This window comes from Hyla sarda, chromosome 7 (assembly GCF_029499605.1).
Source record: "Hyla sarda isolate aHylSar1 chromosome 7, aHylSar1.hap1, whole genome shotgun sequence".
NCBI lineage: Eukaryota > Metazoa > Chordata > Amphibia > Anura > Hylidae > Hyla > Hyla sarda.
The window spans coordinates 134,267,976-134,340,064 of NC_079195.1; positions in this window are offsets into that span (position 1 = coordinate 134,267,976).

The window sequence follows — 72,089 nt, forward strand, 5'->3', positions numbered from 1 at the left end:
CAGGGTTCTTGAAATTAAGGACCAAGAGGACTAATACTTCTAACCTTTGTCTTCTACTGGCTTGCTGGACCTCTGCCTCTGCTTCAGAGAATATTTCAGCCTCAGTGGCTTCACCATACACTGTCTTGATCTCTGTAGCTTCGGTCCATCTCATTCTCAACTTTAGAGGACTTCCCACCTGGTTTCACCACAGTTTTGACTTCAGTGAACTTTTCACCGGGTTTCACCTCATCCCTTCACGCTTTCTCTTCAGGGGCACCAGCTTCCTCAGGTTTGGCATCAGAGTCTTTGGCTCCTTCAGATTCTTGTGTAAAATCAGCTTCTACTACTGTTTTGCTCTTCTCTGCAGCTTTTTCAGGCTTACTCTTCTCTTCACCTGTAGCTTTAGTTGTGCCATTTTCTTTACTCACAGCTTTTGAGGTTGACTCTGGTTTAGCTTCTGCTTCAGAGGATTTCTCTGCCTCAGCATTACCTTCAGAATTTTTGGTCTGCTCGGGTTCAGAGGATTTCCTGCCTGACTTCTCCTTAGTCTCCACTTCAGAGGATTTCCCACCAGGTTTCATCTCAGTCCTAGCTTCAGGGGACTTCTTACAGGGCCTCAGCTCAATCTTAGCTTTAGAGCATTTCTTGACATTCTGAGAAAGCATCCCTGTATCCCGTAACTTCTGCCCCAGAAGCCTTTCTTGAGCCAATTCCACCATAGCTTGGTCTCTGCTCTCTTTTAGAACTTCCCGGTCCTCTTCCTTTTTCTCATATTTTCGCTGCTTACACTGGAGCTTAGCAGACTTCTTCCTCTCACTGTCAAGTAACTCTGTCAAGTCCCTGACAGTATCTTCCGAAGACAGCAATTGTTTCCTCAACTGTTCCTTGTCCGCCAGCACAGCACAGCAACAGCACTTTCTCTCACTCCAGATCCTCTATGGCAACCATCCTAGCCTTGTAGTCACACTGTAGAGTATAATGTGCACTATGAAGAAGTCCCCCTTCTTCTGTCAGAAAGGTAACCTGCTTGGCCAGTCTCTCGACTTCATTCTTCTGGCAGGTCACCAGTAGAGATGTCGTGAATTGTTTGCCGGCGAACAGTTCCCGGCGAATTTAGGATCTTCGCGTTCGCATCGCCGGGTGAACATATGTGAAGTTCGATCCACCCCCTATACTTTAACATTGCAGTAAACTTTGACCCTGTGAGTCAGAGTCAGCAGACACATTACATCCAATCAGCAGCAGTCCCTCCCTTCCAGATCCTCCTACCTCTTGCATGGACGCTATTTTACCCTCATTCAGCATGCTGCAGGCTTAGGAAGTGGAGGGTCAGAGAAGCTGCTCCTGCTGTATACGGAAAGTGATAGCTAGGTTGCTGCTACGTGGTGTATTCGGGGTTCAGTTTACTTCTAAAGCACTAGTGTAACATCTGCTTTAAATGGGCACTCTCATTAAAACTAATTTTTGCTATTGCACTCCTTATGGTAAATGAAAAATATTTCTAATATACTTTGTTTAAAAAAAATGAAGTTTTCTATGTTTTATTTGTGCTTAAAAAAGTTCAAGAGCACATTTTCCTCCAACTCATACACAGACTTTGGACCAAACTCCAAACACAGGAAGTGCCGCCTGGAGTGCTGAGGGGGTGGGGGGGGGGGGGGTGTCCAGCCAACAGCATACGGCAGTTATGTGTGAGAGGAGCTATGATTAGATGAGGCTGGACACCCCCCCACCTCAGCACTCCAGGCGGCACTTCCTGTGTTTGGACTTTGGTCCAAAGTCTGTGTATGAGTTGGGGGAAAATGTGCTCTTGAGCTTTTGTAAGCACAAATAAAACATAGAAAACTTCATTTTTTTTAAACAAAGTATATTAGAAATATTTTTCATTTACCATAAGGAGTGCAATAGCAAAAATTTGTTTTAATGAGAGTGACCCTTTAAGGACAGCACCCAAAAAAGCCCTTTTTAGGGCTGAAAGATATCAGTCCGTTTGTCTTGCAACAGCTGGAGGCACCCTGGTTGGGAGGGAACCGCTGAAGGGGTACTCCAGAATCAAACTTAAGTTCCTTCAAGCAACTAATTACTACAATATTCAAAGGGCTGAAAGATATCAGTCCTTGTGTTTTGCAACAGCTGGAGGCACCCTGGTTGGGGACCACTGCATAAAAGGGGAACTCCGCTGGCAAGCTTTTTTTCTTTAAAGCAACTAACTACTACAGTATTCAAAGGGCTGAAATATATCAGTCTGTGTGTTTTGCAACAGGTGGAGGCACCCTGGTTGAGGACCACTGCTTTTTTTGCTCATTGTCACACTAGTGCAAATCACATTAGGGGTGACAGTTGTGGAAACTAAAAAAAAAAAAATACCTTTTTTGGCTGCTAAATAAAATCAGTCGTCACTGTCAGTTCACGTCACAGTTGCCAGTTTTTTTTTGCCTGCAGGGCAAATTATGTTACCCTAGTGCAAATCACATTAGGTGTGATAGTTGCGCAAATAAAAAAAACTTTTTTGGCTGTTAAATAAAATCAGTTGTCACTGTCAGTTCACGTCACAGTTGCCATTTTTTTTGCCTGCAGGGTAAATTGTGTCACCCTAGTGCAAATCACATTAGGTGTGACAGTTGTGCAAATTAAAAAAAGAAAATACCTTTTTTGGCTGTTAAATAAAATCAGTTGTCACTGTCAGTTCACGTCACAGTTGCCAGTTTTTTTTGCCTGCAGGGCAAATTGTGTCACCCTAGTGCAAATCACATTAGGTGTGACAGTTGTGCAAATTAAAAAAAAATACCTTTTTTGGCTGTTAAATAAAATCAGTCGTCACTGTCAGTTCACGTCACAGTTGCCAGTTTTTTTGCCTGCAGGGCAAATTGTGTCACCCTAGTGCAAATCACATTTGGTGTGACACTTGTGCAAATTTAACCAAAAAAATGACAGGCAGAGGAAGGCCACCCCGCAGGAGCCGTCGTGGTGCTGGGATTCCCTTTGGCCCTAGAATGGCCAGTGTTCAGAGGCCATGTACCCTGAACCCCCAAAGTTCTCAGGACTTAGTTGACTGGCTATCACAAGACACCCAATCTACTACAGCTTCCGCTCGGAACCTTGACGCACCGTCCTCCTCCTCTAGCTTAGCTTCGGGCACCTCTCATGCTACCACTTGCCCGCCTGCTGCCACCACCAACACTAGCACCACAGCAGCTTTACTTGATCCGTCAGAGGAGTTATTTACAAATCATTTTGAAGACATGAGTGATGCGCAACCATTATTGCCAGAGGATGTAGTTAACAGGGATATGTCTCAGTCAGGCAGCATTACACACATGGACGTATGGTGTGATGATGATGTTGTACCCGCTGCTGCTTCCTTTCTTGAGGTGTCAGATAGCGGTGAAGGTGTTGATGATGACGATGTGTCCGTGGATGTCACGTGGGTGCCCGCTAAAAGAGAAGAAGAGGGGGAAAGTTCAGATGGGGAGACAGAGAGGAGGAGGAGACGAGTTGGAAGCAGGGGGAGGTCGTCGCAAGGAGCTAGTGGCACAGTCAGACAACATGCATCAGCACCCGGGGTCAGCCAGACGGGATGCCAATCAACGCATGCTGTTGCCACCACCAGAATGCCGTCATCGCAGAGCACAGCATTGTGGCATTTTTTTTTGTGTGTCTGCCTCTGAAAACAGCGAGGCCATTTGCAACCTGTGCCAAAAGAAACTGAGTCGTGGGAAGTCCAACACCCACCTAGGCACAACTGCTTTGCGAAGGCACATGAAGTCACATCACAAACACCTATGGGATCAACACGTCAGTACAAGCAGCACACAAAGTCAAAGCCGCCATCCTCCTCCTGGTCCAGTATCTTCAGGCAGGTCAACCACTGCTGCCCTCCTTGCCCCCTCTCCGTCTCTCGCCTTGAGCAGTTCCTGCTCATCTGCTCACAGTCATGTGTCTGTCAAGGAGATGTCTGTCAAAGTCACTCCCTAGCCCGGCGTCTGACAGCTGGCTTATCGGAACTGCTAGCCCGCCAGCTTTTACCATACAAGCTTGTGGAGTCTGAGGCCTTTAAAAAACTTGTAGCCATTGGGACACCGCAGTTGAAGGTACCCGGTCGAATTTTTTTTTCACAAAAGGCAATCCTCAACCTTTACTCCATTGTGCAAAAGGAAATTATGGCATGTCTGGCACACAGTGTAGGGGCAAGGGTCCATCTGACCACTGATACCTGGTCTGCAAAGCATGGTCAGGGCAGGTATATCACCTACACTGCGCATTGGGTAAACCTGGTGACGGCTGCCAAGCATGGAATGCGTGGCTCTGCAGAGGAGTTGGTGACACCGCCACAATTTGCAGGCAGGCCTGCTGCCACCTCCTCTACTCCTCCTACTCCATCCTCTTCCATAACATGCTCGGCCGAGTCCTCTTCCACTGCTGCGTCTTGCTCCACATCACCGGCACTCCCCCCAGCTCCCCAGGTGCTATTCCACATCCCAGATATGGCAGTGTCACGCCATCTTGGGGTTGACTTGCCTCAAAGCGGAGAGTCACACCGCACCAGCGCTCCTGTTGGCCCTGAACGCACAGGTGGACCAGTGGCTGACTCAGCACCAACTGGAGATCGGCAATGTGGTTTGTGACAATGGAACAAATTTGTTGGCGGCATTGAGGTTGGGCAAGTTGACACATGTGCAGTGCATGGCACATGTGTGTTATCTGATTGTACACCGCTTTGTGCTCAAGTACCCAGGCTTACAGGATGTCCTGAAGCAGTCCAGGAAGGTGTGTGGCCATTTCAGGTGATTTGCGACAGCCCGACATGTTGGAATTCAACACTCCTAATGTTCGACCGCCTGCTCCAACAAGAAAAAGCCGTCAACAAATATTTGTATGACCGGGGTGCTAGGACATCATCTGCGGAGGTGGGAATTTTTTGGCCACGTTACTGGAAGCTCATGCGCAATGCCTGTAGGCTCATGGGTCCTTTTGAGGAGGTGACAAACCTGGTCAGTCGCACCCAAGGCACCATCAGCGACATCATACCGTTTGTTTTCTTCCTGGAGCATGCCCTGCGAAGAGTGCTGAATCAGGCAGTAGATGAGCGTGAAGAGGAAGAGTTGTGGACACCATCACCACCAGAAACAGCCTTATCAGCATCGCTTGCTGGACCTGCGGCAACACTGGAAGAAGATTGTGAGGAAGAGGAGTCTGAGGAGGAATGTGGCTTTGAAGAGGAGGAGGAAGACCAACCACAGCAGGCATCCCAGGGTGCTCCTTTTCACCTATCTGGTTCCCGTGGTGTTGTATGTGGCTGGGGGGAAGAAGATTATACCTTCCCTGACATCACTGAGGACGAGGAACGGGACATGAGTAGCGTGGCATCCGTCCTTATGCAAATGGAGTCTTTCATGCTGTCGTGCCTGTTGAGGGACCCTCGTATAAAAAGGATGAAGGAGAACGACCTGTACTGGGTGTCCACGTTACTAGACCCCCGGTATAAACATAAAGTGCCTGACATGTTACCGCATTACAGCAAGGCAGAAAGGATTCAGCAGGTCCAAAATAAATTAAGAAGTATGCTGTACACAGCGTATAAGGGTCATGTCACAGCACAACAGGGATCTAACAGGGGAAGAGGTGAAAGTAATCCTCCTCCTCCTCCCACGAACACGCCGGAAAGGACAGGATGCTGTACAGACATGCTGTTGATGGAGGACATGCAGAGCTTTTTAAGTCCTACCATAGCCACAGCCCTTCGGGGTCCACCATCAGAGAACGACTTGACCGACAGGTAGCAGACTACCTGGCCTTAACCGCAGATATCGACACTCTGAGGAGCGATGAACCCCTTGACTACTGGGTGTGCCGACTTGACCTGTGGCCTGAGCTATCCCAATTTGTGCTCGAACTTCTGGCCTGTCCCGCTTCAAGTGTCCTGTCAGAAAGGACCTTCAGTGCAGCAGGAGGTATTGTCAGTGAGAAGAGGAGTCGCCTTGGTCAAAAAAGTCTGGATTACCTCACCTTTCTTAAGATGAATGAGGGATGGATCCTGAAGGGACTGACACTGGGCGATACATTTGACTGAACAAGGCCTGATCAGATGAGCTGCCTTGGGCTAAAAATGGTCCACACGCTGCTGTATTTTACCTCTGAATGCCGGATGACTTGCGTGACTTATCCGCCACCAACTAGGGTTCAAGCCGCAATGTTTTAGGGCACTTTCTGCCTGGCGAAACAAACAGAAATTTTTCTGGCCGCTGCTATAGCGGCGGCGACAATACCAAATTTTCCAGCCAGGTGTACATGCCTAATTGTTCTGGCCTCTGCTGCTGCACTTGTTATGGTGCTGCAATTTTTATGGCCGCTGCTACAGAAGCTGCTGCAACAATACCACATTTTTTCAGGCATGTGTACATGCCTAATTTTTCTGGTACTCTCTGCTGACATCTCTGTCCATTTTAGCAACCGTGGATATTAGATGTATGCTAAGGGTAGCATTGTGGCTCAGAGATTAGCACTGCTGCCTTGCAGCACTGGAGCCTTGGGTTCAAATCCCACTATGTGCTGCCTCAAGGGGGGCTCTAACTATGTGCTGCCTAATATGGGGGAATCTTATGTGCTGACTAACATGGGGGAATCTAACTATGTAATGCCTAAAGGGGGGATCTAACCATGTGCTGCCTAAAGGGAGGCTCTAACTATGTGCTGCTTAATATGGGGGAATCTATGTGCTGTCTAAAGGGGGGAATCTAACTATGTGATGCCTAAAGAGGGGCTGTGTGTGCTGTGTGTGCTGCCTAAAGGGGGCTAAAGCATGTTATTCCAAACCATTTAAGAATAATAGGTGCTTTATGCCCTTTATGGATTAAAACCAGACTCTGCATCAACTATGTAATTTTTCATGGGAGTTTTGCCATGGATCACACTCCGGCACGCCACAGTCCAGGTGTTAGTCCCCTTGAAACAACTTTTAAATCACTATTGTGGCCAGAAAGAGTCCCTGTGGGTTTTAAAATTCGCCTGCCCATGGAAGTCAATGGTGGTTCGCCCGCTTCGCAAACTTTTGCGGAAGGTCACGTTTGCGGTTGGCAAACCGAAAATTTTATGTTCGCTACATCACTAGTCACCAAATTCTGGGAGCGCGACAGTTCATCCTGCAGAGCCACTAACTCACTTCTGTGGTGCTCGATTACTTTTTCCAGCTGAAGCCTCGCTTCTTGCTCTTTCTCAAAGTCAGCAAGCGATTTGTCCCTCTCCTCTTTCAAGCAATGTACCTTTTTCTTTCTCCGTCAACTTCACAGAAACCATCTGCAGGGTTTCTTCTAGATTCTGGATCTGCTCGTGTTTTTTCCCAAGGCCAGCTCATCTTTTCCGAGATCTTTTACTGACAGCGGTCTCCTCACCCCCGCTGTTAGACCTTGAGACATCCTGTGGTCCTCTGTCAGACACTCGACCCAGCTCTTCTCCATCTCTAGACGAAGGCTCCCCCTTTTTCGGGGTTGCGGCTACTCGTGCCTCGTCATTATTAGTGTTGAGCGGCATAGGCCATATTCGAATTCGCGAATATTCGCGAATATATTCGCGAATATTCGTCATATATTCGCGAATATTCGCATATTCGTTATATTCTCCTTGTATTTTCGCATATGCGAAAATTCGTATATACGAAAATTCGTATATGTAAAGTTTCGCATATGCGAAAATTAGCATATGCGAAAATTAGCATATGCGAATTTTCGCACGCCAGTCTCACACAGTAGTATTTGGGCCTTCTTTACACCACACAAGCTGGAAGCAGAGAGGGGTGATCACTGTGATGTGTACTGTGAAAAAAAAAAAAAAAAAAAAAACGAATATTCGTAATTACGAATATATAGCGCTATATTCGCGAAATTCGCGAATTCGCGAATATGCGATATTCGCGAATAATATTCGAATTGCGAATATTCGTGAGCAACACTAGTCATTATCATCAACAGGTGCCACCGACACTTGGCACTTTTCCTCTCCCGCCATGTTGGCTACTCTGGAGACTCTCGCTAAACACTCCTGTCGGGCCGGCAATCCCTTGGCGGTAAGTTTGTTGCCCCTAGCAAAAACTTCAATGGCTCTTGGCACCAGCGACTCAGGGTGATTCCTGAACAGTTCCTCTGAACTGTCTCTCGGCTCCTTGGCAGACTTTTCTTTTGTCTTGTCACAGTCTCTCCATGGCCTGGCAAAAACGACTAGGGCTCCTGAGTCTGCAACAATATCTGGTCCAGTGGTTTGACCAGAGCGCAGCCCCCAGCTCCACCGGTACTCTCTTCCGGAGTTTTGGTTTTTCCACAGCCTTCTCCGTAGCTTCTATTCCAGTCACCTCTTTAACTTGACTCGCGGACTGTTGTTCAGCTCCCCTAGTGGTCTGGCACACTTCCACCTGACATATACCTATGGTCTGCTGATACTCCCCATCCTCATCCTCTGCTGAGTTACTGTACTGTCCCCTGCTATGTGTGGAAATTAAGTGTTGTGAGCCAGGTGTTCCAGCTCTAGTCAACTGACTATCTTCCCATAACTGCTGAAAAAACGGAAAATCCTTCTCCAGCACTACTTCATACTCTAAGGTAGGCTCTATTGCAACCTTGTGACTTATGGTACCATAGGGAGCAGAAATACACACATTAACTGTTTTATATCCCCAAATACCGGTTGTATAGACATTACAGCAGGGTCTGGCTTTCTGCAGCTGGTCTTTACCAGACTTATTACACATTTTGGATCTAACAAAACCATAATCTTTTTACCTTCTATTTCCAGCTTACACAGGTTTTCTTTTGTCCTGCGAGAGGTGGCAACAGTACTCTTTACATCAGAACACATTAACATAAGTGTTTCAAGAAAAACATTATCAGCCTGCATGGGTTCACAATATACAGCACCATTCACACAGTCCAGTAGAGACACCCCAGTCCTCACTACTTCCGGAACCTTTGGGTGCGAACTTTCAGGTGTGCTCTCGGCATCCCACAGCTGCCAGAAATATGGAAAGTCTCTGCCCAGTACAATTTCAACTGTAAGTTCTGCACATACCTCCATCATAAGGCTTACTTCCCCCAAAACATGTATCAAAGGTAATTTGAACAGTCTTACCGGGCTCCGGGCGGGACTTCACAAAGGGAATTATTTCCGGCATTATCTGGGACACAGTCTTACGTCCATCCAACAACACCTTACAGGACCTTGGCTTCATCCTGGCGACCACCGGTTGTGGCCCACGTCGGTTGCCCCCAGCAACGGCCTGCCGATGTCCTTTTTCCAGAAAAAAATCTCGATCCGCTGCCCCTAGCAACGCTCCTCCACGGACACCATCCTGTGCTTGAACTCCTCTGTTGGGCTCCTCCGACTTGCAATCTTGCAGGGGGTTGCTCTTAGCAATGGCTCTTCACCAACTCACCCGTTGGTTGCCCTTGGAAACGGGTTGCCCTTGTCAACCTGATGTCCTTATCAACGTGTGCCCGCATCCTATACCAAAATGTGACAAACCATCTCAGGGATTAGCTCTCGGATCGTCCTGGTCACTTGCCACAGGACACGTTCCTCACAATAACACAGCAGACCACAGTTCCTCATACAAGTCTGGCTCCTTGTCAGCTTTATTTCCACAGGTTGCAGGTAAAAACAAAACATAAACAGGAGCAAAATAAAGTCCTAGACCGTCTGGTTGCTGACTATAACTCTCAGCATGCACTGTCTATCAACTGGTGGTCTTCCCTCATCCAGTTAAAACCGGTGCCACCTGCAACCTGTTTTACTACCAGTTCACACCCGAACTTGGACCACTCACAGCGCCTGCTGTGTGTTACCTAAACAGTTCCCATGTGTCTCCCCCTCTAACAGCCAGCATACTGTTTGCAAGGGAGAGCACAGATTAGACTGACTCTCCATCTTATATACAGACCTCCCTTCCCTGCTGCCTCATTAATTAAAGGACATCTCCAGCGTGATTAACACTTATCCCCTATCCACAGGATAGGGGATAAGTGTTTGATCGCGGGGGGTCCGACCGCTGGGACCCCCTGTGATCTCCTGTACGTGGCCGCGGCTTTCCAGTGCAGGGGGCATGACGTTGCAGCCGGCACAATTCCTCCATACATCTCTATGGGAGAGGCGAGGAGACAGCGTTCGTGCCTCCCCATCTCCCCCATAGATCTGTATGGGGACGGGGAGGAGACGGGGCGTTACCGTCGACCTGTAGGTCGACACTACGGGCCTTAGCGCTCACCATGAGCGCTAATGGCGGCTCCCCGTTAGGGAGATCGCGGGGGTCCCAGCGGTCAGACCCCCACAATCAAACACTTATCCCCTATCCTGTGGATAGGGGATAAGTGTCATACCGCTGTAGTTGTCCTTTAACCCCTTAAGGACCGGGGGTTTTTCCGTTTTTGCACTTTCGTTTTTTGCTCCTTGCCTTTAAAAAATCATAACTCTTTCAATTTTGCACCTAAAAATCCATATGATTGCTTATTTTTTGCGCCACCAATTCTACTTTGCAATGACATCAGTCATTTTGCCAGAAAATGTACGGTGAAACGGAAAAAAAAATCATTGTGAGACAAAATTGGAAAAAAACGCAGTTTTGTAAATTTTGGGGGCTTTCGTTTCTACGTAGTAAATTTTTCGGTAAAAATGACACCTTATCTTTATTCTGTAGGTTCATACGATTAAAATAATACCCTACTCATATAGGTTTGATTTTGTCGTAATTCTGGAAAAAATCATAACTTCATGTAGGAAAATTAATACTTTTAAAATTGTAATCTTCTGACCCCTATAACTTTTTTTTTTTTCCGCGTATGGGGCTGTGTGAGGGCTCATTTTTTGCGCCGTGATCTGAAGTTTTTAAAGCGGTACCATTTTTGCATTGATAGGACTTATTGATCGCTTTTTATTCATTTTTTCATGATATAAAAAGTGATCAAAAATGCACTGTTTTGGACTTTGGAATTTTTTTGCGCGTACGCCATTGACCGTGCGGTTTAATTAACGATATATTTTTATAATTCAGACATTTCCATGCGCGGCGATACCATATATGTTTATTTTCATTTTTATTTACACGTTTGTTTTTATGGGAAAAAGGGGGTGATTCAAACTTTTAATAGGGGAGGGGTTAAATGATCTTTATTCACTTTTTTTTTCACTTTTTTTTGCAGTGTTATAGCTCCCATAGTGACCTATAACACTGCACACACTGATCTTTTACATTGATCACTGGTTTCTCATAGGAAACCAGTGATCGATGATTCTGCCGCTTGACTGCTCATGCCTGGATCTCAGGCACTGAGCAGTCATTCGGCGATCAGACAGCGAGGAGGCAGGTAGGGACCTTCCGGCTGTCCTGTAATCTGTTCAGGATGCCGCGATTTCGCCGTGGCTATCCCGAACAGCCCACTGAGTTAACCGGCACTTTTTACTTTCTTTTTTAGCCACGTGGCTCAACTTTGAGCGCGCGGCTAAAGGGTTAATAGTGCGCGGCACCTCAATCAGTGCCGCGCGCTATTAGCGGCGGGTCCTGGTTTCACTATGACGCCGGGCCAGCCGTGATATGATGCGGGGTCACCGTGGGACCCCACGTTATATCACGGGTGCGGGACCAAGGACGCTCTCATATGTCCTTGGTCCTTAAAAGGTTAAAAAGCAGGTGAGAGATTCTCCAGGGTGAGCCAAGGAATTACACCCTTTCCTTGCCACCTTATCACAATCCCATAGATGCAGTGTTAAGTGTTGACCATGGCATTTATGGGTTTGACACTTTCGAGACTGGCACAATCTCTGTCTTGGCAGCTGTTCACATATCCTGGGGAGGGAAGGGATTAAAGGGAATCTGTCAGCTGCAATTTACATTCCCGACTGTTGACAGATAGCTGTTACTGACACTGTTAGATAGCTGCTTAAAAAAGATACATATGTCTTTAACAAATGTCTGTGTTTTAATAACGGAGAAATATGTTTTTACTCTCAAGTGTATAGTAGATGTTCCCAAGTCTCAAATGTGCTGAGGGTTGGAAAACCTCCTAAACTCCTCCTCCCATCTCTGCTTGATTGACAGTCAGCTCGAAGCCAAGACCAGTTTCCACATCTCTCACCTGCTTACAATTTGTATGCACAGTGCAGAAATGAGATGAGAGTTGCCAGCTTTCAGCTGACTGTCAATCAAGCAGAGGCAGGGATGAGCGGGGGAATAAAGATGTGTTCTAGCCCTTAGTACTTCAAGGAGTTGTGAGCATCTTTGACACTGGTGCGCATTGCCTGAGTGTATGCTTAAGCCCACCCTACCGCCATCAGTGCCGTGCGCTATTAGCCACGGGTCCCGGCCGGGCCCGCGTTATAGAACTCATGATGTATCGGTACGTCATCGGTCCTGTAGGGGTTAAATAGGACCAGACCCAAGACGGACCCCTGTGGTACCCCACTAGTAACAGTCACCCAATCAGAATTAGTACCATTAATAACCACCCTTTGTTTCTTATCAATGTGCCAGTTACTTACCCACTTGCACACATTTTCCCTCAGTGCAAGCATTTTCATTTTATGCACCAAACTTTTATGTGGCACCGCATCAAATGCTTTGGAAAAATCCAGATATATGACATCCAGTAATTTCCCCTGGTTCCGTCTGGAGCTCACCTCCTCATAAAAGCTGATCAGGTTAGTTTGACAGGACCAATCCCTAATAAAGCCATGCTGATATTGAGTCGTACATTTATTTTTATCAAGATACTCCAAAATAGCATCCCTTAGAAAACTCTCAAACTATTTATATAAAATAGAGGTTAAACTAACAGGTCTATAATTCCCAGGGTCACCTTTTGTCCCCTTTTTTAATATTGGCACCACATTTGCCATGTGCCAGTCCTGGGGAACATTCCCTGTTACTATAGAGGTATAGGGGTATGTCTATTACATTACTTAATTCATTTAGAACACTGGGGTGAATGCCATCTGGACCTGGCAATTTGTCTATTTTATTTTTTTGTAGGCGGTACTGTACTTCTTCCTAGGTTAGACAGGTGAATTTGTTCAATATATTAGCTTTTTCTGATCCCCGTTTTTAATTTCCTCATCATCGTTTTTTAAAGGGCCAACACTTTTATTTTTAACCTTTTTGCTATTTTTATAGTTAAAAAACATTTTGGGGTTAGTTTTACTCTCTTTGGCAATGAGTCTTTCTGTCTCTATTTTTGCGACTTTTATCTGTTTCTTTTTAACATATTTACATTTACATTTTTCTCTATAGCTTTCTAATGCTTCTTCACTGCCATCCTGTTTTAGTAGTTTAAATGCTTCATTTATTGCCCCCTTAACATTTTTACTCATCCATATTGGTTTTCTTTTATTTCTGACTCTTTTATTCCCATAAGGTATATACCTCTTACAGTGAGAATTTAAGATATTTTTAAAAGTCTCCCATTTAGTTTCAGTATTCTTGTTTTTTGAGTATACCATCCCAATTTATATTGTTAAGGGCTTCTCTGGGTTGATCAAACTTTGCCTTTCTAAAGTTCATTGTTTTTGTGGCCCCTCGAGAGATTGCCTTATTGAAGAACAAGCTTTTATATTATGATCACTATTTCCTAGGTGTCCTTCTACTTGCACATTAGTTACTCTGTCAAGTCCATTGGTTAATATTAAGTCTAGTAGGGCACTCCCTCTGGTCGGGCCTGGCACCATTTGGTACAGATAATTGTCTTTAGCTATAGTCAGAAACCTGTTTCCTTTATGAGATGCACAGGCCTCAGTCTCCCAGTTTATATCAGGATAGTTAAAGTCCCCCATTATTACCACATCATTCTGATTTGCTGCCTTGTTTATTTGCCTCAGTAATTGATCTTCTGCCTCTTCCATTATGTTTGGTGGCTTATAGCAAACCCCTATCAGAATTTTTTTATTTTCATCCCAACATATTTCTACCCATAATTTCTCCACAATATTGTTTCCCTCCCATATATCCTCTTACAGTGCGGCCTTCAGACTCAATTTCACATAAAGACAAACTCCTCCACCTTTCCATTTTGTACGGTCCTTCTTGAATAGACTATAACCCTGTATGTTGACTACCTCATTTTCTAATGGTAACCCAGCTAGCTGCCTGACTGTCCTGCACCTCCGTCCCACTATCCTCCCCCACCTCTACCCCAGAGAGTACTTGCTCAGTGAGCAGGAGACTCCTCCCCAAGTTGTCAATGTGTCTCAGTGTTGCCAGTTGCTCCTCTAGATCCAGGATCTGGGCTTCCAAATGAACTACTCGCACACATCTCCCACAACAATATGCACCCTCAAACAGCTGTTCAAGGATTGCATGCATTGTACAGGATGCACACTGGACTGCATTTTCCAACATGGAGGCCATAGTAGATTTGAGGATTGCAAAAAATTTACAGTAAAAAAAAACAACCAAATATTTCAGTTAAACTCCCTAAATGTAAAGTTCCTTCATTTTAAGTCCCTCTCACTTTTATACTTACACTCACTTATATACTTCACACTCTTGTATACAGACACAATCACTAGCTCAGACAATCGCTTAGTCTGAGTTACCAGACATCACCTCTCTCTTCCAATGCCTGTAAGTGAATGCAAAGGGCTAGCTGGCTGCAAACAGCTGCAATTCATCAGCTGCTAATTATTTAGCTACTCCACCCTCTCTCCACCTGTATTCCTCCCAGACAGAGAAAGAGAAAAAAGAAAAAAAACACTTAATGCTCACAATACTTCTTATAGTATTCCCTTAATTTTAAGTCCCTCTCACTTTTATACTTACACTCACTTGTACTTACACTCACTTGTAATAAGGATTTGGTCATATAAATGATATGGCCTTTTTGGAGCTGTTTTACTGTAAAGATATTTCCAGAGATTCCACATACTGTATCTAGACATGTACATTAGGAAAAATTATCATTTTTGTAATGCTCGTTGTGATCATTATTTTGTCTCAAGTCACTATGTTATCGTTATGATATTGTCAGACCAGTTTCGGATTATGTGAGCTTTCATATTGTTTTACACAAAATTTGAATAATTCAGCTGGAATCAATACTCATCAGACTTGGCAACATTCTTTCAGTCTTTCATTGTCCAATTTTGTTGAGCCTGTGTGACTTGAAGCCTGAGTTTCCTGTTCTTAGCCAGCTAAGAACAATAGACAAGAAGAGCATCAGACAACTCTGGGAAGGAAAATTATTCAAATGGAGGTAATGTATTAAAATGAATTAATTGCTAAGTGAATTGACCATGTATATCAAAGGCACATTCAAAGTAATGTAATTTCTATGTATTAATGTTTTCTGGATCAATATTTATTTATATTTACAAGCATCTATGATCCTGTACTGTCCAAGTAACAAGGTGACATCAAGAAGAGAATAATTTGCTAATCAGCCCAGTGTTGTATTAAGGTTCCTTTCTAATTAAGCTCTGAGAGTCTGTCAATGAACTACTTGATGCAACCTAGGAATAGATAACACTGGTGTCTGTACAACTTTATTGAATTGCTTTAAGCTCTTTAGTAATGGAAAATATATACTGAAACATATTGGGGGAGATTTATCAAAACCTGTCCAGAGGAAAAGTTGCTGAGTTGCCCGTAGCAACCAATCAGATCACTTCTTTCCTTTTGCAGAGGCCTTGTTAAAAATGAAAGAAGCGATCTGATTGGTTGCTATGGGCAACTCAGCCACTTTTCCTCTGGAGAAGTTTTGATAAATCTCCCCCATTATCCTCAAAGCATACCTAGCAGCTATTTTTGTGGTATAAAGTAATGGCATGGCTGTATTGGGCATTTAACCCCCAAGCCGAACACATGTCTCTCATTAGTAATTTGACCGCTTCAGAGCAAAGATATCAGAATTTCAAAATATATGCAAATTAGGCTTTGTAGCCCACCAAGCGTTTTCTCTGGCTGTTAAATTACAGGGGAAAGGCAGAGATTATAGTACAGTATGTGGCTGTGAATCAGGGGGTAGAGGAGGTGACCAGCACCGAGTAGAGGGACTATACAGTGAAGGGACCAAGCTGTGCTGGGCTCTAGCAGCCAAAGGGAATGCTCAGTGGCCTCCAAAGCCCAATTTGCATATCTTTTTAAACTCTAATATCTCAATATTCAAGTTAACTAAAAAGTTAACTGAAATGACAGGTAAGCTTAAAGAAAGGTTTAAAAAAGAGTAACGGAACCAAACCAAGAGTTGTGTAGAAAAACATTGATTCTGATGGTATAATTTTCTATACACAGACAAACCAAAACCAAACCTCTTTAGACATACATACTAACATCGGGGGAGATTTATCAAAACCTATCTAGAGGAAAAGTTGCTGTGTTGCCCATAGCAACCAATCAGATCACTTCTTTTATTTTTGAAAATGCCTCAAAAAAATGATAGAAGAGAACTGATTGGTTGCTATCGGCAACTCAGCAACTTTTCCTCTGGACAAGTTTTGATAAATCTCCTCCATTATGTTTATAGACAATGAAGTTAGAAGTATAAAGAAAGGTGCACCCTACACACAGTAGAACATCTGAGAAAAAATTGTGTTTCTAAGTGTAGGAAAACTGTGATGTAATGTAGCAAATTACTCCTACTGACCTACTGTTCATTTCCATGGGCACATAAGCTGGGTTAACTTTGCTACATGTGCTGCAGTCTAAGCTCCCTTCTACTGTAATGCTTGTGATACTACTGCTCATGGTTCTGCCTCTAGAGTGTGTGCAAGAAATCCAAATTCTTTTCCAGCCAATGTTCAGCAATCAGCTGCTATGATAACCAGCTTCACCATTCAAACCCTGCCTGAGCAATTGATTTCTTGCCTGCTAAAATCTTACGGAGGTGTTCCATTGCCTGCTCATTGGCCTGTATAAACCCAACCTGACCCTATCTCTGTCAGCTATCCTGTGCTTTGTTGAATACCCATGTCTGACCTTGACCTGTCCCTGATTACTGAACTTGTGCTACCTGCCCTGACCTATTGCCTGCCTTCTAACAATGCAGAAACTTTGACAATCCTAAATCTGGCCTGTAAACTGTATTCTTTCTTGTTGACCCCCTTATGTTTCTCACCCATGTCTCATTGCCTGTTGTCATTTACATCTACAAGGACCACTCCTAGAGGTAGCAAACTGATTGACTTTTACAGTGAAGTTTTGATCCCCGTACAGGGATTTAAAGGGGTACTCCTGTGGAAACCTTTTTTTTTCTTTAAATCAACTGGTGCCAGAAAGTTAAACAGATTTGTAAATTACTTCTATTAAAAAATCTTAATCCTTCCAGTACTTTTTAGGAGCTATATACTACAGAGGAAATGCTTTTCTTTTTGGATTTCTCTGATGTCACGACCACAGTGCTCTCTGCTGACCTCTGCTGTCCATTTTTGGAACTGTCCAGAGCAGGAGAAAATCCCCATAGCAAACATACGCTGCTCTGCATAGTTCACAAAATGGACAGCAGAGGTCAGCAGAGAGAACTGTGGTCGTGACATCAGAGAAATACAAAAAGAAAAGCATTTCCTCTGTAGTATACAGCCCATAAAATGTATTAGAAGGATTAAGATTTTTTAATAGAAGTAATTTACAAATCTGTTTAACTTTCTGGTACCAGTTGAAAAAAATAAAAATAAAATAAATGTTTTCCACGGTAGTACCCCACTACCCCCTTTAATGACAAACCAAGGAGATCACTGAGACCAAGTTCTAAGGAGTTGCCCAAAATCAAACCTTTTAGGTGACACAGTGGGTCGATCCACTCCCTTATGTTTGAGACAAAAAAAAATGGGTCCTATAGCAAGATAATAAACACAAAGCCCATATCCAAAAGTATAAATAAAAAACTGTTAAAATGGAAAAAATGACTTTTTAAAAATGGTCAGCAATGAGTCCTGATTAGAGAGAAGCATCCTGAAATGTATGTCTTATTTGATTACATTAATTCAGCTATCTGATGTGTATTTGTCCGAATAAATTAGCTGCAATTGTTCTCAAAAGTCACAAGTCAAAAGAAACTCTGAGGTCTCCTAGGACTCTAGCCAACCCCTTTCAAGCTTTTATAATCAAAACAGCTTTAGTAGAATCAAATTGACTGCAACATATATAGCTATTGGTAAACAGATGTTAGCCAGAACTTCCTGCTTCAAAATAAATTGACTTTACATACTTTTCCTTTTTAACAAGATATCCAAGAATGTTCCCATTTAAAGGGGTTCTCCACTGCTTTAACCTTCTTGAAGCAGTTAGGTAGTACTGTGGCCATATGTTATTACCCCTTTGTTTACTGCTGGTAACTGTCAGGGTCCAGACTAGCGGCTGGTGAGGACACTGGAGGTGGATCCTCTGTGCCAGAGAGTCGATGACGCGGGCCGTACTGGGGAATCGGTTCTAAGCAGTTACTGGTGTTCACCAGAGCCCGCCGCAAAGCAGGATGGACTTGCTGCAGCAGTAACTACCAGGTCGTGTTCCCCAGTAGTGACTCAACCTCTCTGGCAGCTGAGACTGGCGCGGTACACAAGGACTAGACAGAGGCGAGGTCAGACGTAGCAGAAGGTCAGGGCAGGCAGCGAGGTTCGTAGTCAGGGGCAACAGCAGAAGGTCTGGGTACACAGGCTTGGAACACACTATAACGCTTTCTCAGGGCACAAGGCAACAAGATCCGGCAAGGAGAGGAAGGGGAAGTGGTTATTTATGTGTTAGGGAGTGATTGGGCCAGGCACCAATTAGTGGTGCAGTGGCCCTTTACATTTTAGCAAGCCGGCAGAAGCAGATGGGGGCGAGAGGTGAGTGACATGGGGCGCGATCCGAGGGCGGGCACGACCCGTGCCTCGGATCGCGTCCCCTCCGGGGACCAGGGAGCAGCGCTCGCGGTCAGCAATGCCGACCGGAGCGCTGCAGACAGAAGCACGCCGTGAGCGCTCCGGGTGACAGTAACGCTACTGTAGTTGGCTTATTTTTTACCTTTTTTTCAAACCCGGAAGCTGGTTACTTCATTAGTTTGCTGGCTTTTTTCGACCACTGTTTTTTTTCAGCCGCCGCCATCTTTCCATCGCTACGTCACCCTGCAGGATGTTGTGTTGGAGGCCGGCCTGCCCCACGCTCCATATGTGCCCCCCTCCCGCGCTGATGAATATTGGGCTGCTCGCGGCGAATCGGCTCCGTTGTTGGGCGCATGAGCAGTTCGTCCTGGGTCGGGAGGGTCATCTGCCAGAGAGCGCCTAGCAAACCTTCGGGAGTGTTAACAATACCCCAGCGCGTCAGTCCCAAAGCTGAAAACACAATGGCACATGCGCAGATGACCCTCCTAACCGAGGACGAACTGCGCATGCGCCCAACAACGGAGCCGATTCACCGCGAGCAGACCAATCAGCATTCAGCTTATAAGAAGCTGAAAGGAAGGAGGTCCGCGATTATGACGGTGGAATATTCATCAGCACGGGAGGCGGGCACATACGGAGCGTGGGGCAGGCCGGCCTCCAACACAATACCCTGCAGGGTGACGTAGTGATGGAAAGATGTCGGCGGCTGAAAAAAAACAGTGGTCGAAAAAAGCCAGCAAACTAATGAAGTAACCAGCTTCCGGGTTTGAAAATAAGGTAAAAAATAACACAACTACAGTAGCGTTACCAGCAGGAAACAAAGGGGTAATAACATATAGTCACAGTACTACCTAACTGCCCCAAGAAGGTTAAAGGAGTGGAGAACCCCTTTAAGGGATATATGCTTGACATTGTTTATACACACTGCATGTTTAACAAGTAGTTAAACAATTTTAAAATTATTCTGTGGAGTCCCGATACAGGACTTGGTCCTGTCCCTTTGTCTGTAGTGCCCTCAGCCAGAGTCCCTCCATGCTAGTAGGGCTCTCCCGTAGTGTTGCTCGCGAATATTCGCAATGCGAATTTTATTCGCGAATATCGCATATTCGCGAATTCGCGAATATTCGTGAATATAGCACTATATATTTGTAATTACGAATATTAATTTTTTTTTTTTTTTTTTTTCACAGTAAACATCACAGTGATCATCCCTCTCTGCTTCCAGCTTGTGTGGTGTAAAGAAGGCTCTAATACTACTGTGCGAGACTGGCGTGCGAATTTTCGCATATGCGAGAATTTGCATATGCTAATTTTCGCATTTGCGAATTTTTGCTTATGCTAATTTTCGCATACAGGGATTTTCGCATATGCGAAAATAAACCGCGAATATTGCAAATATGCGAATTTAGCGAGTATATGACGAATATTCGTCCATGTATTCGCGAAATATCGCGAATTCGAATATGGCCTATGCCGCTCAACACTACTCTCCTGGAGTGCTAACCCCTAGTCGCCTCTTGATAATGTGTATAAATGTATATATCCATATATTTTATTATAGTATGTCTATGTATAGGACCTTAGAGGTCATGTGCCTTTAAATAATTGTGTTATGGTAAGGTTCAAGGACCTTTGGGTCATGTGACATACCCATAGTTCCTTGGGTCAGGACTGACAGGTTTGCAGAACCAATGAGCTTTGTCCCACCCCCTTAATATATAAGGGGCTGCTGCCACTAAATTCGCTCTCTTGCTCTTGCTCTCTTGAGACCTGTACATGAAAGAAAGCACATCTCAGCACAATCATCAATTCAAGCTAGGCCTGAAGCCTTATCTTCCGCAGCCACTAAACCGTGAGTTATCCAGCTCAAAACTAGTGTTGAGTGGAATAGGCCATATTCGAATTCGCGAAATTTCGCAAATATATGGGCGAATATTCGTGATATATTCGCTAATTTTGCATATTCGCAATATTTGCTGTCTATTAAAAAAAAAATCGCGTTTATGCGCATGCGCATATATATTTGCATGCGCAAATATATTCGCATGCGCAAATATCGCGTGAACTTCCGCGAATTTTACTACTAACTGCGGTATACTGAAGAGAAGTGAAGAGGGCCCATCATCAGTCACCATGGTCGGCAGTAGCTACAGTAGAAGGGAGACAAAAATCCTCAATGGCGTAAGTATATGATTCATTTTTACACTTCATATGCATGTTAGCTCAACTGTTAAACTATATTAGCGCATGCGAAAATCGCCATGTGAAAATCGCCATGCATGCAAAAATGATTTCGCAATGGATACAACTTCAGTTGTAGTAGATAATACTTAGTAGTAGTAGTAGTAGTAGTAGTTAATTCTGGGGGCACAGCAGCATTATTAATTCTGGGGACACAGCGGCATCATTAATTCTGGGGGCACAGTGGCATCATTAATTCTGGGGGCACAGCGGCACACTTAATTCTGGGGGCACAGCGGCATCATTAATTCTGGGGGCACAGTGGCATCATTAATTCTGGGGGCACAGTGGTATCATTAATTCTGGGGGCACAGCAGCATCATTAATTCTGGGGGCACAGTGGCATCATTAATTCTGGGGGCACAGCGGCATACTTAATTCTGGGGGCACAGTGGCATCATTAATTCTGGGGGCACAGCGGCATCATTAATTCTGGGGACACAGTGGCATAGTTAATTCTGGGGGCACAGCGGCATCATTAATTCTGGGGGCACAGTGGCATCATTAATTCTGGGGGCACAGCGGTATCATTAATTCTGGGGGCACAGCAGCATCATTAATTCTGGGGGCAGAGTGGCATCATTAATTCTGGGGGCACAGCGGCATACTTAATTCTGGGGGCACAGCGGTATCATTGATTCTGGGGGCACAGCGGCATACATAATTCTGGGGGCACAGCAGCATCATTGATTCTGGGAACACAGCAGCATCATTAATTCTGGGGGCACAGTGGCATCATTAATTCTGGGGGCACAGCGGCATACTTAATTCTGGGGGCACAGTGGCATCATTAATTCTGGGGGCACAGCGGCATCATTAATTCTGGGGACACAGTGGCATAGTTAATTCTGGGGGCACAGCGGCATCATTAATTCTGGGGGCACAGTGGCATCATTAATTCTGGGGGCACAGCGGTATCATTAATTCTGGGGGCACAGCAGCATCATTAATTCTGGGGGCAGAGTGGCATCATTAATTCTGGGGGCACAGCGGCATACTTAATTCTGGGGGCACAGCGGCATCATTATTTCTGGGGGCACAGCGGCATACTTAATTCTGGGGGCACAGCGGTATCATTAATTCTGGTGGCACAGCAGCATCATTAATTCTGGGGGCACAGTGGCATCATTAATTCTGGGGGCACAGCGGCATACATAATTCTGGGGGCACAACAGCATCATTGATTCTGGGAACACAGCAGCATCATGGATTCTGGGGACACAGTGGCATAGTTAATTCTGGTGGCACAGCGGTATCATTAATTCTGGTGGCACAGCAGCATCATTAATTCTGGGGGCACAGCAGCATCATTGATTCTGGGGACATAGTGGCATAGTTAATTCTGGGGGCACAGCGGCATCATTAATTCTGGGGGCACAGCGGCATACTTAATTCTGGGGGCACAGCAGCATCATTGATTCTGGGAACACAGCAGCATCATGGATTCTGGGTACACAGTGGCATACTTAATTCTGGTGGCACAGCGGTATAATTAATTCTGGGGGCACAGCGGCATCATTAATTCTGGGGGCACAGCAGCATCATTGATTCTGGGGACACAGTGGCATAGTTAATTCTGGGGGCACAGCAGCATCATTGATTCTGGGAACACAGCAGCATCATGGATTCTGGGGACACAGTGGCATACTTAATTCTGGTGGCACAGCGGTATAATTAATTCTGGGGGCACAGCGGCATCATTAATTCTGGGGGCACAGCAGCATCATTGATTCTGGGGACACAGTGGCATAGTTAATTCTGGGGGCACAGCGGCATCATTAATTCTGGGGGCACAGTGGTATCATTAATTCTGGGGGCACAGTGGTATCATTAATTCTGGTGGCACAGCGGTATCATTAATTCTGGGGGCACAGCAGCATCATTGATTCTGGGGACACAGTGGCATAGTTAATTCTGGGGGCACAGTGGCATACTTAATTCTGGGGGCAAAGCGGTATCATTAATTCTGGGGGCACAGCGGTATCATTAATTCTGGGGGCACAGCAGCATCATTGATTCTGGGGACACAGTGGCATAGTTAATTCTGGGGGCACAGCGGCATCATTAATTCTGGTGGCACAGCAACATCATTAATTCTGGGGGCACAGCGGCATAATTCTGGGGGCACAACAGCATCATTGATTCTGGGAACACAGCAGCATCATGGATTCTGGGGACACAGTGGCATAGTTAATTCTGGTGGCACAGCGGTATCATTAATTCTGGTGGCACAGCGGTATCATTAATTCTGGGGGCACAGCAGCATCATTGATTCTGGGGACACAGTGGCATAGTTAATTCTGGGGGCACAGCGGCATCATTAATTCTGGGGGCACAGCGGCATACTTAATTCTGGGGGCACAGCAGCATCATTGATTCTGGGAACACAGCAGCATCATGGATTCTTGGGACACAGTGGCATAGTTAATTCTGGTGGCACAGCGGTATCATTGATTCTGGGGGCACAGCGGTATCATTAATTCTGGGGGCACAGCGGCATACTTAATTCTGGGGGCACAGTGGTATCATTAATTCTGGTGGCACAGCGGTATCATTAAGTCTGGGGGCACAGTGGTATCATTAATTCTGGTGGCACAGCGGTATCATTAATTCTGGGGGCACAGCGGCATACTTAATTCTGGGGGCACAGTGGTATCATTAATTCTGGTGGCACAGCGGTATCATTAAGTCTGGGGGCACAGTGGTATCATTAATTCTGGTGGCACAGCGGTATCATTAATTCTGGGGGCACAGCGGCATACTTAATTCTGGGGGCACAGCGGCATACATAATTCTGGGGACACAGTGGCATAGTTAATTCTGGTGGCACAGTGGTATCATTAATTCTGGGGGCACAGTGGCATCATTAATTCTGGGGGCACAGCGGCATCACTAATTCTGGGGGCACAGTGGCATCATTAATTCTGGGGGCACAGAGGTACAATTAGTCAGTACAGGACACAGAGTTTGTCAAAGATGTATTTGGAGGCATAGCGTGTTGCAGTAATATTTCAGGAGAATAGTGTTTGGCAGTAATATACCAGGGGCCCAGTGTGCGGCAGTATTATATTCAGGGTGTGTAGTGTTTTACAGTATTATATTTAGGGGTACAGTGTGTGGTAGTATTATATTCGGGGGTACAGTGTGTGCCAGTATTATATTCGGGGGTACAGTCTGTGCCAGTATTATATTAAGGGGTACAGTGTGTGATAATATTATATTCGGGGGTACAGTGTGTGCCAGTATTATATTCGGGGGTACAGTGTGTGGTAGTATTATATTCGGGGGTACAGTGTGTGCCAATATTATATTCGGGGGTACAGTGTGTGCCAGTATTATATTCAGGGGTACAGTGTGTGGCATTATTCAGGTCCACACTTCAGTTGCTCGTTTGCTCTTTCTTTCATGGCACTGAGGTCGCTACTAGGTGTGAACCAGGCCTTAGCACTCACCTTGGACCTTTACTGGATGGCAGATCTGAATATGCAGACCATAACTAAAAATAGATGAGTACCCCGAATCCATAGACTGTTTGTGTGTGGGGTATATAGTGTGAAACAGGAAAATGGATATGCAATGTAAATGTGAGATATATTTCTATGCTGTCCATTCATACATGACACAGACATATTACTGTGATTAACAAATACATTTAGAGTGTGATAATTAATATACTTGCATCTTCATCCTGCAGCGTTTCCTCCAACGAGGATATGATCAGACCAGCTCGCAGGCTGAGAAAAAAGAAATAGTGGAGCTGGTCCAAGGGGAGCTGGCAGCAATTGGAGGGAACCACAGCGAGCTCTCCATAATAAAAAAAAAGGTCGTACATGAAGCGGAGAAACATGGATTTCATCCGCAAGATCCGTGACCGGCGGTACCCAGGTACAATGCTTATATTACACAAATGTAATTGTGGTGACCACGGGGTGTTGCAGTGGATGTAGCAGGGTCTAGTGGTATTAACCCAGGGGTGGCAAGATGTTGTTTACCCTTTAGTGTTCGTGATGCCATGCTGTTTTTTTTTTTTTTTCTGTATAGGGACCATCGACAACCAGCCCAAAAACGGCATGCAATGAATGAATGTCCACAGCAATGGTTTTGAAGTAACTGGAACTTTTACTTGCAATATGCAGGAAACAGTCTTTATAATAACGCAGTTTCCTCACAGGCAACCGGGACACAGGATACCTCGCAGGCTTGCTGGCTGCTGCAGTGGCTGCTGGTTTTTAATGCTTTGGCCTAGATTAGATGAATTTGCAGTGTACATGGTGCTTTCTATAGGTGCAGGTCTCAAGAGAGCTAACTGAGAGACTACAGCCCCATATATACTAGGGGGCTGGACTAAAGCCAATTGTTTGCTAGTTGCCTGGGTTACTTGTGCCCATGGAACTCTGGGTATGTCACATGACCAACACTTTATACACATTTGTACAACTTTATATGGCCGATTAAGGGGCTAATTGCATTGGTTATGAGCTGTGAGTTGTTTGTCTACATTCTCAACATTGTTTGATTACAGGATTAAAATGGCCAACAATGAAGGAAAAAACCACACAATACAGTAATATAATACAATAACACTAGACACTAATTCATCTACATAAAAACCATCAATTACAGAAACACATCACATTATAGTCTACATATCTATCACAGACTAACCAAGTAAATAACCTTAGAATATACAGAACTAACACTAACTAAGTAAATACGTCTAGAGATAAACAAAGTTTAGAAAAATTTCCGCCCATTTGCAAAATATTCCAAAAAATTGAGTTTGATCCTAATCAGGCTTGATGTGGCAGCAGCATGAGTAGACCATATAGTGGCAGAATGACACAGGATTGAGGTGGCAGCATAATGAGTAGACCATATAGTGGCTTAATGAAATAGGCTTCAGGTGGCAGCAGCATGAGTAGACCATATAGTGGCAGAATGACACAGGATTGAGGTGGCAGCAGCATGAGTAGACCATATAGTGGCAGAATGACACAGGATTGAGGTGGCAGCAGCATGAGTAGACCATATAGTGGCAGAATGACACAGGATTGAGGTGGCAGCATAATGAGTAGACCATATATTGGCTGAATGACATAGGCTTCAGGTGGCACCAGCATGAGTAGACCATATAGTGGCAGAATGACACAGGATTGAGGTGGCAGCAGCATGAGTAGACCATATAGTGGCAGAATGACACAGGATTGAGGTGGCAGCAGCATGAGTAGACCATATAGTGGCAGAATGACACAGGATTGAGGTGGCAGCATAATGAGTAGACCATATACTGGCTGAATGACATAGGCTTCAGGTGGCACCAGCATGAGTTGACCATATAGTGGCAGAATGACACAGGATTGAGGTGGCAGCAGCATGAGTAGACCATATAGTGGCAGAATGACACAGGATTGAGGTGGCAGCATAATGAGTAGACCATATACTGGCTGAATGACATAGGCTTCAGGTGGCACCAGCATGAGTAGATCATATAGTGGCAGAATGACACAGGATTGAGGTGGCAGCAGCATGAGTAGACCATATAGTGGCAGAATGACACAGGATTGAGGTGGCAGCAGCATGAGTAGACCATATAGGGGCAGAATGACACAGGATTGAGGTGGCAGCATAATGAGTAGACCATATAGTGGCTTAATGACATAGGCTTCAGGTGGCAGTAGCATGAGTAGACCATATAGTGGCAGCATGACACAGGATTGAGGTGGCAGCATAATGAGTAGACCATATACTGGCTGAATGACATAGGCTTCAGGTGGCAGCAGCATGAGTAGACCATATAGTGGCAGAATGACACAGGATTGAGGTGGCAGCAGCGAGAGTAGACCATATAGTGGCAGAATGACACAGGATTGAGGTGGCAGCATAATGAGTAGACCATATAGTGGCTTAATGAAATAGGCTTCAGGTGGCAGCAGCATGAGTAGACCATATAGTGGCAGAATGACACAGGATTGAGGTGGCAGCAGCATGAGTAGACCATATAGGGGCAGAATGACACAGGATTGAGGTGGCAGCATAATGAGTAGACCATATAGTGGCTTAATGACATAGGCTTCAGGTGGCAGTAGCATGAGTAGACCATATAGTGGCAGCATGACACAGGATTGAGGTGGCAACATAATGAGCAGACCATATAGTGGCATAATGACACAGGATTGAGGTGGCAGCAGCATGAGTAGACCATATAGTGGCAGAATGACACAGGATTGAGGTGGCAGCAGCATGAGTAGACCATATAGTGGCAGAATGACACAGGATTGAGGTGGCAGCATAATGAGTAGACCATATACTGGTTGAATGACATAGGCTTCAGGTGGCAGCAGCATGAGTAGACCATATAGTGGCAGAATGACACAGGATTGAGGTGGCAGCAGCATGAGTAGACCATATAGGGGCAGAATGACACAGGATTGAGGTGGCAGCAGCATGAGTAGACCATATACTGGCTGAATGACATAGGCTTCAGGTGGCAGCAGCATGAGTAGACCATATAGTGGCAGAATGACACAGGATTGAGGTGGCAGCAGCATGAGTAGACCATATAGTGGCAGAATGACACAGGATTGAGGTGGCAGCAGCATGAGTAGACCATATAGGGGCAGAATGACACAGAATTGAGGTGGCAGCATAATGAGTAGACCATACAGTGGCTTAATGACATAGGCTTCAGGTGGCAGCAGCATGAGTAGACCATATAGTGGCAGAATGACACAGGATTAAGGTGGCAGCAGCATGAGTAGACCATATAGGGGCAGAATGACAGGATTGAGGTGGCAGCATAATGAGTAGATTTTACGCCGAGCGCTCCGGGTCCCTGCTCCTCCCCAGAGCGCTCACGGCGTCTCTCCCTGCAGCGCCCCGGTCAGACCCGCTGACCGGGAGCGCTGCACTGACATTGCCGACGGGGATGCGATTCGCATAGCGGGACGCGCCCGCTCGCGAATCACATCCCAAGTCACTTACCCCGGTTCCCGGCTGTCATGTGCTGGCGCGCGCGGCTCCGCTCTCTAGGGCGCGCGCGCGCCAGCTCTCTGAGACTTAAAGGGCCAGTGCACCAATGATTGGTGCCTGGCCCAATTAGCCTAATTAGCTTCCACCTGCTCCCTGGCTATATCACCTCACTTCCCCTGCCCTTCCTTGCCGGATCTTGTTGCCTTGTGCCAGTGAAAGCGTTTAGTGTTGTCCAAGCCTGTGTTACCTGATCTCCTGCTATCCATATTGACTACGAATCTTGCCGCCTGCCCCGACCTTCTGCTACGTCTGACCTTGCCTCTGCCCACGCCTTCTCAGCAGTCAGCGAGGTTGAGCCGTTGCTAGTGGATACGACCTGGTTGCTACCGCCGCAGCAAGACCATCCCGCTTTGCGGCGGGCTCTGGTGAACACCAGTAGCCACTTAGAACCGGTCCACCGGCACGGTCCACGCCAATCCCTCGCTGACACAGTGGATCCACAACCTGTAAGCCGAATTGTGACAGTAGATCCGGCCATGGATCCCGCTGAGGTGCCGCTGCCAAGTCTCGCTGACCTTACCACGGTGGTCGCTCAGCAATCGCAGCAAATTGCCCAACAAGGACAGCAGCTGTCGCAGTTGACCGCCACGTTACAGCAACTTCTGCCTCTGCTACAGCAGCAACCATCTCCTCCGCCAGCTCCTGCACCTCCTCCGCAGCAAGTGGCCGCTTCTAGCCTCCGCTAGTCCCTGCCGGACAAATTTGATGGGGACTCTAGACTCTGCCGTGGATTTTTGTCTCAATGTTCCCTGCATATGGAGATGTTGTCGGACCTATTTCCTACAGAACGGTCTAAGGTGGCGTTCGTAGTGAGCCTTCTTTCTGGAAAGGCCTTGTCTTGGGCCACACCGCTCTGGGACCGCAATGATCCTGCCACAGCCACAGTCCAGTCCTTCTTCGCTGAAGTCCGTAGTGTCTTTGAGGAACCAGCCCGAGCTTCTTCTGCCGAGACTGCCCTGCTGAACCTGGTCCAGGGTAATTCTTCAGTAGGCGAGTACGCCATCTAATTTCGTACTCTCGCTTCCGAATTATCTTGGAATAACGAGGCTCTCTGCGCGACCTTTAAAAAAGGCCTATCCAGTAACATCAAGGATGTGCTGGCCGCACGAGAGATTCCTGCCAACCTGCAAGAACTTATCCATTTGGCCACCCGCATTGACATGCGTTTTTCTGAGAGACACCAGGAGCTCCACCAGGAAAAAGACCTAGATCTCTGGGCACCTCTCCCACAGTATCCTTTGCAATCTACGCCTGTGCCTCCCGCCGAGGAGGCCATGCAAGTGGATCGGTCTCGTCTGACCCCGGAAGAGAGGAATCGCCGTAGGGAAGAAAATCTTTGTCTGTACTGTGCCAGTACCGAACATTTCTTTGTGGATTGCCCTATTCGTCCTCCACGTCTAGGAAATGCACGCACCAAGCTCACGTGGGTGTGGCGTCTCTTGGTTCGAAGTCTGCTTCTCCTCGTCTCACGGTGCCCGTGAGGATTTCCCCTTCTGCCAACTCCTCCCTCTCAGCTGTGGCCTGCTTGGACTCTGGTGCCTCTGGGAATTTTATTCTGGATTCTTTGGTGAATAAGTTCTGCATCCCGGTGACCCGTCTCGTCAAGCCGCTCTACATTTCCGCGGTCAACGAAGTTAGATTGGATTGCATCGTGCGTTACCACACAAAACCCCTCTTAATGTGCATTGGACCCCATCACGAAAAAATTGAATTTTTCGTCCTTCCCAACTGCACCTCCGAAGTCCTCCTCGGTCTGCCATGGCTCCAGCTTCATTCTCCCACCCTTGACTGGACCACCGGGGAGATCAAGAATTGGGGCTCTGCTTGCCACAAATGCCTCTCCTCTCCTCCCAGTCCCGTCAGGCAAGCCTCAGTGCCTCCTCCTACACCTGGTCTCCCCAAGGCTTATCAGGACTGTGCCTTGCCTCCTCTTGGCCCCCGTCCTGGTGACACCCTGCCCCGTGCCAAGCTTCACCCTCTGCCCTCCCTCCCCATTCCCACTCCTGCTGTACTGCCTGCCTTTGAGGAAACCCTACTATCACTCCCGGTGTCCTCGTCCCATGTGAAGCAGTCGCCGGACAAAAAAAGGGGGAGACCTAAGGGGGGGGGGTACTGTTACGCCGAGCGCTCCGGGTCCCTGCTCCTCCCCGGAGCGCTCACGGCGTCTCTCTCCCTGCAGCGCCCCGGTCAGACCCGCTGACTGGGAGCGCTGCACTGACATTGCCGGCGGGGATGCGATTCGCATAGCGGGACGCGCCCGCTCGTGAATCGCATCCCAAGTCACTTACCCGTCCCGGTCCCCGGCTGTCATGTGCTGGCATGTGCGGCTCCGCTCTCTAGGGCGCGCGCGCCAGCTCTCTGAGACTTAAAGGGCCAGTGCACCAATGATTGGTGCCTGGCCCAATTAGCCTAATTAGCTTCCACCTGCTCCCTGGCTATATCACCTCACTTCCCCTGCACGTCCTTGCCGGATCTTGTTGCCTTGTGCCAGTGAAAGCGTTTAGTGTTGTCCAAGCCTGTGTTACCTGATCTCCTGCTATCCATATTGACTACGAATCTTGCCGCCTGCCCTGACCTTCTGCTACGTCTGACCTTGCCTCTGCCTAGTCCTTCTGTCCCACGCCTTCTCAGCAGTCAGCGAGGTTGAGCCATTGCTAGTGGATACGACCTGGTTGCTACCGCCGCAGCAAGACCATCCCGCTTTGCGGCGGGCTCTGGTGAACACCAGTAGCCACTTAGAACCGGTCCACCGGCACGGTCCATGCCAATCCCTCGCTGACACAGTGGATCCACAACCTGTAAGCCGAATCGTGACAGTAGACCATACAGTGGCTTAATGACATAGGCTTCAGGTGGCAGCAGCATGAGTAGACCATATAGTGGCAGAATGACACAGGATTGAGGAGGCAGCATAATGAGTAGACCATATACTGGCTGAATGACATAGGCTTCAGGTGGCAGCAGCATGAGTAGACCATATAGTGGCAGAATGACACAGGATTGAGGTGACAGCAGCATGAGTAGACCATATAGTGGCAGAATGACACAGGATTGAGGTGGCAGCATAATGAGTAGACCATATACTGGTTGAATGACATAGGCTTCAGGTGGCAGCAGCATGAGTAGACCATATAGTGGCAGAATGACACAGGATTGAGGTGCCAGCAGCATGAGTAGACCATATAGTGGCAGAATGACACAGGATTGAGGTGGCAGCAGCATGAGTAGACCATATAGGTGCAGAATGACACAGGATTGAGGTGGCAGCAGCATGAGTAGACCATATACTGGCTGAATGACATAGGCTTCAGGTGACAGCAGCATGAGTAGACCATATAGTGATAGAATGACACAGGATTGAGGTGGCAGCAGCATGAGTAGACCATATAGTGGCAGAATGACACAGGATTGAGGTGGCAGCAGCATGAATAGACCATATAGGGGCAGAATGACACAAGATTGAGGTGGCAGCATAATGAGTAGACCATATACTGGCTGAATGACATAGGCTTCAGGTGGCAGCAGCATGAGTAGACCATATAGTGGCAGAATGACACAGGATTGAGGTGGCAGCAGCATGAGTAGACCATATAGTGGCATAATGACACAGGATTGAGGTGGCAGCATAATGGGTAGACCATATACTGGCTGAATGACATAGGCTTCAGGTGGCAGCAGCATGAGTACACCATATAGTGGCAGAATGACACAGGATTGAGGTGGCAGCAGCATAATTAGACCATATACTGGCTGAATGACATAGGCTTCAGGTGGCAGCAGCATGAGTAGACCATATACTGGCTGAATGACATAGGCTTCAGGTGGCAGCAGCATGAGTAGACCATATAGGGGCAGAATGACACAGGATTGAGGTGGCAGCATAATGAGTAGACCATATAGTGGCTTAATGACATAGGCTTCAGGTGGCAGCAGCATGAGTAGACCATATAGTGGCAGAATGACACAGGATTGAGGTGGCAGCAGCATAATTAGACAATATACTGGCTGAATGACATAGGCTTCAGGTGGCAGCAGCATGAATAGACCATATACTGGCTGAATGACATAGGCTTCAGGTGGCAGCCGCATGAGTAGACCATATACTGACTGAATTACATAGGCTTCAGGTGGCAGCAGCATGAGTAGACCATATACTGGCTGAATGACATAGGCTTCAGGTGGCAGCAGCATGAGGAGACCATATAGTGGCTTAATGACATAGGCTTCAGGTGGCAGCAGCATGAGTAGACCATATAGTGGCATAATGAGACAGGATTGAGGTGGCAGCATAATGAGTAGACCATATACTGGCTGAATCACTCAGCCTGGTGTTAGCAGCAGCAGGAGTACATATAGTGGCAGAAGCACTCAGGCTTGAGGTGGCAGCAGACTGACGAGACCATAGGGCCTCACAATTAAAAAGATTAAAGATATTTTTTTTAATTTAAATTGAAGTTTTAAAATAGATTAACATTAACAGTTTCATTTTATGTGCCAGCAGGCATGATGAGATCATATAGTGGCTGAATGACACAGCCTGGAGGTATTTATGGCCTTTAACAATAACTGGAGTTTAATAGGAAAAAAAAGTAAAAGTGTTAAGTGCGTATATTACACTTAGATTAGATAAATAAAAATATAAAAAAGAAAGAAACCTCAAGGACCTCACCAGAGTTACTGTTGCTTGATTGTGGTATGATAATAAAATATATAAAATATATAAAAATATGAGGAGACCGTGTTTCAAATGTTGAATAACTTGTATTTAGAATAACAAATTAAAAACTGTAGATACACACTATTACTGCAATACTAATGTATATTATATGCATAAAATATATATGCTGGATCAAGGGTGGGAGACTAATAATAATGGTATATAGAAGTTGTTATTGATAATCTCAACAAATACGTTGTGGACGTCCTTTTTAAGGTCAGCTCTGACAGCGGGAGGACGGCTGGCACCGTACTGCGATGGGCCGTACGATGGATTATAACACACCGTCTACACTGCACCGCTGCCGCACTCCATTTTGGTTAACTTGTTGCTCCGATCGGCAAGCTCCAGTGGAGTGGTGTCTGACGCCAGGAGAAGGTCCACGTGGGGTGAGATGTTGGCATCAAAGGCCGACTGTTCGATTGAAAGTGCTATTCTGTCCGGGCAACAGATGAATAGCTTTTCAAAAGATGGCAAATTTCTTGCAGTAATAGTGCGTATTCAAAAGTCCACAATCTAAACGTGTTTCAGGGTAATAATACACAACCCGTTCCTCATATTTTTAGATATGTTATATATTTTATTATCATACCACAATCATTCAACAGTATTTCTGGTGAGATCCTGGAGTTCATTTCTGATTTTGGTTTTATTTATCTAATCTGTATAATAGCACCTAGGAGTATAGGTGAACATACGATCTAGCCTATGAGCTCTGTAGCTGTGATCTGCACACAGTTTTTCTTTTTTTGTGTGTGTACATTACACTTAGGATAGGAAAATATGCCACATGATGTTTACACCTGAATTAGGCATTAAGAGCATGTGTATAGGACTTTTAGTGCTCAAACTAACTGGCCACTATTAGCTTCGGCGAAATATATGCCAGTACAGTAACAACATAAAGTGTACTCTCTCTCTACTGTCCCTGTCTATTTGCCTGCCTGCAATGATGTGGGCTTCAGGTGATTGGATTCACCGCAGCAATGATCTTTCTCTGTAATTTACAAACAAATTCTGATTTGTCCAGTTCGATTCGCTCATCTCTATAAATAACAATTAATTTGTTAATGGTATTTATGAAGATTATATAGTTGGTTACTTAGTGTTAGTTCAGTATATTTTAATGTTATGTGTTGGCAATGACTTTACAAATATTCTACACAATTATATCTTAATCTTCTTTTTTATTTAAATCCTAACAGTTAAGTTAGCTTTGGGTAAGGAGATGGAGAAGATGGAGAGGGAGACGAAGGCAGAAATTCTCAAATTGAGGAAGAACCTAAAAGCTCGCATGAAGAAACTGAAGGATCTTCAAAAAAAATTTAAATAGTTGCCTTAGGGCTTTTTTTATTTAATTTTTTTTATGTTTTATACTTTGTTTACAAGTTAAAACGTGTGGTTTCTTTTTTTTATTGATAAAAAGATAACTAAATTAATCGATAGATACATAAATAAAATCATATACATTATAGAGATATATTTAAATAAATTCATCAATAAACTAATACATAAATAAATTCATTAATGATTAAAAACAGAAATTCATCTACAAATTTTAAAATAAAGACATATAAAAACTAAATAAATTCATCGCTAGATACATAAATAAATAAAATCATATATACAGATATATTTACATAAATTCATCAATAAACTGATAAATTCAGCAATAAACATATGAATCATTTTATCAATGATTAAAAACAAAAATACATTTATCAACAAATTTAATAATAAAGAAATTCATCCATGATTACAAAAAATAAATAAATTCATAGATAAATACAAATAAGAGAGGAGAGGGATTGACAAGGGACCCTTCAGCGCCCAGAACCGACGGCGGGGGCCAAGAAGTCGCCGCCGATCCAGGACTCATTCATTTTAATGAATGTGAGTCTGTCCATGGAGTCTGTGGACAGACGGGTCCGCTTGTCTGTGACCACCCCACCTGCCGCACTGAATGTACGCTCAGAAAGTACACTGGAGGGGGGACAGGACAGTAACTCCAGCCTCCAGGTGTCCAGCCTGGCAACCCAGTACTCCATGGGGCCGTTGGCGATCATGCTGTCGGAAGCACCAACGGACCCCATGTAGTCTACCACCATGCGGGCCAGCCGCTGGTGGTGACTGCTGCTGCTGCTGCTACTGGGTTGCACAGGCTGGTAGAACAGCCTCATCTCACCCAAAAGGTCGCCTGCTCGGCTTGTGCTGCTGGGTCCAGCCACCTGCTGGGTGAGATGGGCGGGGAGAACTGGAGGCCGCGGAGTTGCCCGCTCCAACCGGCTTATGAGACAGGACTGCATTTCATGCATCCGGTCCTGCCTCCGGCTAGCTGGCATGAACTGCTCCAGTCTCCCCTTGCAGCGGGGGTCTAAAAGGGTGGCCAACCAAAAATCATCCCTCTCCTTAATGGCAATGATCCGGGGGTCCCTCCTGAGGCACGGCAGCATGTGAGCAGCCATGGGGAAGAGGAAAGCCCGCTGTGACTCTTCATGACTGCCCATCACCTCTTGGTCCTCCTGCTGCTGTAGCTGCTGCTCCCGTTGGGAGCTGCCCCACCCCCGGACTAACGGTGCCCCCAACACCGGCTCTCCCTCCTGACCAGGCCCAGACTCCTGGACGTCATCAGACTCTTCCTCCTCCTCGTCCTGGGCCTGGTCTTGGTGGAGCAGTGTTGCCTCCTCCTGCTCCACCAAGGCACTCTCCCCAGCCTCGAGCAGGCGATCTAGTGCCCTGTCCAGCAGGAACACTATGGGGAGCACGTCATTGAGGCCGACATGCTCCCCGCTGACCATCTTGGTCGCCTGCTCGAATGGGGCCAACACGTGGCAGACCTGCTGGATCTGCCCCCACTCCGCATTAGTGATGTACGGGAGTTGGTGTGATGGCCCTTGAGTGCCAGTGCAGGTACTCCCTCACCGCCCGTCGCTGCTCCCACAACCTCTCCAGCATGTGGAGGGTGGAGTTCCACCACGTCACGCTGTCCACAATCAGCCTGTGAGGGGGCAGGCTGTTGTCCCGCTGCAGTTTGGACAGGGACGCGGAAGCTGTTGGGGACCGTCGGAAGTGGCTGGCAATCCTCCGCACCCTTTGCACCATGTCACTCAACCCTGGATAAGTGCGCAGGAACTTCTGCACCACCAGGTTGAGGATATGTGCCAAGCAGGGCACGTGGGGGAGACTGCCAGCATGGAGGGGGGCGAGTAGGTTGCTGCCGTTGTCACAGACAACCATACCTGCTTGAAGCCTGCGGGGTGTCAGCCACTTCTGGACCTGACCCTGTAGTGCGGCCAGAACATCAGGTCCAATGTGTCTCCGTTCCCCTAGACTCACAAGCTGGAGCACGGCCTGGCAGCGCATGTGCCCCACACTTGCGTAGCTACGGGGACGCTTGCTGGGGGGCTCAGCAGCTGTGGAGACAGTGGCTTGTGGGAGAGCAGCAGATCTCCCCTGGACACCCCGGGGCGGCACCACAAACTCAGATGCCGCCGATCCCTCCCCGGCGCCTCGGAGGGAAACCCAATGGGCAGTAAAACTAAGATATCGTCCATGCCCATGTTGGCTGGTCCAACCATCCATTGTCAGATGCACCCTGTCGCTGACAGCATGATCCAGCGACAGGGATACATTCTGAACAACGTGATGGTGTAGGGCAGGGACGCCGGTCCTGGCGAAGAAATGGCGGCTGGGGACACGCCATCTGGGTTGAGCCTGCTCCAACATCTGCCGAAATGGATTGCTGTCCACAAGATTGAAGGGCAGCAGATGTTGGGCGATAACCCTTGCCAGGAGCCCATTGAGTGAACGCACACGACGGTCCCCAGGGGGGTAGTGCGTCGTGCGTTCAAACGCATCAGTAACTGACAGCTGGCGCCAGACGGCAGTGGAGGACCTAGAGGAGGGTGCAGTGGAGGCAGAGGTCTGGCTGCCGGTGCCAGTACCTCTACCAGAGGGAGTGGGGGAGTGAGAAGGCATGACTGGAAGGGGTTGTGCTGTCTGCAGTACAGTGGCAGGAGCTGCTGTCCCCTGCACACTGCTGGTGGCGCTGCTACCACCACCCCTTAACTGTTCCCACTCCCGCCAGTGGTTGACCCTGAGGTGCTGGGTAAGGGCATTGGTACCCAGCCGAGCTAAAGACCTCCCTCTCCTCACCCTGGCATGGCACAGCTTACAAATGCCTTTAGCAGCATCATCTGCTGCCAGGGTGAAGTAAGCCCAAACAGGTGACTTCAGCACTAACCTCCTGTCAGATGGGGTTGTGCTGACTTGCACCTGTTCGGGCTCAGTGCGCACAGGTGGAGCTGGCTGCTGCTGCCTCCTCCTGCTGCCATCACCAGTGGAGCCCCTAACGCTGGTCTCCCTGGTGACCTGGTGCACTGTTTCCCTAGGGTGCCTACCTTCCTCGTCACTGCTGCTGTGAACTGACAAGGGAGGTGGCACCCATTCTGGGTCACCCTCCTCTTTGCCCCCAGATATGTCAGACCCAGGGCCAATCTGTGGTGGACTGAGGGGAACAGCAGACGTGGAGCCCCTGACCTGGCTCCGCTGTCCCCTCGTTGACGCCTGGGTGTGACTAGGTGCGGGGGTTAGTTGGATGAAACCACCCGCACCAGTTGGAAGGGATGTCAAAGGGGTACTGACAGCCGGTATCCCCTCCTCCTCCATCATCCCTTCCAAAAGGTCCTGAGCATCAGCACTGAGATCGACATCAGCCTGATGCAGGACCTCCCCCAAGAGGTCCCTCTCACTGTCGCTGTCAAACAGGAGAAGGCTAGACTCTTGGGGGCTGGGGGCTGGTCCTAAAGGAACCTGAGTGGTGGTGCTGCTGCTGCTGCTAGGAGCCGGGGCAGAGGGATCCGTGGCACTGGCTTGAGCCACGAGATACACAACAACCTCGGCATCCTGTGAGGATATGGGGCGGCTGCCACCAACAAAAAAGTCTCGAATGAGACGTACGCCTCTGCCACCTGTGCCTGACTCTCTGGAGCTGCCCCTGGAAACTCCCCTACCCCTGCTGCCGGAACGGCCACAATTGCTACTCATTGTTGGTGGATGTGGAATAAACTTTATTGGAATGGGGACTCTGGGCCAAAAGACAATCACGAAGACAAAGACAATGACGCAGACACGGACACAGACACTACTAACTAAAACTAAACAATAATAATCTAACTGAAAAATAAACCTAATACACCTTTTTTTTTTTATTTTTTTTTTACACAACAAAGACACAGACACTAACTACACAAACTAAACAATAAAAAACTAAACTAAACCTAATAAACTTTTCTTGTGTTTTTTTTTACACGATCACAAAGACACAGACACTAACTAACTACACAAACTAAACAAGAAAAAACTAAACTAAAACTATTAAACTTTTTTTGTGTTTTTTTTTTTTTTACACAATCACAAAGACACGGACACAGACACTAACTACACAAACTAAACAAGAAAAGACTAAACTAAAAACTAAACCTAATAAACTTTTTTTTTTTTTTACACAATCACAAAGACACAGACACAGACACTAACTACACAAACTAAACAAGAAAAAACGAAACTAAAAACTAAACCTAATAAACTTTTTTTTGTGTTTTTTTTTACACAATCACAAAGACACGGACACAGACACTAACTACACAAACTAAACAAGAAAAAACTAAACTAAAAAACTAAACCTAATAATTTTTTTTTTTACACAGACACTAAAATAAAATAAAACACACCTAAATCCTACACTATACTATACCTAAACTAAATGACTCTACACTAAAACCTGATAAAATCGGATAAACTAACCTACTCTAGATGATTAGCTTTGCTTTTAAAAAAAGCAAAGCTCTAACTCTATGCCCTACACTAGAAAGACAAATCAGCTAAGCTAACCTACTCTATCTAACACTAAAAATTCCCTAGATAATTTGCTTTGCTTTTAAAAAAGCAATGCTCTATCCCTATACCCTACACTAGTACCTACACTAATCTAATCTAATCCTATCTCTCTTGCTGTATTATTTGCTTTTAAAAAAGCACTTGAAACGCACAGACAGTATCTCACTCCTATCTCATAAACCACCACAAGAAACTGCAAGGTCATGCTGCTGTGAGGAATCTTATATAGCGAAGGGGCGGGATACTTTCCTATTGGTTGCTATGGATGTTGCTAACCTCTGACAACTGTATCTCCATCATTCTCATTGGCCCACAACTTAAAAGAATTTACGAATACGCAGATGCGAATATTCGCGAATATTGATCCCGCCCCTCTGCATCATTCTCATTGGCCCACAAGATTTAAAAAAAAGCGAGAGATTAATATTCGCATATTTTCGCATATGCGAATATTAGCATATGCGAATATTCTCGAGCGCCCCAGTTTGACACAGCAACTTGAATTGGAGCCTTCTTTAGACCACTATCTTGAAGCAGGGAGGGATGGTCACTGTCATGTGTACTGTAAAAAAAAAAAAAAAAAAGCGAATATTCGTAATTACGAATATAGCGCTATATTCTCAATATTCACAAATTCGCTTATTCGCGAATATTCGCGAATATTGATCCCGCCCCTCTGCATCACTCTCATTGGCCAGCAAAGTAAAAAAAAGGCGAGAGATCAATATTCGCATATGTGAATATTCGCATATGCGAATATTCTCGAGTGCCCCAGTTTGACACAGCAACTTGAATTGGAGCCTTCTCTAGACCACAATCTGGAAGTAGGGAGGGATGATAACTGTCAAGTGTACTGTAGGAAAAAATAAAAAATAAAAAAAAATATTCGTAATTACGAATATATAGCGCTATTTTTGCGATATTCGCGAATAATATTTGAATTGCGAATATTCGTGAGCAACACTACTCAAAACTACAAATCCTATGTGACTACTGCAACTCCAAAATACCCTAAATTCAGTAGCACAGTGGCTAGCAAACCTAAGCTCATTAACCTCAGAAGTCCCAGCAAACCTGTGAGGACCCTGTACCACGGTCCTCTGCTAAAAGACTGTTATGTTACCTGCAGTTTCATAAAATATACAGTGGTCCCTCAACATACGATGGTAATTCGTTCCAAACGACCCATCGTTTGTCGAATCCATCGTATGTTGAGGGATCCGTGCAATGTAAAGTATAGGAAGCTGTACTTACCTGTTCCTGCCGCTCCGCACCAGGTCCTCACCGCTCCCGCTGCTGTTTCAGGGGCTCCCGATGCTGTCCCGCTGCTCCGGTGATCCTCCGGTGTCTTGCACATCTTCTGCAGGGTCCGGGCCTCGCTTTCTGGTGACGTTATTACGCTGCTGCGCCGGCGCGGCGTGCGTAGTGACGTAATAACGACACCGGAAAGCAAGGCCCGGACCCTGGAGAAGATGCGCAAGACACCGGAGGATCGCGAAGTGGACCCGGAGCATCGGGAATAGGTAAGTGAACCTGCTGGGGCACATTACACTGTAAAGTAAAGTTTATTCCGGTTTTCATCATCTTCTGCTGTGGACATTCATTTATTCCTCCCTATCGTTTTTGGCATGATTGGCAGCAAGACCATTGCATTGAGGAAACCTCACCCTGGCATCACGACAATCAAGGGTTAATCCTATACCCTACTCTACCACTCCGCAGCACCCCAGGCACCATCACCCCTCAAGGCTACCACAATTCAAAAAGACTGAATGGCTTCCTTAGAGATGCAACCCTATCTTAAAAAATTTAGTTTTAAAAATATTTTTTTATTTTTAAAACTTATATTTTTTATTTGTATTGAAATTGTAGTGTGTATGTGGCCAGAAACCTAGTATGCATTATCCTAATTATAGCGAAAAACTACTCTCACGAGCCACTGGAAATCACCTACTATACCGATACTTGAAGAGGTAATTCGTAAAATTAATATGACTTACACATATGAATGCATCATAGCTCTCAGGAATGGCTGCTACTCTAGGTTTCAGAACAGATGGAATCTATGGTCTTTCTTCCAAATATCACGCATCTAACGTGCCCTAACTGTTGCTTGCAGATTCCCTCACCCCCCCCCTCCCTCCCTCCTTACCTGTCCCTGACTACAGGATTATATGCACTTTTACCTTCCGTCGGCTGTTGACTGGTTGACTCCGAAGCTATGTATGATCTACTTGTTAGAAATTTTCCTTCTAGGGACAACACTCTGCTTTATTATTTCTGCTCCTGAATGTACACTTACAGGGACGGCAACTGTTAGCCACTGGATTTTGTCGCTCCACCAATGGTTACTGGTTCTGTTGTTTTACTGCTTTTGTTCTTTTTTGTATTTGTATACCCACCATTTTGTCCCTTACTAGGGAAGGCAATTCTTTTGTAATTTGTGAAAATCTTTAATAAAAAAAACTATTGAAACTGAAATTGTAGTGTGTATGGGTCAAAATGAAAATTTGCAATTGAAAAACAACACGTCAGTTGCAATTGATAATCACAATTTAATAATAAGAATAATTAAAAACATTATAATTGGTGCTGGTCACACTATACAATTGTTACTAAATTCAGTACAGTGCTCCCAACATGTTTTACTGTTTACAAAGCTTCCTCAGGGGCTGGGATACAGAATGAAGGACCATTAATTGAGAACTGATTGTTAGCGTATTGTCATCCGGACTACCACTCACCTATAATAAACCCTTGTCTCGGCTAAATATTGCAAATTCTAACTACATTCAGCACTGTGACCCCCACCGAGCGCCACCCAGTAGGCCACTTGCCCTGCGGGACGGTCAGCACGGCAGTGCCAACATAACTGAGCCCATGTAGGAGCTGGAGGAAAAGCTCAAGTCGCTCTGCCTACGGTTCTCATTCATTTCGCTGACCTGGCGTCCCCGGTCCATTTGCATAGTAGCCGAGATACCTTTCGATGCAAGGCAGAGTCTCCTTGCGATGTCCCGTGCTCCGGCCGCCTGCACCTGCCGCGAGCACATCCGAATCCCAGCACATGCGAATCCCAGCCCGTCACTCACCTCTCTCCCCTGCTGCCTCCGTTATGTCTCAGATCCAGCGCGCGCTTCTCCGTCCCTTAGGGCGCGCGTGACGGAAAATGTTAAGGGATGGTATGCCCATAATTATTGTGCACACCTGACACCATCCTATAAGTCTATGCACCTCCCACACTTCCCTGCCGGATCTTCAGTGCCCCTAGCCTGAAATTAAGCGTCCATATAGCCTGTTAGCCTTACTCGTGTTTCCAGACCGGTCCGGTCCAGTACGTTATTTGACTTCGCACCTTTGCCGCCTGCCTTGACCTTCTGCTACATTTGACTACGCTACTGCCTTATCCTTCGGTACATCGCCTTGCCCAGCTACCTGTGGGGGTAGCGACCTGGGTGTCGCCTGCCGCAGCAAGCCTATCCTGCCATACGGCAGGCTCTGGTGAAGACCAGCAGCACTTTAGACTCCACTCCCGATACGGTCTGAGTCATCTGCCACACAGGTTAAAGGATCCACATCCAGCTCTGTTACAGCAAGGATCCAGCCATGGATCCACATCCAGCTCCATTACAGTAATGATCTGGCCATGGATCCCGCTGGGGTTCCTCTGCATTATAGTCCGGATCTCACTTCCATCGTGACACTCCAGTCACAGCAGTTTGCCCAAAAGGCACAGCAGTTGAACCAGTTATCCGCCATGATGCTGCAGTTGCTAACTGCTCAGCAGCAACCACCACAGTCACAGCTTCCTCCTGCTCTGCTGGCACCTCCGGCTCCTGCAGTCATCTCCGGATCAAGACTCTGCCTGTATCTTCCCCAGAAATATGAGGGGAATCCCAAGTCCTGTCGTGGTTTTGTGACTCAGTGCTCCATGCACATTGAACTCATGGCGGATCAGTTCCCTACGGAACGAGAAAAGGTGGCCATCATCCTCAGTCTTTTAACTGGAAGAGCTTTGGCCTGGGCAACTCCGCTTTGGGATCGCAGTGATGCTCTCACTACCAATCTCCAGGTGTTCCTGATAGAATTTCGGGGTGTCTTCGAAGAACCTGCCCAAGCTTCCTCTGCTGAGACGGCATTGCTGAGTCTTACTCAGGGCAACTCCTCTATGGGCGAGTATGCCATCCGTTTTCGTACCCTGGCATTGGAGTTAGCATGGAATGATTAAGCTCTTTGCGCCACCTTCAGGAGAGGATTATCAAGTCGAATTAAGGATGTCCTTGCTGCCCGGGAATTGCCATCTAATCTGAATGAGCTTATACAGTTGGCATCCCGGATTGATATCTGTTTCTCAGAGCGACGTGAGGAACTACGCCCATCTGGCACCTGTCTTCCAGCAGCCACTGCAACCTCCCGCCGTGGAGGCTATGCAGGTGAATCGGTCTCTCCTGACCCCGCAGGAAAGGACTCGCCGACGAACCGAGAATCTATGCCTATACTGTGCCAGTGCACTACCTACATACTAGGCTACCTAACTATCTATCTGGCTACTTAACTTACTGGCTGTCTCCTTCATACCTGGCTACCTACATACCTGGCTACCTAACTACCTACATACCTGGCTACCTAACTACCTACATACCTGTTACAGTGTGTTACCCCAGTAGTAAGGAGATAACATGAGTAAATGTGCGCTCCCATGGAGCTGATTGGGTTAATTAGCTAAAGTCCTGGGGTTTCTCAAGGGAGACCACTCCCGCATGAAACCCCGGGACCTAATTTAATTAACCCGATTAGCGATTGGGTGTGCATATGCGGTAGAATCGGTGGATGAGAGAGGTGGGAATGAAAGGGTGAGTGCTCTCCTCCTTACAATTTACAAAACTGCAACTCCCAGCATGCCCAGACAGTCTGGGCATGCTGGGAGTTGTAGTTATGCAACATCTGGAGGACCACAGTTTGGAGACCACAACACAGGCCCAATGGCACTCCTTCTCTTATGAGCCCTGTTGTGCACCCACAGAAGACTTTACATCCACATATGGGGTATTTTCATACTCAGAAGAAAATGGAGTTAAACATTTTAGGGGGGATTTTTATCCTATTTCCCCTGAAAAATTTTGGGTAACACCAGCATTTTAGTGAAAAAATCTAATTTTTCATTTTCATGTCCAACTTTAATGAAAGTTTGTCAAACACCTGTGGGTTGTTAAGGTTCATTGTACCCCTTGTTACATTCCTTGAGGAGTGTAGTTTACCAAATAATGTGCCATGTGGGGTGTTTTTTGCCAGTCTGCTACCGTGGGGGCTTCCCAAATGCAATATGCCCCCCAAAACCATTTCAGCATATTTCTCTCACCAAAAGCCAAATTTTGCTCCATCTATTCGGAGCATTGTAGTTAGAGATGAGCGAAAATAAGCCGACAAATCCGAATTCGTTATGAATTTCATGAAAAATTCGATTTGCTATGAATGCGAATATCGCCGCGATTCTATCACTCAAATCACTTCATTAAAGTCCATTTAGTGCTGTCCAGGCTCTAGGGCATCTAAAATGGTGAATCCATATGTGAGGACATGGGGCAAGGAACTCTGGGAAGGCGGGAAGGCAAGATTACCCTAAATCACATGCAGGATGCCAGTCACCCCTGTGATGTCACAGCCCTATATAATTGGCAGCCAAATTCCGGATCGTCACTTCAGTCTTCATCCTGCAGAGAGATAGGACCGATGTCCTGTGTGTGTCACACAAAAAAGCTTTTTTCAGCAGCGTTTCACCTCCTAGTCACATCAGTATTCTGGTGGACAGAGAGCAGTGCTTTTTGCACAGAAAACATTTTTTTTACTGCAGTCACTAACCTCCCAGTCACTTTCTACAGCATTGTATTACAGAGAGGGGCAGATAGCTGTGTGTTGCCTCATACATTTCAACAAGCTGGTTCATCTTGATGGAACTTAAGAGGATGGGCAATTTTGGGTTTAGTACACAGCGACTGTGTACTGCTGGTGTTGTGCAAAAATATGTCCATCTAAGTAGTGTACTATTTTGTACCTGTTAATCTGTCAAGGGCCTACATACTGTGAAAGTCCAGGTAAAAGGAATCATCGGCTGGTGCTTTACTCCAATACGTTTTTTTTTTAAGCGTACTGTAGCACATTTTACTGCCCTCATAAGTGCATACCACATATGTAAATCTAAGTAGTGTACAATTTTGTACCTGTTAATCTGTCAAGGGCCTACATACTGTGAAAGTCCAGGCAAAAATAATCACCGGCTGGTGTTTTACTTCAATACATTTTTATAAAGCATACTGTAGCACATTTTTCTGCCCTCATAAGTACATATGTGATATCCCAGTAAAGGTACACGTTCCTGTACTACCTGTAGGCCCTGTCAGGTTGAGTCCCTCATTGACCTGGGGGCTCCCCTGCAGGGACTCCCCTTATTCTCTTGTTAATTTATTAAATGTGGTATGTGTATCTTTAAGAGCATAGCCAAGATCCTAATGTCTAGATAGTATACAGGGCCTATGGAGGACTCAAGGACCTGTGTGAGTAATCCTGTCACATGTTATGCAGTTATATGATTTGTTACAACTGGTACTCACAGAGAGCACCAGCTTTAACGTATGACCAATGGGCTTTAGTCCAGCCCCCCACTATATAAAGGGGTGACCATCTTTAATTAGCTCTCTTTCCTCAGACTCTTCTGAGAGTAACATCAAAGTCTTTGCTGAAACAGCTACCAGAGGTCTTAGACAAGTGTTCAGCATCTGGAGTTCCACAAAGCTACAACTCTCCAGTAAGTCTACAAGTCCATGTCTGCAGTCACTGAAGTTAGTCAAGTCCTACACATAGTACAAGTCTAGTCTAAATTACAAGTCAAAGTCAAGTTTATTAAAAAGTATTGGTCCAGCAAGCTGCGAGGTCATCTGGGTACTGTTCACCTCTCTGGGAATTCTGGCTATAGCTGTGAAGATAATTACACCTGTCATATTCAGTAAAGCCTCTGTTTAACCTCAACTGGTTGTGGACTCTTTATTCACTACTAGCTCGTGGGATAGCAAAGAATCTGGGCGTCTGATGTTCCGGAACCCGAAAACCCCACTGGCGTCACAAACACATAGGGGTTAATACCATCCGACCCACAGGGTTAGTAACATCTGATCCCAACACTCATCACCACAACACCAGTGGCCCTGCCACTCACCCTAGTGGCACACCACACATACCTCATGCCTAAATCTCAGTAGTGTACAATTTTGTACCTGTTAATCTGTCAAATGCCTGAATACTGTGAAAGTCCAGGCAAAAGTAATCACCGGCTGATGTTTTACTCCAATACGATTTTTTTTAAGCGTACTGTAGTACATTTTGCTGCCCTCATAAGTGCATACCACATACCATCATCTAAGTAGTGTACAATTTTGTACCCGTTAATTTGTCAAGGGCCTACATACTGTGAATGTTCAGGCAAAAGTAATCACCCGCTGTTTTTTTACTCAAATATGTTTTAGTTTTTTCGAAAGTGTACTGTAGCAAATTTTTCTGCCTTCATAAGTGCATACCACGTGTACCTGTTAATCTGTCAAGGGCCTACATACTGTGAAAGTCCAGGCAAAAGTAATCACTGTCTGGTGTTTTACTCCAATACGTTTTTTTTTTTTAAGCGTACTGTAGCACATTTTTTCTGCCCTCATAAATTCATACCACATTCCTACATCTAAATAGTGTAAAATGTTGTACCTGTTAATCTGTCAAGGGCCTACATACTGTGAAAGTCCAGACAAAAGCAATCACCGGCTGGTGTTTTACTCCAATACTTTTTTTTAAAGCGTACTGTAGCAAATTTTTCTGCCCTCATAAGTGCATACCACATACGTACATCTATGTAGTATATCATTTTATACCTGTTAATCTGTCAAGGGTCTATATACTGTGAAAAGCGAGGCAAAAGTTATCACTGGCTGGTGTTGTAGTCCAATAAGTGTTTTTTAAAGTGTACTATAGCACATTTTTTCTGCCCTCATAAGTGCATACCACATTCGTACATGTAAGTAGTGTACTATTTTGCACCTGTTAATCTGTCAAGGGGCTAGAGACTGTGAAAGGACAGCCAAAAGTACACACCTGCTGCTGTTCTAGACAAATACTGTTTTAAGCGTAGTGAAGCGTATTGTACTACCCTCATATACGCAATAATTATGTCAGAGAGAGAAGAGCCAGGACAGGCACAGAGGAGAGGCAGAGGCCTAAATTCATCAGGCAGAGGTCACAGAAGACTAGGGTCGAGTGGCAGCAGGAGTCGTAGCAAGAGGCCTGAGCTCCCGGTATCAGCTAGAGGTTGTGTCTTGACCAGCAACCCATCTGCCGTCATAGATTGGTTAACACGGTCATCCACTTAATCACAAGTGACATCTGATACCCCCCAGTCAGCAGTCGGTGGGTCCCTCAGACACAAGCCTCAGTTGGCATGACCTGGGAGCAATCCCTGTCCTCCCATTGCCTCTGTCCTATGCTGTTCCCTCTGCTAAAGAATTATCTTATGCTGTGGGTTCAGCTCCACTATTCAGTGAGGCCTATTTAACTCCTTAACGACGAAGGACGTATATTTACGTCCTCCGCCGGCTCCCGCGATATGCCGCGGGGTCACACGGCCGGGACCCACGGCTAATACAGGACATCACCGATCGCAGTGATGTCCTGTATTGACCCTTCAGACGTGGCGATCAAAGCTGACCACCCCGTCTGAAGCGAAAGTTAAACTATCCTGGCTGGTCAGTCAGGCTGTTCGGGACCGCCGCGGCAAAATCGCGGCATCCCGAACAGCTTACAGGACATCGGGAGGGACCCTACCTGCCTCCTTGGTGTCCGATCAGCGAATGACTGCTTCGTGCCTGAGATCCAGGCAGGAGTAGTCAAGCACCGATAACATGGATCACAGGCGTGTTAATACGTGCCAGTGATCTGTGTAAAAGATCAATGCATGTAATGTTATAGGCCCCTATGGTGGCTATAACATTGCAAAAAATAAGAGTAAAAAAATTTTTTTATAAAGATCATTTAACCCCTTCCCTAATAAAAGTTTGAATGACCCCCTTTTCCCATTAAAAAATAAAACAGTGTAAATGAAAAAAAAATTGTGGTAACATCGCGTGCGTAAAGGTCCGAACTATAAAAATAAATCCTTAATTAAACCGCACGGTCAATGGCGTAAACATAAAAAAAAACGTATTTTTGGTCACTTTTTATACCATTAAAAAACAAATAAAGAGTGATCAAAAAGTCTGATCAAAACAAAAATGGTACCGATAAAAACTTCAGATCACGGCGCAAACATAACTCCCTGTACATGGAAAAATTAAGTTGTAGGGGTCAGAAGAGGACATTTTTAAAAGTATACATTTTCCTGCATGTAGTTATGATTTTTTCCATAAGTACGACAAAATTAAACCTATATAAATAGGGTACCATTTTAACCGTAGGGACCTACAGAATAATGATGAGGTGTCATTTTTACCAAAATATGCACTACGTAGAAACTGAAGCCGCCAAAAATTGCAAAATTTTGTTTTTTCTTCGATTTTGTTGCACAATTTTTTTTTCCATTTTGCCGTGGATTTTAGGGTAAAATGACTGATGTCACTGCAAAGTTGAATTGGTGACGCACAAAATAAGCCATAATATGGATTTTTAGATGGAAAATTGAAAGGGTTATGGTTTTTAAAAGGTAAGGAGGAAAAAACGAAAATGCAAAAACTGAAAAACCCTGCGTCCTTAAGGGGTTAATAGAGGATAGTCAGCAGCTACTGCCCAGCCAAAAAGTGGAGAAGACATCCATGGCTTCCTCTGCTAGGTGGGCAAGTAGGGATGAGGAGAGTGACGTGGGAGGCGGTGTTGCCAGCGTTCCCGGTCCTGAAGCAGACACTGTTGAGGAACCTAAGGAGGACATCAGTGACGTGCAAACAAAACTCAATGATGATGAAGCCAATCACACTTGTGAGCCAGGTGCAGAAGGGGCTTCATCATCATCAGGAGAAGAGGGTTGAAGGCAGCAGCTGAGCAAGCAAGGTGGTAGCATGGTTGGCAGTCAGCATTGTTGCAGAAGTGGAAATTCTGGAGCCAAACATGCCCGGGAATACCACCTGCTTCATGGCAGCCTACCTTCCCGGGAGGAAGTGGAACAGGGGTTCCTGGAGATGGCTGCAGTAACAGTCAATTAGTGCGGACTGTTGGTGGAAAATCAGTTGCTCGGCGGTATGGCAGTTTTTCATCAAGCATCCGGAGGAAGTTAACATAGTCACATACAAGATATGTCGGCAGAAGGTAAAGTGTGGCCAGGGTCCCAATGTTGGCACCACAGCCCTGCGTCAACACATGCTTCGCCACCATAAAGCGGCTTGAGAGAACCGTGGCTCTGATGTAGTGGTCCAGCCTGCCGCATCACCCAGTGGCACACCATTCCCTATTTCAGCTAGCCAAGGGTCCATCCCCTCAGCGGAAGGGAGCTGTGTGTCACACCCTCCTTCTGTCGCTCCAGATGCTCCTGCTACTTTTAGTCAGTCATTCCGCCAACAATCCATCAGCGAAGCCATGTCCAAGAGAACTGGTTGTCAAGCAGTTCCTGAAGTGTTCCCCGCATTTGCAAGACATCCTAAGAATGGGAAGGAAAATGTGCATGCACTTAAGCCACTCGTACACCATAGAGCACAACCTCCTTGAGCTGCAGCGTCAGAACGGTATCCCTCAACATAGTCTGATTTGTGACGTTGCCACACATTGGAATTCCACCCTCCATATGTTGGGCCGACTGTACGAACAGAGAAAAGCCATCACCGATTTCTTGATGATCCAAGCGGATAGGGGTACTCCCCTGTGTAACATCAATGTCAACCAGTGGGAGCTCATACGTTACACCTGCCGTTTGCTCAGGCCCTTTGAGGAAGCCACGTTATTAGGAAATCGCCCTGTGGAGGCTGAACTGGAGGAGGGCAAGGGGCACAGTGGAGCACAGTTTAGGTTTCACCGAATGGGCGATTTTTCTAGTAATCTGACAGGAGAGGAGGAGCAGGAGCAGCCAGATGAGCTAGAGAGTTATGAGGAAGGCGAGACAGAAGACCCAGACACACCGTGGCAGTATGCAGTGGAGATGGAGGCAGGGAGTCCCTCCGTGTCACTTGTACAAATGACACGATGCATGCTCACTTGCTTGCATAGTGACAGCCGAATTGTCAGTGGGATGACTTCTGGCTCTCCACGTTATTGGACCCTCGCTACTGCCACAAAATAGGGACCTTTTTTGAGGGAGGACAAAGTGACCTACTACAGAGGCATCCTATGAAGAAAGTTGGCCAAAGACTATCGGCTGTTACGCCGAGCGCTCCGGGTCCCCGCTCCTCCCCGGAGCGCTCGCTTCACTCTCCCCGCTGCAGCGCTCCGGTCAGATCCACTGACCCGGGGCGCTGCGATTCCGCTGCCAGCCGGGATGCGATTCGCGATGCGGGTAGCGCCCGCTCGCGATGCGCACCCCGGCTCCCGTACCTGACTCGCTCTCCCTCGGTCCTGTCCCGGCGCGCGCGGCCCCGCTCCCTAGGGCGCGCGCGCGCCGGGTCTCTGCGATTTAAAGGGCCACTGCGCCGCTGATTGGCGCAGTGATTCCAATTAGTGTCTTCACCTGTGCACTTCCCTATATCACCTCACTTCCCCTGCACTTCCTTGCCGGATCTTGTTGCCATTGTGCCAGTGAAAGCGTTCCTTGTGTGTTCCTAGCCTGTGTTCCAGACCTCCTGCCGTTGCCCCTGACTACGATCCTTGCTGCCTGCCCCGACCTTCTGCTACGTCCGACCTTGCTTCTGTCTACTCCCTTGTACCGCGCCTATCTTCAGCAGCCAGAGAGGTTGAGCCGTTGCTAGTGGATACGACCTGGTCACTACCGCCGCAGCAAGACCATCCCGCTTTGCGGCGGGCTCTGGTGAAAACCAGTAGTGGCTTAGAACCGATCCACTAGCACGGTCCACGCCAATCCCTCTCTGGCACAGAGGATCCACTACCTGCCAGCCGGCATCGTGACAGTAGATCCGGCCATGGATCCCGCTGAAGTTCCTCTGCCAGTTGTCGCTGACCTTACCACGGTGGTCGCCCAGCAGTCACAACAGATAGCGCAACAAGGCCAACAGCTGTCTCAACTGACCGTTATGCTACAGCAGTTACTACCACAGCTTCAGCAGTCATCGCCTCCACCGGCTCCTGCACCTCCTCCGCAGCGAGTGGCCGCTCCTGGTCTACGCCTATCCTTGCCGGATAAATTTGATGGGGACTCTAAGTTTTGCCGTGGCTTTCTTTCCCAATGTTCCCTGCATCTGGAGATGATGTCGGACCTGTTTCCCACTGAAAGGTCTAAGGTGGCTTTCGTAGTCAGCCTTCTGTCTGGAAAAGCCCTGTCTTGGGCCACACCGCTCTGGGACCGCAATGACCCCGTCACTGCCTCTGTACACTCCTTCTTCTCGGAAATCCGAAGTGTCTTTGAGGAACCTGCCCGAGCCTCTTCTGCTGAGACTGCCCTGTTGAACCTGGTCCAGGGTAATTCTTCCGTTGGCGAGTATGCCGTACAATTCCGTACTCTTGCTTCAGAATTATCCTGGAATAATGAGGCCCTCTGCGCGACCTTTAAAAAAGGCCTATCCAGCAACATTAAAGATGTTCTGGCCGCACGAGAAATTCCTGCTAATCTACATGAACTTATTCACCTAGCCACTCGCATTGACATGCGTTTTTCCGAAAGGCGTCAGGAACTCCGCCAAGATATGGACTCTGTTCGCACGAGGCGTTTCTTCTCCTCGGCTCCTCTCTCCTCTGGTCCCCTGCAATCTGTTCCTGTGCCTCCCGCCGTGGAGGCTATGCAGGTCGACCGGTCTCGCCTGACACCTCAAGAGAGGACACGACGCCATATGGAGAACCTCTGCCTGTACTGTGCTAGTACCGAACACTTCCTGAGGGATTGTCCTATCCGTCCTCCCCGCCTGGAAAGACGTACGCTGACTCCGCACAAAGGTGAGACAGTCCTTGATGTCTACTCTGCTTCTCCACGTCTTACTGTGCCTGTGCGGATGTCTGCCTCTGCCTTCTCCTTCTCTACTGTGGCCTTCTTGGACTCTGGATCTGCAGGAAATTTTATTTTGGCCTCTCTCGTCAACAAGTTCAACATCCCAGTGACCAGTCTCGCCAGACCCCTTTACATCAATTGTGTAAACAATGAAAGATTGGACTGTACCATACGTTTCCGCACGGAGCCCCTTCTTATGAGCATCGGATCTCATCACGAGAGGATTGAACTTTTGGTCCTCCCCAATTGCACCTCGGAAATTCTCCTTGGACTTCCCTGGCTTCAACTTCATTCCCCAACCCTGGATTGGTCCACTGGGGAGATCAAGAGTTGGGGGTCCTCTTGTTCCAAGAACTGTCTAAAACCGGTTCCCAGTAACCCTTGCCGTAACTCTGTGGTTCCTCCAGTAACCGGTCTCCCTAAGGCCTATATGGACTTCGCGGATGTTTTCTGCAAAAAACAAGCTGAGACTCTACCTCCTCACAGGCCTTATGATTGTCCTATCGACCTCCTCCCGGGCACTACTCCACCCCGGGGCAGAATTTATCCTCTCTCTGCCCCAGAGACTCTTGCCATGTCTGAATACGTCCAGGAGAATCTAAAAAAGGGCTTTATCCGTAAATCCTCCTCTCCTGCCGGAGCCGGATTTTTCTTTGTGTCCAAAAAAGATGGCTCCCTACGTCCTTGCATTGACTACCGCGGTCTTAATAAAATCACGGTTAAGAACCGCTACCCCTTACCCCTCATCTCTGAACTCTTTGATCGCCTCCAAGGTGCCCACATCTTTACTAAATTGGACTTAAGAGGCGCCTATAACCTCATCCGCATCAGAGAGGGGGATGAGTGGAAAACGGCATTTAACACCAGAGATGGACACTTTGAGTATCTGGTCATGCCCTTTGGCCTGTGCAACGCCCCTGCCGTCTTCCAAGACTTTGTTAATGAAATTTTTCGTGATCTGTTATACTCCTGTGTTGTTGTATATCTGGACGATATCCTAATTTTTTCTGCCAATCTAGAAGAACACCGCCAGCATGTCCGTATGGTTCTTCAGAGACTTCGTGACAATCAACTCTATGCCAAAATTGAGAAATGTCTGTTTGAATGCCAATCTCTTCCTTTTCTAGGATATTTGGTCTCTGGCCAGGGACTACAGATGGATCCAGACAAACTCTCTGCCGTCTTAGATTGGCCACGCCCCTCCGGACTCCGTGCTATCCAACGCTTTTTGGGGTTCGCCAATTATTACAGGCAATTTTTTCCACATTTTTCTACCGTTGTGGCTCCTATCGTGGCTTTAACCCAAAAAAATGCTGATCCCAAGTCTTGGCCTCCTCAAGCAGAAGACGCCTTTAAACGACTCAAGTCTGCCTTTTCTTCGGCTCCCGTGCTCTCCAGACCTGACCCTTCCAAACCCTTCCTATTGGAGGTTGATGCCTCCTCAGTGGGAGCTGGAGCTGTTCTTCTACAAAAAAATTCTTCCGGGCATGCTGTCACTTGTGGTTTTTTCTCTAGGACCTTCTCTCCAGCGGAGAGGAACTACTCCATCGGGGATCGAGAGCTTCTAGCCATTAAATTAGCACTTGAGGAATGGAGGCATCTGCTGGAGGGATCAAGTTTTCCTGTTATTATCTACACCGACCACAAGAACCTCTCCTACCTCCAGTCTGCCCAACGGCTGAATCCTCGCCAGGCCCGGTGGTCTCTGTTCTTTGCCCGATTTAATTTTGAGATTCACTTTCGTCCTGCCGATAAGAACATTAGGGCCGATGCTCTCTCTCGTTCCTCGGATGCCTCAGAAGTTGAACTCTCTCCGCAACACATCATTCCACCTGACTGCCTGATCTCCACTTCTCCTGCCTCCATCAGGCAAACTCCTCCAGGAAAGACCTTTGTTTCTCCACGCCGACGCCTCGGAATCCTCAAATGGGGTCACTCCTCCCATCTCGCAGGTCATGCGGGCATCAAGAAATCTGTGCAACTCATCTCCCGCTTCTATTGGTGGCCGACTCTGGAGACGGATGTTGTGGACTTTGTGCGAGCCTGCACTATCTGTGCCCGGGATAAGACTCCTCGCCAGAAGCCCGCTGGTTTTCTTCATCCCCTGCCTGTCCCCGAACAGCCTTGGTCTCTGATTGGTATGGATTTTATTACTGATTTACCCCCTTCCCGTGGCAACACTGTTATTTGGGTGGTCGTTGATCGATTCTCCAAAATGGCACATTTCATCCCTCTTCCTGGTCTTCCTTCTGCGCCTCAGTTGGCTAAACAATTTTTTGTACACATTTTTCGTCTTCACGGGTTGCCTACGCAGATTGTCTCGGATAGAGGCGTCCAATTCGTGTCTAAATTCTGGAGGGCTCTCTGTAAACAACTCAAGATTAAATTAAATTTTTCTTCTGCATATCATCCCCAGTCCAATGGACAAGTAGAAAGAATTAACCAGATCTTGGGTGATTATTTGCGACATTTTGTTTCCTCCCGCCAGGATGACTGGGCAGATCTCCTTCCATGGGCCGAATTCTCGTATAACTTCAGGGTCTCTGAATCTTCCTCCAAATCCCCATTTTTCGTGGTGTACGGCCGTCACCCTCTTCCCCCCCTCCCTACCCCCTTGCCCTCTGGTCTGCCCGCTGTGGATGAAATTTCTCGTGACCTTTCCATCATATGGAGAGAGACCCAAAATTCTCTCTTACAGGCTTCATCACGCATGAAGAAGTTCGCGGATAAGAAAAGAAGAGCTCCTCCCGTTTTTTCCCCTGGAGACAAGGTATGGCTCTCCGCTAAATATGTCCGCTTCCGTGTCCCTAGCTACAAGTTGGGACCACGCTATCTTGGTCCTTTCAAAATTTTGTGTCAAATTAATCCTGTCTCTTATAAACTTCTTCTTCCTCCTTCTCTTCGTATCCCTAATGCCTTTCACGTCTCTCTTCTCAAACCACTCATCCTCAACCGTTTTTCTCCCAAATCTGTTCCTCCCACTCCTGTTTCCGGCTCCTCGGACATCTTCTCTGTCAAAGAGATCTTAGCTTCCAAAAAGGTCAGAGGGAAAACTTTTTTTTTAGTGGACTGGGAGGGTTGTGGTCCTGAAGAGAGATCCTGGGAACCTGAGGACAACATCCTAGACAAAAGTCTGCTCCTCAGGTTCTCAGGCTCTAAGAAGAGGGGGAGACCCAAGGGGGGGGGTACTGTTACGCCGAGCGCTCCGGGTCCCCGCTCCTCCCCGGAGCGCTCGCTTCACTCTCCCCGCTGCAGCGCTCCGGTCAGATCCACTGACCCGGGGCGCTGCGATTCCGCTGCCAGCCGGGATGCGATTCGCGATGCGGGTAGCGCCCGCTCGCGATGCGCACCCCGGCTCCCGTACCTGACTCGCTCTCCCTCGGTCCTGTCCCGGCGCGCGCGGCCCCGCTCCCTAGGGCGCGCGCGCGCCGGGTCTCTGCGATTTAAAGGGCCACTGCGCCGCTGATTGGCGCAGTGATTCCAATTAGTGTCTTCACCTGTGCACTTCCCTATATCACCTCACTTCCCCTGCACTTCCTTGCCGGATCTTGTTGCCATTGTGCCAGTGAAAGCGTTCCTTGTGTGTTCCTAGCCTGTGTTCCAGACCTCCTGCCGTTGCCCCTGACTACGATCCTTGCTGCCTGCCCCGACCTTCTGCTACGTCCGACCTTGCTTCTGTCTACTCCCTTGTACCGCGCCTATCTTCAGCAGCCAGAGAGGTTGAGCCGTTGCTAATGGATACGACCTGGTCACTACCGCCGCAGCAAGACCATCCCGCTTTGCGGCGGGCTCTGGTGAAAACCAGTAGTGGCTTAGAACCGATCCACTAGCACGGTCCACGCCAATCCCTCTCTGGCACAGAGGATCCACTACCTGCCAGCCGGCATCGTGACATCGGCGCTATCGTCCATCCTCTCGCAGGTCTGAATCAGGGGGACCCTAGTGGTCACCTTCCACCGCCATGGCTGCTGGGGAGATGTGGAGAGGCAGGAGCAGTGCAGCTCCATCAGCAGCAGCCTGAGTCTACAGTCGCTGAGGAGTACCTTTCTTCACCCGCATAATGAAGCAACTCATCAGCAGCAGGTAGACCTGGAGCAGGACCAGAACCAGCAGGTGGTGGCATACCTTGACATGCCGATGCCAACAGACCTTGAAGATCCGCTGGACTTCTGGGCAGCCAAACTGAATTTTTGTGGCCGCAACTAGCAGAGTTTGCCCTGAAAAAACTGTCTTGCCCAGCCAGTAGTGTGCCATCAGAGCGGGTGTTCAGTGCGTCAGGGGCCATAGTCACCCCAAGGAGAACTCATCTGTCCACGAAAAATGTGGAGAGACTGACTTTTGTCAAGATGAATCAGGTATGGATCAGCCAGGATTTCCACCCACCAATGCCTGATGCATCAGAGTACCATGGTGCCACACCAACACTTCACAAATATGGATAGTGCCAAACAGATTTAAGGCGCTGCTTCCCAGTTACAAACATTCACAGAGACCTTTTTTCACACACCTTCGTGTCACCGGGTACTGGTATTGCCACTTACCGCACCTCTCTATCACTGGGTCACTTTCAGAACTCCTGATGCTGCTGCTGCCACCTTCAGGCTGTGCAATTCAGCCACTATATGGTCTCCTAATGCTTCATCACCTCCAGGCTGTGCCATTCAGCCACTATATGGTTTCCTCATGCTTCACCACCTACAGGCTGTGCCATTCAGCCACTATATGGTCTCGTCATGCTTCAGCCACAAACTCCAGGCTGTGCCAATCAGCCACTATATGTTCTACTCATGCTGCCACCAACTCCAAGCTGTACCATTCAGCCACTATATGGTCTCCTCATGCTTCACCAACTCCAATCTGTGCCATTAAGCCGCTATATGGTCTCCTCATGCTGCCACAAACTAGAGGCGGTCATTCAGCCACTATTGCTGCCACAAACTCCAGGCGGTCATTCAGCCACTATATGGTCTCCTCCTACTGATGCCACCTCCAGGCCCTGTGATTGTGCAGCCGTGTGACATGTGACTCCTTGTTAGATTTGGTTTCCTTTTTGACCACACGAGGGGGCCCGGAACATTAAAACTTGGGAGAGTAATCTTAAATTTCAATTTCAAAATCTTCAATTTCAATTTTAAAGTTCATCTTTTAATCTTAGGGATTGTGAAGCCCTATTGTCTACTCATGCTGCTGCCAGCTCCAGGCTTTGCCATTCAGCCACTATATGGTTTACTGATGCTGCTGGGCCTGGAACATTACCTAAAAATATTTTATGGTAGCACTAGCTACCATAAATCTTCAATTTCAATTTTAAAATTCATCTTTTAATCTTAGGGATTGTGAAGCCCTATTGTATACTCATACTGCCTCCATCTCCAGGCTGTGTCATTGTGCCACCATATGGTCTACGTATACTGTTGGCACCTTAAATTAAACTTTTAAAGTCTTAATATGTCTAAAATCTTCAATTTAAAATTTCAAAAATATCTTTAATCTTCTCTATTGTGAGGCCCTATGGTCTTGTCAGGCTGTTGTCACCTCCAGACTGGATCGTTCTGCCACTATATCGTCTTCTCGTGCTGCCACCAATTCCAGGCTGTGTGATTCTGCCAGATTATGTACAGAGCAACACAGCAGAAAGGACTGAGTAAAGAGTCCACTTTTTATCCCTCACTGCAAATTACCGTAAAACTTACCGTATTTATCGGCGTATAACACGCACTTTTTAGGCTAAAATTTTTAGCCTAAAGTCTGTGTGCGTGTTATACGCCGATACACCCCCAGGAAAGGCAGGGGGAGAGAGGCCGTCGCTGCCCGCTTCTCTCCCCCTGCCTTTCCTGGGGTCTAGAGCCCTGCTGCCGGCCCTTCTCACCCCCTGGTTATCGGCGCCACTGCCCGTTCTGTCCCCCTGACTATCGGTGCCGGCGCCGATAGCCAGGGGGAGAGAAGCGGCTCCGACAGCCAGGGAGAGAGAAGGGGCAGCGGCACCCATTGCCGGCGCCGCTGCCCCGTTGCCTCCCCCCATCCCCGGTGGCATAATTACCTGAGTCGGGTCCGCGCTGCTCCAGGCCTCCGTCGTGCGTCCCCGGCGTCATTGCTATGCGCTGAACGGCGCGGCGCATGACGTCAGAGCGCCGCGCCGTGCATAGCAATGACGCTGGGGACGCACGACGGAGGCCTGGAGCAGCGCGGTCCCGACTCAGGTAATTATGCCACCGGGGATGGGGGGAGGCAACGGGGCAGCGGCGCCGACAATGGGTGCCGCTGCCCCTTCTCTCCCCCTGGCTGTCGGCGCCGCTTCTCTCCCCCTGGCTATCGGCGCCGGCACCGATAGTCAGGGGGACAGAACGGGAAGAGGCGCCGATAACCAGGGGGTGAGAAGGGCCGGCAGCAGGGCTCTAGACCCCAGGAAAGGCAGGGGGAGAGAAGCGGGCAGCGACGGCCTCTCTCCCCCTGCCTTTCCTGGGGGTATATCGGGGTATACACGCGCACACACGCACCCTCATTTTATCATGGATATTTGGGTAAAAAACTTTTTTTACCCAAATATCCTTGGTAAAATGAGGGTGCGTGTTATAGGCCGGTGCGTGGTATACCCCGATAAATACGGTAACTTTTAATAATTCATAAATAATGATGTGAGCTATCAAGTGAATTAAAAGCCCAGCATTCTATGCACTGGTGTATTAACACATATTGATGCCTTACAGGACTGTCTTCCTATTTTTGTATAGCACACCTGCAGTGTGTGCTCACAAACAGTGCCAATGTTGTGATTTAAAAACTCCTCACAGAGCCCCTCCTAACATGTTTCGTCACAGATGTGACGTCTTAAGAGGTCATGGGGCACTGACAATGAAAAAACGCCACCTAGGGGGTTTATATAACCTCCCTTGTTAATTCCTTGACCACTCCTACAGGTATCCACCAATCCAGAGTCTTCTTGATGATTGACACCCATATTGACCTGTCAGAAGGTCTTTAATAACCTCCAATCATTTCACCATTGCATTACTTCAGATCTCATCTCTTCACCCATTAAATAAATTACCTGTCCATCAAAATAAATCTCTCTCATTGGTACTGATCACCGGAACTTGCGTGACTTGCCTGAGTTCCGCTCTTCATTCGACTACCTACCGTGTGTGCGCCTCCACCTGCGCACGCGCCCGAACTTATCCTTGCGGCAGCAATGCTGGTGACTGGTGTGCATGCGCATATAATCATGTGCATGCGCTAGAACTTCTTATCCGTGACCGGGATGAGGAGACAGTTTGCGCAAGTCCGAACCCCCCCGCGCACATACGGGAGAACTTAAACCTGAAAGCTGCAAAAGAGTCCATGAAAACGTTGTTGTAATGTGCTGCATTATTAATGTTCTGTTATCTATAGGATAAGTATAAAGGTTCTTGTGATATAAATTTAGCATATGTAGCGACTTCTCTTTATGATCTATTTCCTATTGGACACCACAATATTCATCTATTCCCAAATTGTGAGGGGAGATGTTATCAATTGCTTATAAGTATGTAATTATTTTATGTTATAGTGTATATCTTATAAGTTATTGTACATTATCAATAAAATATTTATGAATGGTGTAAAATGTTCATTGTTCTTGTATAATAAATTACCATAGACATTATAATAGTGTCCATCTAGATGTCAGTTATATGCATGTCATCTCTTGATTTGGAACAGTTATAATTGTGTTTGTTATGGATGTAAACACATAGGATTTTACCTACACCCTAATAGGGATTATCATATCATTTATGTCATAATGTATCTACCCGTCTCCTACTGTAGACAGGAAAACACCTAGAACAATTGTGATTGTGTTTACTTATGTCTGTATACACACACATGTTAGATTCAGTTTTGTGGTCACACAGTATTAGTTCAAAGTGAACACCGGGACATTAAACTTGGAAATCTAATATAAATCTTAAATTTTAATTTAAAAAAATCGATGTAATCTTTTCAAGACTTTTGGTAGTCTACATCATATTATCTGTGGAATTATCATAAAAATCCAATGGAACAGCTTGGAGCAATAACAATGAACCATAACTGATTACATGAAACACTCATACTTTCATAGTCGGGGGGGGGGGGCGCTGAGAGGCAGGGGCTGGAACAGGTGGTATCTCACCTGGAGGAGGACTGCCAGCTTGATGCTCACCAGAATGGGTACTCAAAACATTTTAATAAGTTTAAATTAAATTAAAATTTCATATAAAAATCTATTTTCTTCAATTTGTACACCATATGGTCTCCCTGTTGCCACATTAATACTCTGCATCAGTGATTCTAATATCAATGCCTCTAATCTGTATGTCATACTGAATAACAGTATTATTTCACTAACACAGCACACTCCCTATGCGTGTTAGGACAAGGCAAACTGCTCTACACCCCTATTGAGGCTCTCTGTAGGTCAGAAATAGCCGTTTGCGATTCACCGCAAATACATTCGGTCCGAAACAAAATTCGGCGGATTGGCCAAAGCAAATTTTTCAAAAGTTCACTCATCTCTAATTGTAGTGCGCTGGTAGAGCACTTTACGTCCACATATGAGGTATAGCCATACTCAGAAGAGATGGGGTTACAAATTTTGGTAGGCTTTTTCTCATATCATCACTTGTGATAATGAAAAATTTGAGGTAACACCAGCATTTTAATGAAAAAAAAATCTAACCTTTCATTTTCACGTCCAATTTCAATGAAAATTCATCAAACACCTGTGGGGTGTAAAGGCTCACTCTACCCCTTGTTACATTCCTTGAGGAGTGTAGCTTCCCAAATAGTGTGCCATGAGTTTTTATTATAATTTTTTTCTGCTGTTCTGGCACCATGCCCCCCAGAAACCATTTCAGCAAAATTCTCTCTTGAAAATCCCAAAGTTGCTCCTTCCCTTCTGAGCCCTGTAGTGCACCCGCAGAGTGCTTTACATATGAGGTATTTCCATGCTCAAGAGTCATTGGGTTACACATTTCTCCTTATACCACTTGTAAAATTGAAAAAAAAATGGGACTACAAGAACATGTTGCAAAAAAATTTTGATTTTGAGTTTTCTCTTCCACTTTGCTGCTATTTCTTTGAAACACCTAAAGGATTAACAAATGTTGTTTTGAATACTTTGAGGGGAGCAGTTTCTATAATGGGTCGTTTATGTGGAATTACTCACAGAAAGGCCCCTCAAATCCACTTCAACTGAACTGGCCCCTGAAAGATTTAGAATTTTTCTAGAAAATTTTTAAAATTGCTGGTAAACTTTGAAGCCCTCTAATGTTTTCAAAAAGTAACAACATGTCAACTTTATGATGCCACCATAAAGCAGACATATTGTATAAGTGAATGAATATATTATTTATTTGGCATGTCCATTTTCCTTACAAGCAGAGAGTTTCAAAGTTAGAAAAATGCTAAATTTTCAATAATATGTCACGAAGAAACTAAATCTGAATCAATTTCAAAGGTAAAAGCATCTCAGAGTTATTAATGCATAAAGTGAAGGTTTTCCAAATCTGTCCTTAAATGGGCACTGTTAGATACAAAAACTTTTGATATGTTGTTAAGCATGCAAAACCAATAGGTTTTGCAATAGCTTTCATTAGAAAATTTTAAGTATTTCATACTGAAAAAGCCAGTCAAACAACTGCCCCCCCCCCTTCCTGCTTGGACACATACTAGTCCTGCTGTGTCCATACATCATCACCTATGTCATGGACACACTTCATGATTGATAGCTGTGAGCTTGTGTCCCGCCACTGCCAGTGAGGACATGCTGGGAGTTGTAGTTCTGTTTATGCTAGGGGAGATGTGAGCAGACATCATACTGAGGGAGGTGGTGGAGACCTGCACAGTGAGGCCACGCCCCATCGCTTTGAGAGGAATTCAGACTAGTGAGCTAAATTAAAAGTGTAATAAAAAAATAAATAAAGGTGATAGAAGCATACAAATTAGATGTACATGGTCAGGATTAGGTACTAAGTGATATATTAAAAAAATGTTTTTTTGTTGGATCTGACGGGTACACTTTGAGGTCAAATTGGGCTATTTCCTTAAGGGGTTAATAACGGACGTTATTTTGTGATGGGAGAAAGAACAGAAGAAATAGTGCATGCACTATTTCTACCGTTACTTTCTCCCGTCACAAGAGAACGTCCGTTATTAATAGCGGGCTATGATGGGTTAAAACGGATAATGTAAAAATCCCTTAGACTATAATGGGATTTTGTAACGGCTGTTTGACGGCCAATTTTCAGGGTTTTCATAACGGAACATATAACGGATCTTTAAAAACAGATGAATGTATAGTGTGAAAGCAGCCTTACTTACCCCACTGTTATTGTGCAGGACACCAATTGAAGGGTGGGGTATTATGGCTGATACCATTTGGAGGACTATGGATGGGAAGATTGTATAGAGGGGAGTTGAAGTTGGAAAATTTTCCCTGGGGCCCATGTGATACTAGTTACACCCCTGGCTGCAACACTATAAATTTTTATGGGCCGGCCTGGCTGGAAACACGACGGAATGGAAGCCTGACAAATGAAGCCTGACAAATGAAATACCAGGTTTCCCTCGCAGGATGCAGTGCTTAGGAACTGTGTAGTGAAAGCCTGGTATTTGATTTACCAGGCTTCTGTCATGTATGTTACAGCTGTGCCCTTTCACCTGTGGGGCAGAAATGCAGTTATTTCCAGGGCTGGTTTTGATTCCCAGTCTGGCACTGCCCCCACCCCCACTTAACATGATTTGCCATTTACACAGAGGGCAGTTCTGCAGCTGGTGCAACTGCCACCCACATTCTTAATGGCAGATGATGTGCCATTACTCTCTTTTGTCACTTAGACATTTAACTAATAACCACTCTGTGCTGGTTATCCTCACCACAAGGTCTGGAAAAAATACAGAAAAATACAGACGTTACACAGGTTGTCTACTAAATATGATTTTCTTTGTTGTTTTTTGTTTGCTGTTGTTACTGTGGACTAAGTTTAAGTCAGTGCAAACCAAATGTTACATATTGTTGTTCCAGTAAAAAATATCGGCCAAATATCTGTGACATCTGTATGTGTGTATACTATCAGTACTAGTATGTACATCTGCATTCATTTTGAAAAAATAAAAATAAATGTTATTATTGTGTCCCGATTTTCTGTAGGTTCCTTAGGATCCTTAACATGTTTAGTGATGTAATGACGTTGGCTGCTATTGCAGAACATTGTGATCTTATCCATATTCCAGTGATAAACCCTACACCTTTATTCTCTTTTCATTGTTTGCTATTCCATGAGAATTGTTGTTCACTTGCTGTTGTGTATGGAATTCACATGAATTTGTTGTGCTGTTCATATGTTCGTTTGTTATATAAAACTTGCTAATAAAAAAGATACTCACACCTAGGCCAAATTTATTTTTGCATTTCCGTTTTTTTCCTCCTCGCCTTTTAAAAATCATAACTCTTTTATATTTCCATCCACTGACCCATATGAGGGCTTGTTTTTTGCGTGACCAATTAAACTTCATAATGACTTATAATCACTCATTTCACCATAAAATATACGGCGCAACCAAAAAAATATTATTCATGTGGGGTAATTGAAAAGAAAACTGCAATTTAGCAAATTTTGGAAGGAAGGTTTCGTTTTCACGCCGTACACGTTACGGTAAAAATAACATGTTTTCTTAATTCTGTGGATCAATATGATAAAAATTATACCATATTAGATGCTTTGTACAGCTTAAAAAAAAATCTAAAACTTTTTTAACAAAATTAGTATGCTTAAAATTGCCCTACTTTGACCACCTATAACTTTCTAAAATTTCCGTTTACAAGGTGGTATGAAAGCTCATTATTTGCTCTGTAATCTTAAGTTTTTTGGGTTCCACTTTTTAAAATAAAAAGTAGCAATTTTGGACTTTTTTTTTTTTTTTTACGATTACACTGTTCACCATATGGGATAACTAACATTATATTTTGATAGTTTGGACATTTACACACAGGGTAATACCAAACATGTTTATAAATTTTATTTATGCTTTTTGGGATAAAATAGAAAAAGGGGCCATTTAAATTTTTATTTTATTTTAATTTATTTTTTACACTTTTATAGCACCTATAGGGGACTATTTATAACAATCATTGGATTGCATATACTGAACAGTGCTATGCATAGGCATGGCACTAATCAGTGTTATTGGTGATTGTCTGTTCTGGTCTGCTCGATCTCAGACCAGAGCCAAAGACCCCTGGAGATGGCCGGAGGCACGTAAAGGGACTTCTGGCAGCCATGTTGGATGATTGGATCTCTGCGGCAGCGCAGCGGGCAATCCGATCATCCATTTAAACACCCGCATTGCTGCAGATGCAATGATCTGTATTGATCATGGCATCTGGGGGGTTATTGTCGGTTATCAGTGGGATCGCTAAAGTTCGCCATTACCAGCAGGTCCCTTGCTGCTGACAGCAGCTGGGACCTACTCGCATCATGTACATGACTTAAATGTATGTCATGGTGTGTTAAGTCCCAGCGCATCATGACGTACATTTATGTCCATGGTCATTAAGGGGTTAATGAAAATAACCTACTAACATGTCACCAACATGGGTTTATGCAGGATCGGTCCTGTCAGACTAATCTAATCAGCTTCTATGAGTAGGAGACTTATAGATTGGACCTGAGTGTATCTGTGAATGTTGTGTATCTGGCTTTTCTAAGGCGTTTGATACTGTGCCACACAAAAGGTCTTTTTTCAACTTTATAAGTATGAAACTATCATGGCGCTCTTGAAATGCTTGACACAGAACAATACAACAAACTTTTGGTGACATTAATCAATATATTATGTGTAAAACAATGAGTTAAATCATGTTTGTGTCATACTTATGTCTATTTTAGAAGTGGCATCAAGGTTAACAATATTGATGACGATATTTGAATGATATGATACAAATTGGTTTGCCACAAATTGTATAGCTGCTTTAGCACTTACAGCAAGAGTCCTAGCTCTCTAAAATATATGTCATTTTTTTGTTCTCTTCTCAGTATGAAACACCCACTATATACTATATAGTGATGAGCAGAAGGGGCCATATTCAAATTTGTGATATTTCACAAATATATGGAAAAATATTCATGCTCTGTTCGCGAAATTTGCAAATTCACTATGTTCGTTCCCTTTTTTTAATGCAAAAATTCGTAATGAAATTTGCATAGTGTACATGCGCAATTATATCTTTCACCTAAAAGAAGGGAGGGATCAGTGTCCTCTAACTGGAAGTGCCGATATTCATATTCACATGTTCGCAAATATTTGCATATCTGCAAAAAAAAAAAATATATATATATTCATCATTACGTATAGATATCACTATATTCTAATTATTCACAAAATCGCAAAGTGCAGATATTTGCTGTTTGCTGTGTGGTCATGCTGGGATTTGTAGTTTTGCAAGATCTGGAGGGCCACAGATTGGAGATCACTGTGCAGTGGTCTCTAAACTGTGGCCCTCCATATCTTGCAAAACTACAACTCCCAGCATGCCCACACAGCCATTTGCTGTCTGGGCATGCTGGGATTTGTAGATTTGCAACATTTGGAGGGCCACTGTTTGGAGATCACTGTGCAGTGGTCTCTAAACTGTGGCCCTCCAGATGTTGCATAACTACAACTCCCAGATTGCACAAACAGCAAACGGCGGTTTCAGCATTCTGAGAGTTGTTGTTGCGCGCCTCCAGCTGTTGCAAAACTACAACTCCCAGCATGTCCTTCGGCTATCAGTGCATGCTGGGTAACAGAACCTAACTCAGTGTTTTCCCACCAGTGTGCCTCCAGCTTTTGCAAAACTACAACTCCCAGCATGCACTCACAGGCCATGCATACTGGGAGTTGCAGTTTTTTTTTGCAACAGCTGGAGGCTGTTGCACAGCAGCTAAAAATCCCAGTGGGTAAGTCACTGTGAACCCCATCCGTGTGACTGTACCCTTAAAACACTACACTACACCAACACAAAATAAAGTTAAAAAAAAACACTACATACTGTATACACACACCCTTACACTGCCCCCCCCCCCCCCCCATAAAAACTAAAAATGTCTCATACGGCACTGTTTCCAAAACAGATCCTCCAGCTTTTGCAAAACAACAACTCCCAGTATTGCCGGACAGCCACTGACTGTCTGGGCATGCTGGGAGTTTTGCAACAGCCAGGAGCACCTTGTTTGGGAATCACTGTTGTAGGGTATTTGTGGTGGCGGAGTCAGGTGTTATGCTTGTATCCAGGTCCACCCCTATGCAAATCCCTAATTTAGGCCTCAAATGCGCATGGTGCTCTCTCACTCTGGAGCCCTGTTGTATTTCAAGACCACAGTTTAGGGCCACATATGGGGTATTCCCGTACTCAGGAGAAATTGTGTTACAAATTTTGGGGGACTTTTTCTCCTTTCACCCCTTATGAAATGGAAAAGATAGGGTCTACACCAACATGTTAGTGTAAAAAAAAATAGTTTTTGAACTAGCATGCTGGTATTGTCCCCTGCTTTTCCTTTTCACAAGAGGTAAAAGGAAAAAAAGACTCCCCAAACTCTGAAAAAGCTCATTTGTATGGAAATAACCCTTATTTGGATGTAAAGTTCTCTGCAGGAGCACAACAGGCTAAGGAGTGAGTGTGCGCCATGTACATTTGATGGCCTAAATTGGTGATTTGCACAGGGGTGGCTGATAGTTACAGTGATTCTTACATAAACTCGAAAAAAAAAAAAAAAAACACCCCCATGTGACCCCATTTTGGAAACTACACTCCTCAAGGTACGTAAAAAGAGGTGCATTCAGCATTTACACCAGACAGGTGTTTTACAAATTTTCATTAAAGTTGGACTTAAAATGAAAAATTTGATTTTTGATTAAATATATAATTTATTTGGTATGTCCATTTTCCTTACAAGCAGAGAGCTTCAAAGTTAGAAAAGTGCTAAATTTTTTACATTTTCATGACATTTCGACGAATATTTACCACTAACATAAAGTAGAATATGTCACACAAAAAAAACTATCTCAGAATCAGAATGATTAGTAAAAGCATTATTAATTAAGAGTTATTAATGCATAAAGTGACAGTCAGATTTGCAAAAAAAGATCTGAGTCCTTAAGGTGAAAATGGGCTGAGTCCTTTAGGTGTTAAAATATACCAATAAAAATACAGTACTGCATAAATATATATCTATGCTTCTACCACTCACACCTTGTATCCAAACTATTACCTCAACATACCTGAAATTATTAAAACTTCAGCCAAATCCATCCTTTCTCCCAAATTACATCATATATACAAAAATGTAAACCTACTCCAAGATTTAATAGAAAATGTTATTGAAAATGAATTACCACATCTAAAAGCCCCTATCACTAAGTTTTTTTTTTTCCTTTTTCTTTTTTACAAAAATATAATTTTATTTTAACCCCTTAACCTCCTGAGCGGTTATCCCGAGCGTGACTCGGGGTTAAATTTCCCTTCCAGGATCGGTAACTCCGAGTCACGCTCGGGGTAGAATTGCAGAGTTACCGGCTGGGCTGCACGATATATCGCAAAAGCAATGCGACATAACAATGCGGCCCCCGGGAAAACATGCGATTATCTGCTCTGGATGGCTCCCGTTGCGGGGGCCGGCCAGAGCAGGTAAGGAAAAATACTAAAAGTCAGTGTTTCCCTACCAGGGGGCCTCCAGCTGTTGCAAAACTACAACTCTCAGCATGCCCGAACAGCCAAAGGCTGCCCGGGCATGCTGGGAGTAGTAGTTCACAACAGCTGGAGGCACCCTGTTAGAAAGACACTGAGCTAAGTGTAAAAGGAAAAAGGAGTAAAATAAAAAAACATTTTGCTTACCTAATCCCTGTCCCTGCATATGCCATTCCCCTCCGTGTGCTCTGGTCTTTGCTCTCTTCACTATTCATCTTACAGGACCTTTCCCTTTTCAGCCAATCACAGGCCGCAGTGGTGTCAAGCCAGTGATTGGCTGAAGGGGAAAGGACTTGTTCTTCAGCAAATACACTAGGTTTGAAATCTGCCCGGCAAACCTAGTGTATGCTGCTGCAGGACAAGACAAGGTGAGAAGGGGGATTGATGTGACGGGGGGGCCGGAAGGAAGAATGTGATAAAGGGGGGAATGTGACAGAGGGAGGAATGTGACAGAGGGGGAATGTGACAAGAGGGAAGAATGTGACAAGGGGGGGGATGTGACAGGGGGAGGGGAATGTGACATGAAGGGGGGGATGTGACAAGGGGGAAGAATGTGACAAGGGGGGGATGTGACAGAGGGGGAGGGGAATGTAACATGGAGGGGGGAGAATGTAACAAGGGGGGGGGGAATGTGACAAGGGGGGGATGTGACAAGGGGGAATGTGACAAGGGGGGAGAATGTGACAAGGAGGGGGGAGAATGTGACAAGGGGGGGATGTGACAAGGGGGAGGAGAATGTGATAAGGGGGGGGGGCGAATGTGACAAGGGAGGGGGAATATGACAGGGGGAGATGTGAAATGGGCGGGGGGAGATGTGAAATTCAATGTTCAATGTACAAATTTCCAGACAGAATCATACCGCCATGGAGGTTAAGGAATATAGTTTTTTTCATTTTTGCACTTTCATATTTTCCACCTCACCATCTAAAAATCTGAACGCTTTAAATTTTGAACATAAATACCAATATTAGGGATTATTTTTTGCACCACCAATTATACTTTTGTAATGACGTCATTCATTTCACCATAAAATATACGGTAAAACAAGAAAAAAATATTTGTGGGGCAAAATAAAAAAAAAAAAGACATTTTGTAAATTTTAGGGGCTTCGGATTCTATGCAGTACCCTTTTCATAAAAGTAACAGCATATCTTTATTCTGTAGGTCCATACGGTTACAATGATATCTAATTTATGTAGGTTTTATTTTATTTTACTACTTTAACCCCTTAAGGACCAGGCCCATTTTGGCCTTAAGGAACAGACCAATTTTATTTTTGCATTTCCGTTTTTTCCTCCTCACCTTCTAAAAATCATAACTCTCTTATATTTCCATCCACAGACCCATATAAGGGCTTGTTTTTTGCATCACCAATTGAACTTTGTAATTACATCACTTATTTTACCATAAAATGTACGGCGCAATCAGACAAATATTATTTTTTATTTTTTTTCAAAGTATATCTTTATTAACTTTACATATAACCATACACAGGTCAATGTATGGCAACATTTCGTACACAATCAATGAAAAACTAATTTCACAAAATAAACAGTGGATTCATAGGTAACATGGGCACAGGAAGTCTATAAGGCAAAAAGTGTTGCAAGCCGATAGCCAGTACATCAACAGTGCTATACAGCAGCAGCAAGTATAAGATGGCCTGTTTGTAATATGCCATAAAGGAGTCTCACTGGATGATACCTGAGAAACATAAGTGAGTACTACTTGAAAGAACACAGCACCTAAGGAAGGGATGTATAGATCGAGAGGAAACACACAGACAGGTATCGTAGAGATCCATGAGTGGCCTACAAGAGGCATCAATGATTGGTACACGTGGATACTGAGGAAAGGCAATGATGAGAGAGAAAGGGTTGAGAAAGAGAGGTAGGTAGTAAGAGGTAGAAGGGTAGAGAAGAGAAAGAAACAGAAGGGGAGAAAGTTATAGCAGGTCTAGAGAAAACGGACACTTACCACTCGGAGCAGGCGAAACGGGAAACCCCCGGGCATCAGTGCAGCAATATCAACGACAGTGTGGAGGTGTATGTAACAAGTACAGGGTAAATGGCCAGATCTACAGATGAAGGGTCTCAAACTCTGCAGAAGACATGAACTCCGACCAGGGCCTCCAGATTCCATAAAATCTGTCTAACTGATTCCTAGAGTCAGCCAAAAGCTCCTCCATTCTAGAGTCAGCCAAAAGCTCCTCCATTCTATAGATGTGGGAAACCTCCCGCATGTCGGGGAGAGATGGAAGGGGGTGAAGGCGATTTCCACAGTCGTGGGATAACCGCTCTGGCCGCTAGCAAGAGATAGTGAAGTAGTTTTGTGGAGGAGCTGTGTAAGGAAGTCAGGGGTATAGAGAGGAGGAGCAGCGTAGGAAACTTTGGGATCGTGCGTGAGATTAGTCTGGAAATTATATATAGAGTCTGGGACCAGAAGGGGGCCAGGACCGGATATTCAAGCCATATATGTGTCATGGTGCCACCTGGGTTTCCGCAATGCCAGCAAACATCCGTCAAGTTCGGGTACATAGGTGCAAGGATTGAGGGAACCCGGTACCACCTGGTGATTATTTAATAATTAGTGTAACGCCGAGCGCTCCGGGCCCCGCTTCCCCTCCGGCGTCACTTCCCTGTTTGCAGTGCCCCGGTCAGAGTGTCTGACCGGGAGCGCTGCTCTGTGTCCCTCGGTGGGGATGCGATCCCCGTGGCGGGACGTGCTCGCCCGCGGGTCGCATCCCGTGTCACTCACCGGCCCCGTCCTTCTGCTCAGTCCCGGCGCGCGCGGCCCGCTCTCTAAGGCGCACGCGCGCCGGGTCTCTCACATTGAAAGGGCCAGTGCACCATTAATTGGTGTCTGGCCCAATTAGTTTCTAACACTCCCTACACTATATAAACCCACTTGCCCTTCCTGTCCCTGGCGGATCTTGTTGCCTTGTGCCCTGAGAAAATGTTTCTGTGTGTTCTATTGCCTGTGTATCCAGACCCTTGCCGTTGCCCCTGACTACGAACCATTGCTGCCTGCCCAGACCTTCTGCTACGTCCGACCTTGCTCTTGCCTTGTCCTTGTGTACCGCGCCTGTCTCAGCTATCAGTGAGGTTGAGTCGCTATCGGGTGGAACGACCTGGGGGTTACCTTCCACTGAAAGTCCATCCCGCTTTGCGGAGGGCTCTGGTGAAAACCAGTAACCCCTTAGATTCCGTCCCCCTGGTATGGCCCACGCCATCACCTCACTGACACAGAGGATCCACCACCCGTGTCCTCTCCGCATACCAGTCCGGATCCTGACAATTAGTTTTGTGCACTTTGCATGACGTGGAGGATCTGTGACACCGCAAAAATGCAAGTTTCCAGTCCCTTCCGAGATTGAGCAGCCTAGTTCCAGCTGTCATGCAGGAGAGAGTAAATGGCACTAACTGAGTGGCCTGTCGACCCAGTGGAGACACAGAGATGTTCAAACGGGGTGAGGGTCCTGTGAAGCTGCAGGCGCATTTTCTGAGCATTATAAAAGTGTGTGAGTTGGTAGTATTGCAGACGGTGTGTCGGTGTCGGCAGGGATGTCTGGAAAAAGTCTGAAATAGGTTTCAAACCTGTTGTAGTGAGTAGATCATGCAGCACAGGGGCATCGTCCCTGTGAAGGGATAGGAATGTGGATGAAACGTGTGCAGGCGGAAAAAACGGATTATCAAATAAAAGGATGAGTGGGCTCGAGGCGGAGGCAATGGGCAAGTGTTTCAAGTAGGTCCTAGAAGCCGAAATCAAGGATGCAGCCATAAGAGGGAGGGCCTGCGAGAGTTTTCTAGTGTACCGGTTACTAAGTAACCAGAGCAGACACTTAAGGTTTGTCTTCAAGGCCCTACTTTCCAGCATCGCCCACTGCTTCTCCGCTCTGTTATGAAAGCTGTCGGCTGCAGCCGGCCACTAGGAGGGAGACCCCTAGTGTCCGGTTTTCAAATGTAAATTAAACCATTTTAATAAAAAAAATAAAAGTATATTAGAGGTATGTTGAAGTACATAAGTACTACAACATTTCAAAAAATAAAGTTGGTGACAGTGCCCATTTAAGTTTGTAATTGCTAACAGCCGAGATTTGGCGCAGGACACTCATCAGGGAGTGCAGTGACACCAGCGGGGAGGATAAGAATAGTAACAAATCATCTGCAAAAGAATATTTGTAATGGCATGGTAACAGTGAAATCCCGCGAATATCAGGATGTTGTCTAATGGCAACATACAGAGGACAAACGGTAGCGAGGATAGAGGGCACCCATGTCGCATGCCATTGCAAATGGAGAAGACGTCAGAGAGCTGGCCATTTACACGGACCTGGGCTTGGGGGTTATTGAATAAGGCCATAATGCGTTGCTTCATTGTCTCACCCAGCCCAATTTGGACAAGGAAGGCCGCCAGGAACTCCCAATCCATCCTATCAAAGGCTTTCTCCGCATCGAGGGATAAAAGGATTAGAGGAATCCCACAACGCTTAGCATAGTGGATTATGGAGAAAGCTCTTAACGTATTGTCTCTAGCTTCTCGCCCTTGAACGAAGCCAG